At 44.5% G+C, this 72,089-nt stretch overlaps 3 protein-coding genes across 3 annotated transcripts; all 3 read left to right on the forward strand.

Moving 5' to 3' along the window:
* Positions 1-399: 399 nt before the first annotated feature.
* Positions 400-26,075, forward strand: LOC127331282 (OVARIAN TUMOR DOMAIN-containing deubiquitinating enzyme 1). Its single transcript, XM_071825902.1, has 9 exons — positions 400-606; positions 1,975-2,037; positions 2,114-2,197; positions 2,270-2,425; positions 2,810-2,844; positions 5,103-5,158; positions 5,232-5,323; positions 5,602-5,664; positions 25,792-26,075. The coding sequence occupies exons 1-9, from the start codon at positions 445-447 to the stop codon at positions 25,795-25,797; spliced, it is 717 nt and encodes a 238-aa protein (XP_071682003.1). The 5' UTR covers positions 400-444; the 3' UTR covers positions 25,798-26,075.
* On the forward strand, positions 6,598-7,597 carry LOC127331283 (F-box/LRR-repeat protein At3g03030-like). The gene has a single exon (XM_051357389.2). It carries the CDS (start codon positions 6,882-6,884, stop codon positions 7,395-7,397), a length of 516 nt encoding a protein of 171 aa, XP_051213349.1. The 5' UTR covers positions 6,598-6,881; the 3' UTR covers positions 7,398-7,597.
* On the forward strand, positions 25,959-27,869 carry LOC127328232 (uncharacterized). Its single transcript, XM_051354845.2, has one exon. It carries the CDS (start codon positions 25,959-25,961, stop codon positions 27,867-27,869), a length of 1,911 nt encoding a protein of 636 aa, XP_051210805.1.
* The last annotated feature ends 44,220 nt before the right edge of the window (positions 27,870-72,089 follow it).

A 72,089-nucleotide genomic window follows, 5' to 3' on the forward strand; every position in this document is an offset into this window, starting at 1 on the left:
GCAGTGGCTGCAAGAGGACGCGGCGGCGCACCGAGCCATAGCGGCCGCGCGGGAGGCGGCGGAGAAGCAGGTGACGGAGCGACGCAACGACGGTGCCGGCCCGCCAGGAAGCAAGTAGTCTAGGCCTATAGATCTACTTTGTATAGTTTTTATGCATTTTTATGTACTACTTTCAATGTTTTTACTATGTTGCAATTCAAAAAATGGGTCGCTCCGGTGGGAGACACCCAGACGCAAACAGATGAGCGGACAAAATATGTACACGGGGCGACGCAAACGGACGCTCGCGACCATTTTTGGGCGTGTGAAATGCGTCGCGCCGCTGGAGATACCCTTATACAACTTAAAACGGTGCCATCGGTAGTATAAATTGTGCCAGCACAGTCCCTGAACATACACAAATTTTACACGGACGGAGTGAGAAAATCGAAGGGTACGAAAGAAATGGGGTCCAAGGGAACTAGCAGCGGCGACGGCGGCGGCGGAGGCGATACCACACCGCCGTCACCTCCCACGTCGTTCTCCCACGAACCTAGCGCGATTTCCACATCACCGCCCCCGCTTCAGCCGCCACGAGCCCCGCCGCGTGCCGCCGACAGGGATACGGTGAGTTCTAGCGTTCTGTTGTATCTTGGGTGGCGGTTGCGCGGCAATGTTTCCTCCAAGATGTCATTCGTTCGGTGAAATTTGGTGCGTCTGGATGTTTCTTTATGTCATTCTTGGTCTGTTTCTTAGTCTTTCCGACACCCAGTTCGTGGGGGGACGGGTTCTTGGCTGTAGGATAGGGCACCCTCTTGGTCTCTAACCGACTTTTTCTTGTGCCCAGTTCGTGGGGGTTGCGTTCTTGGCTGTAGGATAGGGCGCGGTCGTAGTTTACTTCGTGGATTTTTAGCTGTAGGACCCGGGCGCTGTCGTATGTTCTTCGAATTAATGTAAATCTTGGAGGATTTGGTTTCGTACTCGCGGGGCCAGTTCTTCGTACCTTAGTATCTGAATTTCATTGTAGAGGGGAAAAGGGTGGGGTTTTCTAATTTTTCTGAAATTGCATTCCGCTAGTTCTTGGTATAATCAGCTGGCTTGGTAACCTGAAAAGGATATTCATGGCAAGACAACCGAGAGAAGGATGTTTCCTCTTATTGTTGGATTTCCCTTTCTAGTCCGGATCTGGTGTTCTGGTTTTCGCTGCACATTTTTCCTGTTTCCCTATTCACAGTATATGTCCTGGAAGGTATGTTTTACAAGCAAATGTACTGCCATTTTCTAGGATCGAGGACCAGTTAATAATGGGGATGTAAGGGAAGAGGAAAATCGTGATGCGATACTTTGTGTTCCTATGCTGCTATTTCCCATTACAATTCCATGACTTGATAACTTGAGTTCTTGGCCCATTGTCTCTATTGTAATTGTTGATTGTATTGTTTTTCCTAACACAGCGTTGATACTATTCATTGGAGTCCAAGTCAGTTGCTCTGGTTGTTACTGCTCTTACTTTTTGTAATAGACTTTCACTGAATATGTGCTGGAAAGTATTCTTTATAAGGATGGTCTGAATTATTTAGGATGCAGGTCTGATGATGAAAGTTTGGGCTATAGGAGAAGCTCATATCTTAGGCTTAATTAAGTTTTACGCCAAGCAAATTTTATCTGTCTAGTATGCTAACAGTATGGATTAGCTTCTAGTTCCCCTTCGCCTAGATGTCCATAGTTGTACTCAGCTTCCTCCTGCTCCCAGTTCCAGCCCCTATCATCTTCCTCTTCGGGCACATAGTCCAGTGATTCATCCTAGAAAATGGCAGAGCATTCCTTGTAGAAAAACACTTTCCAGCACAAATGCAGTGAACAGGTAAATAGTAAAAACATGCACCTATGTTTCAGCAAATGATGACAGCATGACTTATTCAAATCCACGCTCAATTTAGGTGAATCTTGCATATTATCCATCTTACCTTAAGATTCTTATTTTTGGAATGATAGGAACCATTGTCGGATTTGATTCTTAAATCGTCAAATAACTACATCATCCAGGAAAAGATCAAGGTTTGTTCACGTGCAGCTAATTTAATGCTTGAAGCATTAGTTTATTGCACATCTGAAAATCAATTTTTTTGTATAGATTCTCAGTAAGCAGTATGGGCTCTTGAGAAGAACTTGGAGTGATGGCAGCTGTTTTTACAGAGCTTTATTGTTCTCCTACTTGGTAACTTTTCTCTGTTTTTTTCATGATGATGGCATTGCTTTCTTTATTTCCATGGAAGTATAATACAACTAGGCTTGTAAACAGGAGAACCTTGGACAAATGCAAGATAGGCAAGCTGAGGTTTTTCGTCTGATGCAATGTGTGGAAGTATCTACAAAGAGATTCTATCAACTTGAGTGGGGAGAAGCATACTTGTTAAAACCTGAGTTCTTGTCATCTCTTGTTTTTGTAAGTATTCTAGTAGCCTACAAAAGCCTAAACTTGTTTTGCATTATCGTTTCTGTAAGTATTATAGTAGGTACTTCTTTTGCATCATCTCTTTAGCCCAAATTATCCATACTGTTAGCTCAGCCATCTACGTACAAAAGAATTATGTGGGACATCTATACATGCCAACAACAGTCTGTATCCCTTGTGGTTCTTCAGTTTTTCTGACAGTTAAACGGTGTCATGCTGCTTCATCAGATTTTGTTGGATAAACCTGGCTTATATCATGTTGTTTCACCTCCTTCACCACTACTGTGGGAATATGGATGGTCTCCTGCCGTATTTTAATCTTCTGTTCATGATATAGCTTACATACATAACCAAATGTCTTCACTTTTGTTACAGGAGTTCTATTGTTTGGTCAACTCAGTTGCAAACGGGTATGAGTAGTTTTTTAACATGAGTGTTTTGTTGAGATTCTTAGAAAAAGTCTTGACAATATGTTAATGATACCCTTATTTCATCTTAGTTACATTTTAGTTTACAACAAAGTTGTTATGACCGGTTTGGCCTATAGCAGGAGGAAGCCCATTAGTGGGCCTAAATTAGGGGCTTAGCCCATTTATCCTTTTCATTAGCTTATTTATACTGCTGTAAAACGTACGTGAGAAAGCAAGCAATAAACAGATCGTTATTGCCGACTCCTTGAGGAGTCGGTCTTCCCTGCCCTAGCCGCCGCTCCTTCCCTTGCGCCGCCTTCCTCCAACCTCGCGACGGCGGCCAGCCGCCGGCGCCACCTTCCTCTCCCTCGTCCAGCACACTTCCACCCCTACAATCTACGTAACCGGCCTGGTAGGATCAAAGATCCTATCAATTTGGTATCAGATTGTCCTCGTACGATCATGTCGTCTTCGCCGGCCACCACCACCACCTCCGCGCCGCCCAACCTGCCGCCCTCCACGGGAGCCGCGGCATCCATGGCGGGGGCCTCCGACGTCGCTCCCCTCCTCTCGCAGCAGGAGGTCTCGACGGCCATCCGCGATCTGGCCATCGCGGTCCAAGGCATCCGCCTGTACCTGATCGGCACGCAGGGGATGACCACGCCGCCGCTGTCGCCGGCCCTCAACGCCTACTCGGCCGCGCCAGCGTTTCCGCCCGTCCAGGGCGTACCCGCCCCGCCCCCGGCCTCGCCGCCTCCACCGTCGTGGTCGTCGTGGCAGCCGGCCCCTAGCGCCGGGCCCGCCTCGCTGCCCCAGGGCGTCCCCATCCAGCGGGTGCCGTTTCCGCCGTCGCCCTCGCGGCTACCGGCGTGGGTGACCGCGACGGAGCCCCCGCCCGTCTACTCGGCCGCATCGGCGCCTCCTCCCGTCTACACGGCTGCCGGGGACCCTCCGAGGCCCTCCTTTCCGGAGCCGGCATACTCGCGCTTTGCGGAGCCTTCCGCTGGCCGCGCGGAGTACCCCGGCCAGGGCGCCGCCGGCCCAACCCCCCCACGCTACGCCAAGCTCGACTTCGCCACGTACGACGGTGTCGAGGACCCCCTCAACTGGCTCAACCAATGCGAGCAGTTCTTCCGAGGGCAGCGCACCCTCGCCTCGGACCGGACTTGGCTCGCCTCGTACCACCTCCGCGGCGCCGCCCAGACATGGTATTACTCCCTCGAGCAGGACGAGGGCGGCATGCCCCCATGGGACCGCTTTCGTGAGCTCTGCCTTCTACGCTTCGGTCCCCCGATTCGCGGCAGTCGCTTGGCGGAACTCGGACGTTTGGCCTTCACCACCACGGTACAGGACTTCGCCGACCGCTTCCAGGCCCTCGCATGCCATGCGCCCGGGGTGACGGGGCAGCAGCGCGCCGAGCTCTTCATTGGCGGACTGCCGGACCACATTCGTGTCGACGTGGAGATGCGGGATCCCCAGGACCTGCAGTCGGCCATGTACTACGCTCGTGCCTTCGAGCAGCGCACCCGGGCCATGCAGCAGGCCTTCCCGGCCAGCGACGTTCAGCCGGCCGCCCGCCCTCCACCGACACCACCAGGCCAGGCGCTCACGGGTGTGACTCATGCGGGGCACTCCGATCCAACCGCGATGCGGCCTTTCCGTCGGCTGACCACGGCCGAACAGCTCGAGCGCCGTCGTAAAGGGTTGTGCTTCAACTGCGACGAGCTCTATGTACCGGGCCACGTTTGTCCACGCCTGTTCTACTTGGAGACCGTAGACGACATTGCGGCTGATGTCGTCGCAGCTGGGCTTGCTGACGCGGCCGTCTCCAAGGCCGACGCCGTTCCGGGATGAGTTCTGCCAGCAGTTTCCAGCTATCCAGCTCGAGGACGAGCTGTTTGAGAAGGCGAGGAGAGATGTTATGACCGGTTTGGCCTATAGCAGGAGGAAGCCCATTAGTGGGCCTAAATTAGGGGCTTAGCCCATTTATCCTTTTCATTAGCTTATTTATACTGCTGTAAAACGTACGTGAGAAAGCAAGCAATAAACAGATCGTTATTGCCGACTCCTTGAGGAGTCGGTCTTCCCTGCCCTAGCCGCCGCTCCTTCCCTTGCGCCGCCTTCCTCCAACCTCGCGACGGCGGCCAGCCGCCGGCGCCACCTTCCTCTCCCTCGTCCAGCACACTTCCACCCCTACAATCTACGTAACCGGCCTGGTAGGATCAAAGATCCTATCAAAAGTTCTTTTGTCTCTTTAGCCTGACTTCTGAAAAGCTGTATGAGAGAAGCCTTGAAGACCCCTCGTCAGGCACCAGTAAGGATGCCAATCCTTGTTGTGATGTGTTGTTTGTCTGTTTGTTCTTTATATAACATATTGTTTTCGTAAGTTATGTATTTCCTTAGGGTACTTACGGAGGTTGAGATCCGTACACAAGATATCTACAGGCCATTTATCCCCAAAGATATGGATGTCGTCCAGGTTGGGTTTCTGCCCTGTAGTACTATACTCTATGATATCATTCACGACATATAGTAAATGGATTATTTTATCCTCTTTATCTTTGACAGAGTAATTGAATTTCAGTAGCAATTTTCTTGGTATATGAATTATCTTTCTCTCTGGATAAACATTTAAACTCTAGAAATAAAGTTTGCCGCTCGTGAACTTCTGTGACTTATTGCATAAAGAGAGCCAATATTAAGTTTTACCACTCACAAATTACGCTCGCCATACCACATGTATGGTTTTATTGCCAGTACTGTAGGAAGAAGGTGCGTGGCGTGTTTCCTGAAGTTGAAGCTAAAGTTGAAGCTCTACAGGTTGGGTTTCTTTCCTGTATTACTACTACGATATCATTCACGATATACAGTAAATGGATTATATTGTCCTCTTTGTCTTTGACACAGTAATTGATTTTCATTAGCAATTTTTTTGGTGTACGAATTACCTTTGTCTCTGGATAAACATGTAAAGTCTAGAAATAAAGTTTGCCACTAGTCAACTAGTGTGATTTGTTGTGTAAAGAGAGCCAATAGTAAGTTTTACCAGTCACAAATTAGGCTCAACATACCACATATATGGTTTTGGTGCCAGTTCTGTCGAACGAAGGTGTGTCACCAGTATGCTGAAGCCGAAGCTATACAGATGAGGGCTTTGACATATGCACTTGGCATACCTCTGCGTGTCGAAATAGTGGACATGAAGTCGATGCCGGGTCAAGCTGTGCGAGTAAAGCGCCTTGATTTCTTCAACCGGTCAGGCCTAGGGAAGAGGCCTTATCATATAGTTCAAAGCTACTATTCCTCAAGCACAGCTCATAAGCCACTGGAGCGGGGAAGCAACGACAACCTGTTGTCATCGGATGGCGCACCCTTGCTGACCTTGCTGAGTAGGCATGGCCACTGTGACATCCTTTATCCCAAGTGAACAAACTATGTGCTGTACGATCGACAGTAACTTCCTCCTGGATGATGCCATGGACAAATGCTACTGATTTTTTGTTGTCATCGGATGGCGCACCCTTGCTGACCTTGCTGAGAAGGTTCATAGTTCTTTGCAAGATTTGCAACATCAAGGATTCGGCTGAGTTGTGAACTTTTTTTTTTGGATGTAAGCATTCTCTTTTGTCTTGTTCACTGGTTGGTTATTAGTCTTGCATAAGCTGTCAAGTGTGGTTACACAGGGGGTCGTGTCGGAGTCTGTGGTTCGTACTGGGGCAACAAGATTGAATTGGAGCTGGGATATTACCATCCGTTTTTGAGTTAGAATCGAAATATCTAGCATTCTAGCAGCTGATATCATAAACTCGGAGCCGAACCTTGCAAGACGCTACGGCCCCGGCGTTGGCCCTGCCTTTCCGTCGACCCTGCTTGCCTCCATCATCTGTCTTGAGTTCGAATCGGCATAGGCTGTTTGTATGGTGCTCGACAGATCGAGTACATTATGACTTCGAGTCGGTCGTAAGCTGTGGGATGTAGCCGAGGTCTTAACTCGTATACGATATACGATCTGTTCTGCCTTGCCCTTGCACGACGAGATGGCCGGACCCGATCGTCTCTCCGGCCTGTGCGACGACCTACTCGTCTCCATCATCTCCTTGCTCCCCACCTGTGAGGCTGCCCGCACCGCTGCACTCTCCCGGCGATGGCGCCCGCTCTGGCCACGCACTGGCACCCTCAACTTGGACACCAGGTGCTACGGCAGCCAACACTCCTCGTCCTGGATGTGCAACCACGGCCAGGAGGTCAAGGACCGGCTACGCTCCGACTCCCGCGCCGCCCTCAGCGTGCCTGGCCGAGGCCCCGTCAGGAAGCTCTCGCTGTTCGTCGAGGGACTGGACAACAAGTACTGTAGGGACGTCATGGGCAAATCCCTGCTCAAGTCCCTGCTCGCCGTCCCGGCGCTGCGGCACATTGAGGAGCTACGCGTCGGCTTCGAGCTCACCAAAAAGCTGCGGTTCACCTACAACCTGCGGCCTGCCACGTGGCATGCTCCGTGTGCTGGACCTCGCCTGCTGCAACCTCAAGCTGCCACGGCGTGGCGGTGGCGGTGACGACGCCATGTCGTTCCCACACCTCTCCTCGCTGCGGCTATACAAGTGCGTGTCGCCGATCAAGAGCCTCCAGCGCTTGCTCTGTGCCGCGCCGAGCCTCCGCAGCCTGCACATCGAGAGCCACGACTACAGCTTCTGCGGCTCCGACCGCAGCCGTCTCGCCCTGCGCTTCCCAGCCCTTAGCTCGCTCACGCTAGTGGAGGAGGAGGGCGACTGCTGGTTGCCCCGACGCAGGGTCCTTGTGGTGACCCTGCATACCACTGCATGTTGTAGTATGCCAGTCGTTGATATAACATTCACGAATTACCATTCCGCAAATATTACATCCCTCAGAGTAGTACAACAGAACATAGCAAGGTCCATAACTCATTCACTTATTATTACAATTAACATACACATGTCATCTTGGAGCTCCTCTTGGGTCCTAAGAGGAATACTCCTGGGTTCGAGGCGAACCCAACTTAACTTACAATATAAGTGTCTCATTAAGCTAAACATTTATTTCCTCGAGCAGCTAAATACTAAGAGTTCGGCTGCTCGGTTACTACTACTATCGGATATCTCTAGGCTTGTTCTCCTCCGGAAGCCTCCCCGGATCCGTAGACGATGAGGTAGTCTACGCCTTCAACACCTCCTGAGAGGTCTGGTTTCTCGTAGCCGATGATCTCGGCTCCTTCATTGTTGTCGTAGTCCTCCTCCAGACGATTCAGACAATCTAAGCATGGGATTTAAGAGTGGTATGAGTACGAGCGTACTCAACAAGTTCATTATAGATAAGAGGTGTTTAATGCACTAACTACGATATTAGACCAGAAAGTCTAATACCAATGCAAGTTTTGATAAACATTTCTTCAAGAGATTGCTTTTATTTCAAAGAGCTATGTCCGTCAGCCTTCACCGGTTTACTAGAACTTCATGGAGCTCCTTTCCGGCCGCGTTCGCAGTTCCTCATCCCGAAACAGGGAGTGACAGGTCACAGTTCTTTACACTCTGCAGAGGTGTGTTGCTTTACCCATAAGAGATCTTAACCTTGATGCCAACCGGGCAGCTTTCCCGTTCACACTTCCTTCGGTGTGAGGCCCGGTATAAGGTCATAGTCAATCATATTCCTCCGCTACCTCGCACACCCACCCTTTGTTGCAAACCCCGACCCTGGGTCCTCGCCGGTCCCATTATTCCCGTAATTTCAGGGTGGACCCCGACCACGACGACAAATCTGGGATTGAACCAAACTCCTTCGCCGTAGCCGCAACCCATCATAGACCACATTACCGTGGGGAATTAGAAGGGGATCCCCACCCACCAATTGTTCCGCAGCAAGAACCGCTACGGTAAGCAACAGCTATACCGTGGGGAATTAGAAGGGGCTCCCCACCCACCAATTGCTCCGCAAGATACAACCATCTACGGTAAGCGCATCCGTTGATGTACAAGAGGTGGAAATACAATTGACTATTCCGTCCCACTCCAGATCTTATGGTTAACACGGGTATTACGGCACAAGAATCACTGGCGACATTTGTTGTTTAATCCTAGATGGATATAAACCCGTGCAATGGAACCTCCACCATATCAACACAATCCATGGTTCCATTGCCCACCACATAGTCATATTCATAGTTATGAAAGTAGTGGTTTTGATTTTTGTGCAATAGTGATAACCATAGTACTTTGCAAGTAATTTGATAAAAATACTCAAATGGTATGAGCAAGTGATGAACTTGCCTGAACACTGCAAAGTTTTGCAGTTGGAAGGTGTGGACTGACCCTTGTCCTCTGTCTCTGAAAAATAGCATCATTGTCCGATAAGGGCAATGGTTAAAGAAGCAATTATGCATGATTCCAGTTTTAGGGTTTGTTCCCCCCTTCCGATGTTGTTATTATTTCATGTAAGAGGTTGATACTAGGAATAATTTGGGGATACTTGCTTTAAAGTAAAATACAACCTTGAAATGTTGTCAAGGTGTTTTTAAAGTCCAATTGCATTGATGGACTTATTTTCATTACTGAAAATAATATGTGTGATTTAAATCATTCTTTAAGTCCTTAAAATAGGACTTATTCTTAATTGTCTTCAAAAATTCTCTTTGATATTTTATTTAAATAGAGAATTTTATGCTGATCCTTTTTCATATTTTTAAGTTATTTTTAAGAGCTTTTAATAATTTTCTATTGAATTTCAAAGTTTCATGTTTTTATTGAATTGTGAAAAGTCCTTTTTGCCCCTGGGCCCACCTGTCAGGGTGGCCCAGTGGGTTGGGCTAAACCAGCTCGGGTCCAACCGACCCGAGCGGTCACTCACTCGCCCACCACCTCGCGCCGCTTCGACCTAACCCTAATCCCCAATCTCGCTCTGGCGACCTGCGTCGCCCGCATCGTCGCCGGCCGATTCCGGCGATCCCCGGCCGCCATGGCCCTCGCCATGGGGTGCATCTGCACCGCCACGCGACGGCGCACCAGATCCACGGCATCGATCTGGTTCTTAGCCGCCCCTTCGCTGATTCCCCTCTCGTTTGTCCGCACGGTGGTGCGGAGCTCACCGGCGCCTCAGGCGTGATGGCGCCGCCGGATCTTCGCCGCCGTGGTGCGGAGCGCTGCGGCGCTAGTCGGGCTTGGCATGGCCTGGCCAGGTGCCGCCGTGCCTTCGGCGCGCGCCGCCGTGGACGCCACGGCCACGCCTGCCGTCTGCTCGCTCCAGGTACATGCGCCGCCTCTCTATTACCCTCTGTGCTTGTTCTTCCTTCTCTTCTATGTGCTCTGGCCATGGCTTTCCTCCTTGTGGAGGTCTGCCATGCTGTTATTCTTTCTTCTGCTGCGCTTAGCTCGCCGTGTGTGCGTATGTTGCTCGCTGCTGCCTTGATGCTTATGCTGCTGTGCTGTGCATGCGGCTCTCTGCTCTAGCTAATGCTTGTGCTGCTAAGCCTATGCTCATATTCATGCTCGTTCTTCTTCTGTGCCGCCTCCATACTTGCTCATGAGCAAGCTGTGATGCTCATGGCTTGCCATGTTGCTCCAGCTGTTGTTGCTGTGACTGGATAATCATGTTTGGCCCTGGGTTCTTGCCCCTGGCTTGATTGTTGTGATTAATCCTTGCATATTTGCAAGTGCCAGTGCCTCTGGCTAATTCATTGTGTTCAAACTCATGATTATGCTCAAGTGAGCATTACTGTTGGCTTATCAGTGTGATTCAGTGATGAATTGATATGTGCTTTTCTTGTGTATTATGATCCTTTGGTTCATCAAGCCTTTGATGTGCTTCTGGATACAATTATAAAGTCATTAATTCAGTTATCTAATTATTCAGTTATGACTTGGTTGGATTTCTTCAGTAGCTGGTTAATTCCTGTTGTGGTACTAGGCTATGGCAATCTGTAGCAAGAGCTAGCAAGCTCTGATGATCATCTGATCATCATTTGCTTGATAGTTAACTGCTGTGTTCCTTTACGTGACTCTCTCGGGGCTCACTCGTGCCGTGTATGCATCACACAAAGCTTGGCCTGATGTGTCTTTGTTGCTTGCTTAAGCATCAATTGATGCCTGCCATGATCTATTTGATCATTTGCAAGACCCTGGTGCATCAATTGCTTGTCTGTTTCATTTATCTGTTTATCCTTGCTTGATTAGATGGATAAATGATGTGAACTGTGATTCAGTGATGATCATTTCAATGAATTTGTTAGGGCTAGCTGGATGCCAACCACTGGTTGGGTACCCTAGCCCACTACTGAACCTTTTTGGTGATGATGTGGTGGTTCTAAGTGTTGGCTTGTGGGTTGAGGTAGCCCTGGCAGCACTGTGATGCTGTCAAGGGTAGCTCCCCCTTTCTATGGCTTGCTGTGTATGGACAAATGCTTTCTGGCTGATCATGTTTGACTGCCAGAAGCCTTTTGATGTTGACAATACTGGTAGAAACTTGTATTTCTACCATTCTGATGGTGTAGCTAGACTGTTAGGTGCTTGGTGACTTGGAATGGCTAATTAGGATCAAATCCATGATGGATTTCTCTGGTTGTGTCACTGTTTTGACACAACCAGTGTTCCCTTGGTTGTTTTCCTTCTAGCCTTTGCTTTATTTACTGGCACCAAATGGTTTTGCAACCAAGTGATGATACATCCAGGGTTTCCTACCCTTATTTGATTCTGGGATGCATGTGTATGCTTATTGATGAGCAAAGCATGTGTTTGCTCAGGTTCTTTTGTGTATACCTCACTCCAGCTCCTAGAAAATGAGTGTTGGTGTAGAGGATTGCTTCTGTGTTGTTCTTGTGGTTGATTTACTTGCCCTGCTCCTCCTGGTGAGCTTGATGCCTCTTGGTTATGTGATGTGGTGGTGGAAATGTGTTGAACAGCAGTGGCTGTTTGAGCTGTTCTTATGTTCTTGGCTGACCTTGTGACTTACTCTGTGAAGTTGCTGTCGATCAAATGATCTAGGGTTTACTGTGGCAGACTTTATATGTCTCTGGCTTGCCCTTGTTGGTCGACAGCACCACCTGCAGCATTGTGGTGACTCACTCTGGTGTGTGTGTTGTTACACATGCACACAGCCTTGTGTGCTGCCTGGTTGTATGTGTGTGCATGTCCAGCTTGGGACTTGTGCTGTGGAGAGATCAGCTCGGCAGCTTGATCATATCCCCTTCATTTCCTTTATTTGCTAACCTGCCAAGTGGCTTTGCCACTTGGCTTAACTCTTGTCTTGCTTTGTTTTGTGCAGGGAATCAAGTACTGATCAGGATGAACTCAAGATCATCAAGATCAAAGAATTCATGAAGATCACAATGTAGTTTAGGTCATTTAGATATCTTGTAATTTTCCTTTTTCTTTTTCTATTTACACTATTCTTGTAATGTATTGTAATTCATTTATTTTCTCTTATGAATATTGTAATGACAATGTAAATTGTGTGATGATCAATAAAGCTCAAAGTTTTCCCTAATGAGCTTTACTTTATTATAATTGTTCATATTGTTTATTATTGACTTTATACTTAATGAATTTCCTCACAATTGAATTATTTAGGGTAATTATTTAATGTTTGAATTTGAAATTCAAATCCAACATTGTTTTGAATTCAACCATGTCACTTTATTTAGAATTCAATCATGCAAACTCTCCCCTCTCTTCTCCAAACCCTAAACTAGTTGAGTGAGATACAAGTTTGTCGCACTCTCGAAACCCTAACCCTGTAAGGTGTCGAGAGAGAAACTTGTTCCCCTTCGATGCAGTTTTTATTTAAAAGCGCGAAATTTCCCCAGAATTTACCATGCAATGCACATCCCTTTCTAAAATCTACCCCTCGATCGTCTCTAAACCTGGGACATTACAGCCTTTCCCCCTTAAAGAAAACTTCGTCCCGAAGTTGTGGTTGTAATACCTGAACAGCTCGTGGTATGTTTTCCTTAGGTCTTCCTCTTTTTCCCAGGTGGCTTCCCTCTCGGGGTGATGCTTCCATTGTATCTTGCAATACTTGATAGCTTTATTTCTGAGTTGTTTCCAGCTCTCCTCGAGAATCTTGGCTGGCTTCTCGATGTATGTCAAGTCTGGTTGTAACTCGAGCTCATCATGTGATATTGGTTCATCTGGGGTCTTTAAGCATTTCCGGAGTTGTGACACATGGAATACATTGTGAACTTGAGCTAGCCTTCCAGGTAGATCCAATTCAAAGGCTAAACCTCGGTTCTGACTCAGTATCTTGAAAGGTCCTATATATCTAGGACTGAGTTTTCCTTTTACTCCAAACCTCTGGAGTCCTTTCATCGGGCTTACCTTAAGATAGACCATGTCTCCAACTTGTGGTTCCCATGTCCTCCTCTTCTGATCGGCATAACTCTTTTGCCGACTCTGGGCTATCTTGAGCCTGTCTCTGATAATGTCAATGATTTGTTGTTTTTCCTTGACATAATCAGGGTTGAACTCTTTGCTTGCTCCGGCTTCATACCAACATATCGGTGATCTACACTTTCTTCCATACAGAGCTTCAAATGGTGCCATCTTGATGCTGCTTTGATAACTATTGTTATATGAAAACTCTGCTAGTGGTAAGTGCTCTTCCCATGATCCTCCGAAGTCTAGGGCACAAGCCCTAAGCATATCCTCTAGGATTTGATTGGTTCTCTCCGTTTGTCCACCTGTCTGGGGATGATAAGCGGTACTATAGTCCAACTTGGATCCTAAAGCTTCGTGAAGTTGCTTCCAGAATGCTGATGTGAACACGGATCCTCGATCCGACACGATCTTCTTAGGCACTCCATGCTTACTCACGATCTCTTTGATATAAAGATCGATGAGTTTCTCTCCTTTATCCTGCTGGTTTACTGCTAAGAAGTGGGCGCTCTTCGTCAACCGATCCACGATTACCCATATCATGTCCTTCTTTTTATTGGTCATGGGTAGTCCGGTGATGAAATCCATCCCTATTTCCTCCCATTTCCACTCTGGAATAGGTAAAGGTTGTAACTCTCCTGCCGGACTCTGGTGTTCAGCCTTCACTCTCTGGCAGGTATGGCATTCTGCCACATATTGTGCTATCTCCCTCTTCATGTTATTCCACCAGAATAGTTCCTTTAGGTCCATGTACATCTTTGTACTTCCCGGATGTATAGAATATGGTGTTTGATGAGCTTCCCGGAGTATTACTTCCTTAATTTCCGCAATATTCGGAACGCAAATTCTCTTCTGGAACCATAATGATCCAGATTCTCCGCGATGAAATTCTGATGGTCTTCCTTCATCTATTCTTCTCATCTCCTCAACGATGAATGGATCGTCCAATTGACCCATCATTATCTCATTCTTCAGGTTGACATTTAGCTCATCGGCTACTTCTAAAGCTGATAGTCCTTCATGAGCTTCCTTCTCCCAAAGTTGTATTTGGGCTTGACTTATTTCCTTCCTCAACTCCGGTGCTATTTCTTGTTCCACTCCTCCGGTGCTCTTCCTACTCAGGGCGTCTGCTACAACATTAGCCTTCCCTGGTGTGTAATTGATTGTCAAGTCATAATCCTTGATCAATTCTAGCCATCTTTTCTGCCTCATGTTGAGTTCCTTCCAAGTGAAGAAATATTTGAGGCTTTTATGGTCTGTATAGAGTTCACACTTAGCTCCATAGAGAAAATGTCTCCATGTTTTGAGTGCAAATACGACAGCTGCTAATTCCAAGTCATGTGTTGGATAATTCACTTCATTAGGTCTGAGTTGCCTCGATCCATAAGATATCACTTTCCGATCTTGCATGAGTACGCAACCCAATCCGTGTTTGGATGCGTCACAGTACACGGTGTAATCCTTGCCAACTTCCGGAACCGCTAACACCGGTGCCGTGGTGAGTTTCTCCTTTAGAGTTTGAAAACTCTTCTCACACTCCTCTGACCACACGAATGGTGTGTTCTTCCTTAGCAACTTTGTCATTGGTCCTGCTATCTTAGAGAATCCTTCAATGAATCTCCGATAATATCCTGCCATTCCTAGGAATCCTCGGATTTCCTTGACAGTCTTGGGTGCTTCCCATTCTAGAACTGCTGCTACCTTACTCGGGTTAACAACTATTCCATCTTTACTAATAACATGACCAAGAAATTCCACTTGATCTAGCCAAAATTCACACTTACTAAGTTTGGCATAGAGTTGATGTTCCCTTAGTGTTTGCAACACTAACCTCAAATGTTCCGCATGTTCGGTCTTGTTCTTGGAATATATCAAGATATCATCGATAAATACGATGACAAACTTGTCTAGATATGGCATGAAGATCTTATTCATGAGATTCATGAATATTGCTGGGGCATTGGTTAATCCAAAAGGTACTACAAGGTATTCATGATGTCCATACCTTGAGACAAAGGCAGTTTTCGGAACGTCTTCCTTCTTGATCTTTATCTGGTGATAACCGGATCTTAGATCAATCTTGGAAAAGACTCCTGCGCCTCTTACTTGATCAAATAGATCTTGTATCCTTGGAAGTGGGTACTTGTTCTTGATTGTGACGTTGTTCAGATTCCTGTAGTCTCCGCACATCCTTCTTCCTCCATCTCTTTTATCAACGAAGATCACAGGTGATCCCCATGGTGAAACACTCTCTTGTATGAATCCCTTTTGTTCCAAGTCATCCAGTTGCTCCTTAAGTTCTTTCAATTCCTTGGGCCCCATCTTATATGGTGCTTTGGCAATCGGAGCTGTTCCTGGAATTAGGTCGATAGTGAATTCTATCTCCCTATCTGGTGGCATACCAGGTAATTCCGCAGGAAACACATCCTGGAATTCATTTACTACAGGTATATCTTCTAACTTCACCTCCTTCATGCTGTTCAGCTGTAGCTCAACTTCGATTTGTGTATGTTTGTCGCCTTGGTAGATCATTCTACTTCCATCGGAGCTTTTCAAAGACACCGTTTTGTTCACACAGTCGATCAATGCTCCATTAGCTTCTAACCAGTTCATACCAAGAATGACATCAATGTCCTTCATCGGTAAAATGAACAGGTCCGCGTCAAACGCGCACTTATTGATCATAATGACTTGTTTTTGTTTGGCATGGGTTACTACTATCGTTCCCCCCGCAGAAAGTATAGTTATGGGTGTATCTAACTTAGTGCAACTAATCCCATGTTTGGTGATGAATTGTTGAGAAATGAATGATGTAGTTGCACCAGTATCAAAAAGTACTTTGCCAGGATGAGTGAGTATCTGGAGCGTACCTATCACCGCCTGGTCAGAGTTGACCACCTCCTCCGCACCGTGGGTTCAGCTTGCCGAAGGGCTTCTTATTCTTCCAGTTGCCTTCGGTGTTTCCTCCTCGATTTCCTCCTCCTCCTGACTGACCTCCACCACTATTTTTCTTGGGACAGTCCTTCAGCATGTGCCCCTCCTGACGACACCCAAAGCATATTATCTTGGGTTTCCGGCAATCTTGTGAAAGATGCCCTCTAAACCCACAAATGCGGCAAACAAACTGGTTTGCGGCTTGGTTTCCTTGGTTCCTCCTATTATTGTAGTTGTTGTTGTTGTTGTTGTTGTTGTTGTTGTTGTTGTTGTACCTTGGTTTGAAACTCAAGCCGGTATTAGGCTTGTTACTGACATATCTCTTAGGCTCAAACTTGGCCTTTTTCCTCTTCTCCTCCTGCAGTTGTTTGAAATCATCTTCCAGAGTGATGGCTGCATCCACCAACTCTTGAAACTCCGTCGCTCTCATCATACGGAGCTGTACCTTGAACTGGGGACTTAACCCCCTCAGAAATCTCTTTTTCTTCTTGTCCTCGGTGTTGACTTCTTCAACAGCATACCGGGACAGTTTAGAAAATTCCCTGACATAAGTCAGGATTGCCTTGTCCTTCTGCTCGAGACTTTCAAATTCTCGACGCTTCAGTTCCATAATACTTTCAGGGACATTGGATTCCCTGAACTTCCTCGTGAATTCCTCCCAGGTAAATACCTTTCCAGCCGGATAAACGGCTACAATATTGTCCCACCATGATGCGGCAGGTCCACATAGCAGATGAGTAGCATAACGAACCTTCTCTTGGTCGTTACATCCAACGGTGTTGAGCTTTCGCTCAGTATCCATCAGCCAATCTTCCGTGTCCATTGGCTCGGGCGCGTATGCGAAAGATATAGGCTTGGTGTTTTGGAAGTCCGCTAATGTGACTCCCGGGTTCTCAGGTCTCTCCACCCTGTTTTGCTGCAACAAATCCTGAAAGAATTTGTTCTGCTGCTCCAGTGTTACACGCTGTCGCTCCTCCACCAGCTGCATGTACTGGATGAAATTTTTGCTGCGTCATGGGTGGTGGTGGTGGTGGAAACTGATCTCTGGCTGCACCCTCAGCCTCTTCCTTTTGTTTTGCTTCGCGCTCCATGCGCTGCGCTTCGGTCTCCTCTCCTAGCGTTCCCGACATAACCCCCTAGTTCTGCAACACAAGATGATACTCATAATTACTCCATGCGCAAGTTTTCTGAGCTCAACTTTGTGCACAGAACTAGTCACGCAATGGAAATCAAGAAGCAAATCCAAATCATACAAAACATATACCCTGTATATACATACTTAAGTGGTCTTATTACAATACTCAAGTCGATGTGAGTATGCAAACTCACTTATTAAAGTATATGTACAAATTTATACAAATATTACATACTATAATACACTTGGTACTTGTGTATTATAGCCTCGCCTCCCTTGGTGGACTCTAGTCGATCTTCACTCCCGGTACATTCCAGGCTTCCATCCGGTCGAACGTGTCGTCCTCCTGATAGACCCTGGAACATAAGGTCTCCCCGTTGGCTGGTAATCCGAATCCGATGATGATCCTAAGGAGAAATCAGTGTTCACAAACTGATCATTGAGTGCATCATAGTCCACCCATCGGGTGTACTCCCCTGTAGCCCCACCATAAGGGTTACCAAAACTCATACCCGACTCAACCTGTGTCGGATATCCTCCATCCACTCCTTCATTACTAGGATAGCTCTGGTTCTAGGTTGTTGCGTCATCATTCATCTCCCCATCATAATACACAGAAGTACTATGAGTTCCAGTATCCGATCCCCAACGCCAACCTGTGGAATTCTCGATAGGAGTCTCGGAACGATGGTTGTTTCCGGATTCCTCTCCGCCCTCGTATCCCCCATAGGAACTACCCAGGTAGTTCCCAGGTGTAACAGGTGTAGGTTCACGCTCAAGTGGATCAATACTGATGTAGTCACCAGCTGAATAAACTGGTGTGTGCACCACATTCTCCATAGGTTCTTTCCCCCTACTCTCCTCCTTGGGTTCAGTAAATTCCTCTAGCATCGTATCAATTGCTCCTATCAGGTGATGGTTCAACTGAAAGAGTAATGATATGAGGTTGCGACTATTATCCATATATTTAGCCGCTGCTATGGGTTTGCGTTTGGCATATTTGTAGTGGTTGAGCATGGGATCTTCTTCCTCCTGATTATGAGGAATATGGGAGAACTCGGAATCCATAAGCTCCTTCGTCTTATGTTCCCGTATGTCAGTTATGGCTCTCATAACAGCTATATGGTAGGCTGTGTTGGTTGTCCTAGCTTCTCCAGCTGGCATGACTGCGCTCATTCCCAAAGATTCGGGAAGTCGCAGTCCTACCCTGCACTTGGCCAATACCGGACCATCATAGAACATGTATTTCTTTACTGGAATCTGGGGATCGCACCCAAATTCCAGTAACATGGCTCGTAAGATGTCTGCAAGTCCTCCTTGGTATTCGTTCAGTGTGGAATCCATAACTTTCACGTTTCTTCCCGGTCGTGAACTTGCCATGTTGGCTGTAGAAATAGAAAGATTATAAGATTAGTAATAATGCATCATAATAGAGATAATAAAGAATTATCGCACTAAAAGATATGATTGTTGTATTCTCAAGTGAATATACACCATATTTTTAGAGAATTCTTTACTAGTCCTATTTGACTCCTAACGTTTGGTCCCATTTACTAGGTTCCAACCTAAGGTCAAAGCTTTTGCTCTGATACCAACTGTGGTGATCCTGCATACCACTGCATGTTGTAGTATGCCAGTCGTTGATATAACATTCACGAAGTACCATTCCGCAAATATTACATCCCTCAGAGTAGTACAACAGAACATAGCAAGGTCCATAACTCATTCACTTATTATTACAATTAACATACACATGTCATCTTGGAGCTCCTCTTGGGTCCTAAGAGGAATACTCCTGGGTTCGAGGCGAACCCAACTTAACTTACAATATAAGTGTCTCATTAAGCTAAACATTTATTTCCTCGAGCAGCTAAATACTAAGAGTTCGGCTGCTCGGTTACTACTACTATCGGATATCTCTAGGCTTGTTCTCCTCCGGAAGCCTCCCCGGATCCGTAGACGATGAGGTAGTCTACGCCTTCAACACCTCCTGAGAGGTCTGGTTCCTCGTAGCCGATGATCTCGGCTCCTTCATTATTGTCGTAGTCCTCCTCCAGACGATTCAGACAATCTAAGCATGGGATTTAAGAGTGGTATGAGTACGAGCGTACTCAACAAGTTCATTATAGATAAGAGGTGTTTAATGCACTAACTACGATATTAGACCAGAAAGTCTAATACCAATGCAAGTTTTGATAAACATTTCTTCAAGAGATTGCTTTTATTTCAAAGAGCTATGTCCGTCAGCCTTCACCGGTTTACTAGAACTTCATGGAGCTCCTTTCCGGCCGCGTTCGCAGTTCCTCATCCCGGAACAGGGAGTGACAGGTCACAGTTCTTTACACTCTGCAGAGGTGTGTTGCTTTACCCATAAGAGATCTTAACCTTGATGCCAACCGGGCAGCTTTCCCGTTCACACTTCCTTCGGTGTGAGGCCCGGTATAAGGTCATAGTCAATCATATTCCTCCGCTACCTCGCACACCCACCCTTTGTTGCAAACCCCGACCCTGGGTCCTCGCCGGTCCCATTATTCCCGTAATTTCAGGGTGGACCCCGACCACGACGACAGTCTGGGATTGAACCAAACTCCTTCGCCGGTAGCTGCAACCCATCATAGACCACATTACCGTGGGGAATTAGAAGGGGATCCCCACCCACCAATTGTTCCGCAGGCAGCAACCGCTACGGTAAGCAACAGCTATACCGTGGGGAATTAGAAGGGGCTCCCCACCCACCAATTGCTCCGCAAGATACAACCATCTACGGTAAGCGCATCCGTTGATGTACAAGAGGTGGAAATACAATTGACTATTCCGTCCCACTCCAGATCTTATGGTTAACACGGGTATTACGGCACAAGAATCACTGGCGACATTTGTTGTTTAATCCTAGATGGATATAAACCCGTGCAATGGAACCTCCACCATATCAACACAATCCATGGTTCCATTGCCCACCACATAGTCATATTCATAGTTATGAAAGTAGTGGTTTTGATTTTTGTGCAATAGTGATAACCATAGTACTTTGCAAGTAATTTGATAAAAATACTCAAATGGTATGAGCAAGTGATGAACTTGCCTGAACACTGCAAAGTTTTGCAGTTGGAAGGTGTGGACTGACCCTTGTCCTCTGTCTCTGAAAAATAGCATCATTGTCCGATAAGGGCAATGGTTAAAGAAGCAATTATGCATGATTCCAGTTTTAGGGTTTGTTCCCCCCTTCCGATGTTGTTATTATTTCATGTAAGAGGTTGATACTAGGAATAATTTGGGGATACTTGCTTTAAAGTAAAATACAACCTTGAAATGTTGTCAAGGTGTTTTTAAAGTCCAATTGCATTGATGGACTTATTTTCATTACTGAAAATAATATGTGTGATTTAAATCATTCTTTAAGTCCTTAAAATAGGACTTATTCTTAATTGTCTTCAAAAATTCTCTTTGATATTTTATTTAAATAGAGAATTTTATGCTGATCCTTTTTCATATTTTTAAGAGCTTTTAATAATTTTCTATTGAATTTCAAAGTTTCATGTTTTTATTGAATTGTGAAAAGTCCTTTTTGCCCCTGGGCCCACCTGTCAGGGTGGCCCAGTGGGTTGGGCTAAACCAGCTCGGGTCCAACCGACACGAGCGGTCGCTCACTCGCCCACCACCTCGCGCCGCTTCGACCTAACCCTAATCCCCAATCTCGCTCTGGCGACCTGCGTCGCCCGCATCGTCGCCGGCCGATTCCGGCGATCCCCGGCCGCCATGGCCCTCGCCATGGGGTGCATCTGCACCGCCACGCGACGGCGCACCAGATCCACGGCATCGATCTGGTTCTTAGCCGCCCCTTCGCTGATTCCCCTCTCGTTTGTCCGCACGGTGGTGCGGAGCTCACCGGCGCCTCAGGCGTGATGGCGCCGCCGGGCCTTCGCCGCCGTGGTGCGGAGCGCTGCGGCGCTAGTCGGGCTTGGCATGGCCTGGCCAGGTGCCGCCGTGCCTTCGGCGCGCGCCGTCGTGGCCACCACGGCCACGCCTGCCGTCTGCTCGCTCCAGGTACATGCGCCGCCTCTCTATTACCCTCTGTGCTTGTTCTTCCTTCTCTTCTATGTGCTCTGGCCATGGCTTTCCTCCTTGTGGAGGTCTGCCATCTTTATTCTTTCTGCTCTGCTGCACTTAGCTCGCTGTGTGTGCGTATGTTGCTCTGCTGCTGCCTTGATGCTTATGCTGCTGTGCTGTGCATGCGGCTCTCTGCTCTAGCTAATGCTTGTGCTGCTAAGCCTATGCTCATATTCATGCTCGTTCTTCTTCTGTGCCGCCTCCATACTTGCTCATGAGCAAGCTGTGATGCTCATGGCTTGCCATGTTGCTCCAGCTGTTGTTCTTGTATTTGGATAATCATGTTTGGCCCTGGGTTCTTGCCCCTGGCTTGATTGTTGTGATTAATCCTTGCATATTTGCAAGTGCCAGTGCCTCTGGCTAATTCATTGTGTTCAAACTCATGATTATGCTCAAGTGAGCATTACTGTTGGCTTATCAGTGTGATTCAGTGATGAATTGATATGTGCTTTTCTTGTGTATTATGATCCTTTGGTTCATCAAGCCTTTGATGTGCTTCTGGATACAATTATAAAGTCATTAATTCAGTTATCTAATTATTCAGTTATGACTTGGTTGGATTTCTTCAGTAGCTGGTTAATTCCTGTTGTGGTACTAGGCTATGGCAATCTGTAGCAAGAGCTAGCAAGCTCTGATGATCATCTGATCATCATTTGCTTGATAGTTAACTGCTGTGTTCCTTTCTGTGACTCTCTGGGGCTCACTCTGTGCTGTGTATGCATCACACAGGCTTGGCCTGATGTGTGCTGTTGCTTGCTTAAGCATCAATTGATGCCTGCCATGATCTATTTGATCATTTGCAAGACCCTGGTGCATCAATTGCTTGTCTGTTTCATTTATCTGTTTATCCTTGCTTGATTAGATGGATAAATGATGTGAACTGTGATTCAGTGATGATCATTTCAATGAATTTGTTAGGGCTAGCTGGATGCCAACCACTGGTTGGGTACCCTAGCCCACTACTGAACCTTTTTGGTGATGATGTGGTGGTTCTAAGTGTTGGCTTGTGGGTTGAGGTAGCCACAGCGTCTTTGTGATGCTTTGTCAAGGGTAGCTCCCCTTTCTATGGCTTGTTGTGTATGGACAAATGCTTTCTGGCTGATCATGTTTGACTGCCAGAAGCCTTTTGATGTTGACAATACTGGTAGAAACTTGTATTTCTACCATTCTGATGGTGTAGCTAGACTGTTAGGTGCTTGGTGACTTGGAATGGCTAATTAGGATCAAATCCATGATGGATTTCTCTGGTTGTGTCACTGTTTTGACACAACCAGTGTTCCCTTGGTTGTTTTCCTTCTAGCCTTTGCTTTATTTACTGGCACCAAATGGTTTTGCAACCAAGTGATGATACATCCAGGGTTTCCTACCCTTATTTGATTTTGTGATGCATGTGTATGCTTATTGATGAGCAAAGCATGTGTTTGCTCAGGTTCTTTTGTGTATACCTCACTCCAGCTCCTAGAAAATGAGTGTTGGTGTAGAGGATTGCTTCTGTGTTGTTCTTGTGGTTGATTTACTTGCCCTGCTCCTCCTGGTGAGCTTGATGCCTCTTGGTTATGTGATGTGGTGGTGGAAATGTGTTGAACAGCAGTGGCTGTTTGAGCTGTTCTTATGCTCTTGGCTGACCTTGTGACTTACTCTGTGAAGTTGCTGTCGATCAAATGATCTAGGGTTTACTGTGGCAGACTTTATATGTCTCTGGCTTGCCCTTGTTGGTCGACAGCACCACCTGCAGCATTGTGGTGACTCACTCTGGTGTGTGTGTTGTTACACATGCACACAGCCTTGTGTGCTGCCTGGTTGTATGTGTGTGCATGTCCAGCTTGGGACTTGTGCTGTGGAGAGATCAGCTCGGCAGCTTGATCATATCCCCTTCATTTCCTTTATTTGCTAACCTGCCAAGTGGCTTTGCCACTTGGCTTAACTCTTGTCTTGCTTTGTTTTGTGCAGGGAATCAAGTACTGATCAGGATGAACTCAAGATCATCAAGATCAAAGAATTCATGAAGATCACAATGTAGTTTAGGTCATTTAGATATCTTGTAATTTTCCTTTTTCTTTTTCTATTTACACTATTCTTGTAATGTATTGTAATTCATTTATTTTCTCTTATGAATATTGTAATGACAATGTAAATTGTGTGATGATCAATAAAGCTCAAAGTTTTCCCTAATGAGCTTTACTTTATTATAATTATTCATATTGTTTATTATTGACTTTATACTTAATGAATTTCCTCACAATTGAATTATTTAGGGTAATTATTTAATGTTTGAATTTGAAATTCAAATTCAACATTGTTTTGAATTCAACCATGTCACTTTATTTAGAATTCAATCATGCAAACTCTCCCCTCTCTTCTCCAAACCCTAAACTAGTTGAGTGAGATACAAGTTTATCGCACTCTCGAAACCCTAACCCTGTAAGGTGTCGAGAGAGAAACTTGTTCCCCTTCGATGCAGTTTTTATTTAAAAGCGCGAAATTTCCCCAGAATTTACCATGCAATGCACATCCCTTTCTAAAATCTACCCCTCGATCGTCTCTAAACCTGGGACATTACAGTCCTTGAGCTCGACACGCCGTGCCTGCGCGCCTTCATCTACGACGGGCCCCTCGTGGAGCTGTCCATGGGATCGCCGGCCACCAAGCTGGCATGGGTCGACTTGACCCTCGGATGCGTGTACGGTGAAGAGAGACGGGTAGTCCAGGTATGGTCCCTCCCTTTCTGGCAGTTTCTCTGCCGCCTCCGGCACGCGAAGGCGATCAGGCTGAAGGTTCCGACCATAGAGAACATCACTGTGGACGAGGACGACGCCCAACAGGAGCACTTGGTCACGTTTCCTGCTCTCGAACGGCTGGAGCTGGAAGGAACGTTTGACCCAGGCCGCAGAGACGTCGCTGCCGCTGCCATTGCCAACTTGCTCCAGTGCTGCCCCGTGGTGAAAGATTTGCGGATTCAGATTACCAGAGATCCCAGCTGGTGCTACCGAAACAGTCTCAGTCTCGCTCACAAGAGCAGGGAGGCGCCGTTATCCGGTTTTGATGCATCCATGGACCTGTTCCGGAGGCGCTATGCAAAGGAGATGGTTCCTCTTATGCTCGACGGTGACGATGGTGCATCACAGGTTAAGGAGCTCCCTGGTTTGAGTGGTTGCTGGTTCAGTTGCTTGGAGAATCATTTGAAAAATGTGACGTTGCAATTTGAGTTGAACGAGCTGGAAAGCTTTGAGGTTTGCCTCGCCAAGTTCTTCGCAGAAAATTGCAAGGTTCTGGATGTCCTGCAAATCGATGATGGGAATCTCAACTTTTTAAGCCATATCAATTGGACGGTGAGGCGGTGGAGAGCTAATGCGTTGGAACAAAGGAAACAGATTGGACAGGAGTCACCTGACTCGTCCAAATGTAAACATGGAGGGAAACGGAAACATCAGTACGACTTGCAACGCAAAGTAAAATCCAAATCTTAGGACTGTAATTTTTTTTGGTTTTCGAAGAACTTTGTTTCCGGCCTTTCTAGATGGTGTGGACAAAACCTATTATCGAAAATGAGTGCTTAAACTGGCAACAAAGATGTAGTTAGGCCAGACCAAGAAAACCCTACATATTTCTTTTTCTTCTCTTAGCAGAAGTTTGTGCTGCCAACAGATGGTCCATAGGGAGCAACAATGTTTCCTGTCATGGTCGACCTGGACGATGGTTCCTTGCAGGTTGCAGTGCTTGCTTGCCTGACTGGTTGCAGATTCCGTTGCTTGGAGAATTATTTGAAAAATGTGACATATGGGTTTGTCTTGCAAATTTATTTGAGTAAAACTGTGTGGTCCTTGAGGTCTTGCAAAATGTTGATGGAAAGAAAAACTTTCTAAGGTTTAGGAATGTGTCAAAACAAATGGAATGTGATCCAGCAAACTCACCGAAACAGAGGGGAATAGACGAAAAATTGTAGACCAAAACTTAGTCCTTTCAAGGTCATCTACAACCACAGTCGATCCCAGTTTCTTAAGAGAAATTTTATTGCCCTGAAGCTTCTGCATTTGATGGACACAACTCTGATGTGGTCATCATCAACATAACAAACATGGAAATGAACACGTGTAATTTTTTCAGATTAGTTTGACAAAAAAACACCATTTTTCATGGAAGGAGCATCTGGATGCAACTTTGAATTCCCTTATTCGCGTCTCATATACTAACATGGGACATGGTATATGATATTTAATCATTTTGAATATATTCCAAAATCAACTAGTACGTGAAAATTTCCTTGTGAGCATTTTGGAAATACCCTCACATTTTCAATAAAAATGGATTATGTGAAAAATTAGACCAACAAACTCTGTATGCACTCCGCGCTTGTTTTAGCAAAGCCTGGTCTGTTTTAACAGTGCAATTATTTTGCAGATTTAAGAACTTTGTCTATGACGAAATGGAAACCTTGGTAGTCTCATGTTGTGCAGGTGCGGCTGATCTTGAAGTCTTTTCTGCATCTGCTCCCCAAAAGCCAAAACCAAAATACCCGTGATTGCTTGGTTGAGAAAAATACTGTATTCATTTGCTGGAAGACCACAATGTTACACGAATTGGGGAATCAGTCTTTAAGCAATGCAGTCACCATAGAAAAATACGTTAGCTGGGTTCTGCCTTGCAAGATTTGCCAAATGAAAAATGCATGGATAGTTTATCCACCCGGCTTGGAGATCGAAACAGATACAGGACCGACATACGCTAGCGGCCGATCGCGATCTCATATATACTACGGGCGAGGGTCGACCCTGCCGTTTTGCTCCTCCTCGACGCGACCAATGGGCGGCGGCGATCGTCTCTCCAGCCTCTCCGACGACCTGCTCGCCGCCGTCATCTCCTTGCTCCCGACCAGGGAGGCCGTCCGCACCGCCGCCCTCTCCCGGCGATGGCGCCCGGTCTGGCTCCGCGCGCACTCCCTCATCCTGGACACGAGATCCTACGGCGACCGCAGCGGCGACATCTGGGCCTACTTCGGCCGCCAGGACGACGGCACCCGGGACCGCCTCTTCTCCAACGCCCGCAACTTCCTCGACGCCGCCGGCCGGGGCAGCCACGTCAGGAACCTATCTCTCACCGTCCACGGACGCAACAAGGAGTACTTCCAGAACGTCATGGGCTGCTCCTGGAGAGAAAGCTACGGCCTCGTGGCCTCCATCCTCGGCGCCTCCGCGCTGCGGCGCCTAGAGGAGGTGCGCGTCAAGTTCCAGGTCGTGCCTTCGCCGCCGCACTGCCAGAGGGACAAGAAGCTTTACGACTGGGTATACAAGCTGGACACTGCCCAGTTGCCGGAGCACACCCTCCGAGTGCTCGACCTCGACAACTGCAGGCTCGAGGAAAGCGCTGCCATCTCCTTCCCCCGCCTCTCCTCTCTGCGGCTCTGCAAGTGCTCCTCCTCGGCAAAAGATCTCGAGGGCCGGATCCGCACCGCGCCGAGCCTCGCAACCGTGCACATCGAAGACCACGACTTTCTTTACGACCAGTCTGATGACACCCGCCGTTTCACGCTGCACAGCCCAAGCCTCACCGCCCTCACCATAGTGCTCCGCCCATGCCTTTCTACAAGAGAACATTTTGAGGTCGTCGAAACGCCACGCCTGCACACCTTCAAGTACAAGGGATCTTTCGATGCGTTATCCATGAGATCGCAAACACCCAACCTCGGACGAGTCGATTTGACTATTCGACGTTTCTATGATGAAACTGGTTATCCAGTCAAGACATGGTTCGCCCCTTTCTGGCAGTTGCTTCGCAACTTTCGGCATGTCAAGGCCATCAAACTCAAGGTTCCCAACATCGAGGGCATTGCGGTCGACAAGGACGGGCAACATGAGCACTTATTCACCTTGCCAGGTCTGGAAAGGCTAGAGCTAAGAGGGTTCCTCGATCCAGCTGGCAGCAGAGACGATGCAGCTCTCGCCATTGCCAACTTGCTCCAATGTTGCCTGACGCTACACGACTTGATGATTCGGATTCCTACGGATCCCTACCAAGCTCTCTACGAGATTGAGACGAGCACACAAGTACGGGTATCCGATTTCGATGTGTCCATGGATGTTTTTCGGAGGCGCTTCTCCAAGGAGATGTTTGTTCCTCTCATGCTCGACAATGATGATGATGGTTCCTCGCAATGTTCGGTGCTCCCTGGTTTGACTGGTTGTCGGTTCCGTTGCTTGGACAATCATTTGAAAAGTGTCACGTTGCAGTTTGAGTTGAAGGAGCTGAATAGCTTTGAGGTTTGTCTTGCCAAGTTCTTTGCGGAAAATTGTATGTTCCTTGAGACATTGCAAATTGATGATGGGAAGCACAACTTTTTAAGGCATGTCAATTGGATGGTAGAGAGATGGAGAGCTAATGCGCCTAAGCAGAGGAAACAAACGGAATGTGATTCAGCCGACTCGTCAAAACAAACGGGAAAAAGGAAACGACGTAACTATCGAGTCTACAACGCAGAGTAAAGCCAAATCTTGAGTATTTTAAACATGTTCTCAAAAGAGAAGAAAAACCCCTCAGTAGTCTGCAAACAAATGATGGGGTGGCAGCAAAATCCCTACCACACTACCAAGAATGACAGCCAGTCCAATTAGTGAAGACCAGAGCAAAATCAGACTTAATTTTGTTCTTATAAATACACGTTTGTGTAGTTGCATGATGATATGGAGCGATAATTCAGCAATCATTTTACCTTGAACGTGTGTATGCACTTCATGATGATAGTTAATAAGTAATGCTTTTGTGTGTCTAAGATGTGCATCCCTTGGGGAGCTCGACAAAAATAAATATGCAATAAATTTTGTCATCATCATAAGAGTTTTTTTTCTTGGTAAAGTCCTGAGACCTATAACTACTAGAAATGTGTATAGCTATGACTAAAAAAAATCTTCATAAAAGTAGAGCATCACTGCAACAAGATCGACAAAAATAAATATGAATACATAATTGCTCAACATAAGAAATTGTTTTTTCTTATCAAAGTCCTATCACTACTAAATATGTGTAATTTTTTTCATTTGTTGTACCTAACAATATGAGAGTTCTAGCCGTATGCTTGTTTTTTTTTGAGGGAAGGCTACCACGGCAACCTTATTGATATTAGATAACAACTAGCTAACTGCCTGCGCGTTGCCGCGGAAGAATAGAAACATGTTTATTTCTCTATCGGAAAATCATTTTATGCATCTTCCCTTCATGCAACTACTTCTCCATCCCTTCTAATGCGTTTGTTAAGAAAAAATACATAATTCCTTTCTTTTCCCATGAAGATGTAACTGATATTGACACCGAAGCATCCTGAAGTTGTTAATTAAGCAAGTTCAGCCCATCACAAGTACGGAAGTTGCAGGCTTGTATAGTTATATGCATGTTTCTTCATGGAACTACCACATGCTGATCGATAGCTGCTTGCCTTGAACATGAACTTGCACCTAGACAGATCTGATAGCACTTAGGCGGCACGACCCCAGCAGCTTGCATGCACCCGACAATCAGGATTGGTTTCATGGTTTGTATCGCGCACCGTAACGAAGGATTCTTAACTGGTTCTTTCCTGATCGGAATAGGCTGGTTTTTGTACGACTGGAAGACCGGGCGCCTAATGACCGGAATAGGCTGGTTTTTGTATGATGGCTAGTTTTTCCTATCGCTACGCACGAGACCCGGCACAGGACACACGACGTAAATGAGCCGATGAGAAAGAATAAACATGACACTATCATGCACACTGCGATCCATCACAGGTATTTTTGTTTTAACCATCCATTACAGCTAGCTACACGTGCTAACCAAATCTATCTCTTCTAGCCAACGATCAGGTCTGTTTACTGTTAGAATTCCAAGCTACAAAGTCATCAAAACCATGGATATTAAGCGGGATATAACATCAATGGGTAGAAAATAGTGGCGGAGAAGTCCTCCGTCCCACATCTCTGTCATCAGATCAATTAACTCATTCACTTTCCTTAGGTTTATTTGGCCTCTAGGAGTAAGAACTCTTCTGTCAGGGATCGATGGAATCCAAGGGTCCTAGAAAATGTCCACATTATCACCCGTTCCGATTCTCCAGATATAACCTCTCTTGAAGGTGGTCAGACCTGCCTGAATGCTTTGCCAAGTGAAAGAAGACCCTACCTTGGGGCCGCCTTCCGAATATCCCCATGAGAATAATATTCAGCCCGGAGCACTCTTGTACATAACGAATCAGGATCAGTAATCAAACGCCAAACCTGTTTATTTGATTGTGTTTGATCTTCATAGGGCTTTCTAGTTGTTGATTTCTGTTTGTGCATGCGCTAGCGCGCTGCATTATACCTGGAAAAGACGTGTTTTGCGCGCGCTAAATTTTGCAGCGCTTGGTGAAACGATTCGCAAAAGCACGTGCTAAAACTGGAAAAACAGCGCTGTATAATTTTTTTAGCACGCGGCACTAGAGCGCGTATGTTGGAGATGCTCTAAGAACACACCGTGACCACTCACAACCTGACGCTGCACACCATCTGCGCGACCGAAGGTGCAAATCGATTATGTCTTGCAGGTCCAGTTACATGGCAAACGGATTTTAAAGCATCAGAGTTGAAGACACAGGCACACAGTAGGAATCCATCAGTTGTTTCATACACTGGTTGTGAACTTGTGATAGTTCCTATGATCCAGACATCGAGCAGGCTTCATATACATAGATAGATATCCCCGTGCATCAGCGACATTTTTCACCGCCAACGTAACCACATTATTTTCACTTCTTCAAATCGGTTTGCATGCAAGACTACACTGTTGACTGATTGCCAAAAGTTGGAATATATAGCAGTATTATTCAGGGTTTAAAGATGCCAACTCATACTAGCGCAATTTATCACGCTGTACACCCAAATCGTATAGGGGGTTGCTCGGGTACAAGGGAATTACATGAAAATCCTTTCGGAACCTGGCCTTGCCAAGGCCTCGATCTCTTTTTTCAGACAAGTCTGCACCGCGAAACGCTCCTTCTTGAAGACCACGCAGAGCCTCTCAAGCACCATGGCATTGCCGAACACGAGACGCGCAAGGGTCCTCTGCGTCTCGTTCCCCTCGTAGTGCACCATGTTGATCTCCTTCACCCGCAGCCGCAGACAAGGCTTTGCGAAGCTCGCCATGCCGGCCGCATTTTCGTGGCCCCTCCAACCACCATCACCACTAGCTGACGCCTCATGTCGTTGCTCCGTCTGCTCTGCCATGTACAGCGTCAGCACCTCCAGGTTAGGCGTCTGCTCCAGGATGTGGCGAAGGACACCGACAAACCCAAGGCTCTCCACGCGGCCCTGCAGCACGAGCCTCGTCATACAGGGGAAAAGCGGGAGCCCACCGCTGGAGAGGCACCTCGTGTGGAGGCGCCCGTGGTGCAGGTGGAGGCGTTGCGTGCCCGAGAAGCTCCCGAGGAACTTCCTGAGTGCGGCGTGCTCCGCCACGTTCTTGGTGACCTGCGTGCAGATGTCAACGGTGCATGAGTACTTCTGCGGCGGCGACCCGTGCAGGGTCAGCAGCGACTCGGCGGGCACGGCACCGCGGTATTCCAGAGACACCAGCTCCGATGCGTCGATGTGTACGGACTTGGCGTTGTGGCAACACCGGAGGGCAAAGCAGCGGAGGCGTCTGTGGAGGACGGAGAGGTTTCGGAGGTGGCGGACGGCTTCAAGGGTCAGGACTTGCAGGCAGGGGCAGCTCTGGACCAGCCTCTGGACGCTCCTGCCGGAGTCGGTTAAGATGCCTGTCAGACGCAGCGTCTCCAGGCACGGTAGATTCACCTCCGTTGGTAGCTTCAGCTGGCAGTGGGCGAGGCAGAGGGTCTTGAGGGCGGCGCAGGAAAAGAGCCTTCCTGGGAGGCGGTAGGACCCCATGTCGTGGTCCTCGTCTGAGTCGCTGTCGGTCTGGAAGCTGTTCTTGTCGGCCATGGCGGAGCGATGACCGCGAGGTCCAGACCACCCGTAGTTGTTGAAGCGAGGATTGTCGTGTGCGCAAATGGGGCCGAGGAGGAAGCGCAGGTCTAGTTGCAAGTCCCGGGCCTCCCGGTCGGCGTGCTGCAGCACGTAGGTTAACCAGTGGTCGACATGGCGCGCGTCCCAGCCGGGCACGATGTTGTCGAAGGCGACCCGGAAGCTGCGTAGCGGCACATGGTCTGTTCTACCGGCGCAACGCCGCCGGCATAGCAGTGCCACGTTGATGGCGTCGAGGAGCTTGCCGCTGCAGCTCTTGCGCTCCTTGGCCACGTAGTAGAACGTGTCCCAGTCCGTGGACCTCTCCCCCTCCTGCTCCTCGTAAGAGATGGTGTGCACGTGGCCGAAGATGTAGCGCCACCGCCGGCACAGCAGCGCCGCGCGGCCGGCCTCCGGCGTCGGGAGGAAGGAGAGGACGTGGCCCAGCACACCGTCCGGGAGGTCGCTGACGCGGTCTATCTGCTTCGGCGGTGACAATATGATCTGGCTTGAAGGAACCATGGCAGCGGGTGGTTGGCCAGCAACTTCTGATCCGATCTTCGCGTCAGCATAATATCTTTCCATTAGTAACCTTGGACGATCCAATGCATAAGCTCTCCATCTATCTACCATCCAACTGATATGGCTCAAAAATTTCCGTTTTCCATCATCAATTTGCAGGACCTCAAGTACTGAAACATTTTCCCCAAAGAACCTGGCAAGACAAACCTCAAAGGTATTCAGATCCTTCAACTCAAACTCCAACTTCACATTTTTCAGATGATTCCGCAGGCAACCGAACTCACAACCGCTCAACCCTGGGAGGTCTGCAACTTGTGAAGAAGCATTATTGGGAGCATCATCGGTGATGGCAGTGATCTCCTTCGGGTATCGTCGCCCATCGAACAAGTTCAGAGATGCACGGAAATCTTGTAGTACTGACACCCTGCTGCCACTTATGTCCCTGAAACTATTATTTGGTTTAATAATTCGAATCTGCAGACTGTTCATCACGGGACAGCACTGGAGCAAGTTTGCAACGGCAACAGCTGCATCGCCTCTACGGCCTGGATCGTCACTGCAGTGCCCTTCAAGCTCTAGGCGTTGCAGACCGGGCAACATGACCAAGTGCTCATGTTGGAAGTCCTTGTGTACTGCGATGCCCTCGATATTTGGCACCTTTAGTTTGAGGATCTTGGCGTGCCGAAACTTGTGTATGAATCGCCAGAAAGGGCCGAACCATGGCTTCTCTGGCAAATAGAAGATGAAAGCCAGTTCAACTCGTGCCAACTCGGTTGCAGCTGGTGGCTTGATGGAGAAATCTACGAAGCCTCCCTCGTACTTGAAGGTATGCAAGCATGGCGCGTCGACCTCGATGCTTTCGTTGGGCTCTAACCTTAGGCTGGCCAGCGTAAGGCTGGTCACGGTTGGGCAGTGGAGCGTGAGACGGTCGCAGCTGGTGGGTCGGTAAGAGTTGAAGTTGTGGCATTGGATGTGCAGGCTGTCGAGGCACGGCGCGGCACGGATGAAGTCCTCGAGATCCTTCATCGCGGAGTAGCACCGGCGAAGGCGCAGCACCGATAGGCGAGGGAGGAGGAAGGTGGCGCCGCCGTCGCCCTGTGGTAGTTTGATCCAGGAGCAGGCGAGGTCCAGGACCCGGAGGGTGTTACTTGGTAACACGGCAGCGTCCAGATTGTATAGGTACAGCATATAATTCTCCTTCTTCTCGGTGTAGAAATCGAGGCGTAGCTCCTCGATACGCCGCAGCTCCGCGACGGCGAGCAGTTCGACGAGCAGGTCGTAGGGGTCCCTCCTTGTCCCATAATAGCCGAACGCGGAGGTTGAGTCGTTCATGACATCTCGACAATACCGCTCGTCTTTTCCATTGACGAACAGGGAGAGCTTCGTGACGAGGCATCGGCCTGCCGCGTGCAGGGCAGCGCCGGCGTCGGAGAGCAGACGCTTCTTTAGCTTATAGGGTTCCAGGGACCTGGAGTATTGGTTGGGCCGGCTGCTGCCGTAGGAGCTGGAGTCCAGGTTGAGGGCGTCCGTACTCAGCCAGAGCGGGCGCCATCGCCGGGAGAGCACGGAGGTGCGGGCGGCGTCCCTGACGGGAAGAAAGAAGATGACGCGGACGAGCAGATCGTCGGGGAGCAAGGAGAAACTATCGGCGGCGGCCATCGTGTCGCAGGTGCAAGGGTTTGAGGATTTGCAAGACGAACGGATTTTTAACAGTAGCAGTCCGATTCAGTTTCAATCTTTGTTTCTCCGGCAAAATTGGATCACATTAACTAAGTTCGCACGCATCAGAATTCAGAAGACTTAGGGCCGGTGATTCCTCCGTGGCTAACGGGCCGACTTGCAACTCCTCGGTTGCAGTTGCAACTCATAGGAACGCATGAATCAGGAAGAAAATCTGAAGGTTTCTCAAAAAAAAAAAAAAAAACTTTTTTTTTTCTGATTTCAGAAAAATATAAAATTATGTCATGGAAGTATAAAACGTTTGAAGACCTTGAAGATTTCTTCGTGTTTATTAGACTTTATTTTATAATTACTAGATACAGGTCATATGTACCTTTATCATGTACTATTTTCTACAATACATATATATGTTATTGATTCTTAAAAAAAGATATATATACTGCGATGGTGCTTCGTACATATGAAAATTTGTTGTCATGAGGGTTTCCGCGTTACATTGATTGCATGGTACAAATCTCACATTTAGTAGGATCAAACGGCTAACAAGAGCGCTGCTATACACACGACGTTTTACGTCCGATATTCGTCCGATCTGGGCGACCCTGTGTACCTACAAATCCAGGCAAGGACAAATCCAAACATCATAGCCTAAGACAAAATCCATCTTCTCCATCTGCATTCCTTCTTCGTTGCGACTCTAAGGGCATCTCCAACAGGTGATGCATTTCAGCGTCCAAAAATGTTCGCGCGTGTCCGTTTGCATCGGTTTAAATGGTCGAAATCGATCGCGCGTCCGTTTGCTTCGGGGGTGGCTCCAGCGGCACGACACATTTTTTTCTCGATTTTTCATTTTTTATAACATGAAAACATAATTTACATAGTAAAAGAAAGGAAAATAAAAACCCTAAGAATGTATGCGCCTACTGGTTCTTATCGTCGTTGTCGATCACGATGAGCTTCGGTACCCCCACTGGCAGATGGAAAGCAGCGGAACATACGTCGGTGCCGCCGACGGTGGTGTAGGTGGCGGAGCCCAGGCCGGTGGTGGAGGTGGAGGAGCCCACGCCCATTAAAGGCGGCGCAGAAGCCCAGCCGCCGCTCGCCAGTGCGCACGCAGAAGAGGCAGCCACGACATAGATGGTGAAGGCTGCGACACACACGCGGAAGCGCTGACCGTGGAAGCGATGGCCGCGAAAGCGACGCCCTCGATACAACCTCGCTACCAGGCGAGCCCGGTGGAGAAACGAGCGGTCACTTAGGGTGTCCGCGCAACGTCCGCCGCGACGCCATTCCATGCGGAAATATGCACCGGGTTTGCGTCGCTGCGGACGGTCCGGTCACGATGCGTCGCCCCGCCGAAGCATGTTCCAGACGCATTTTCGGCCCGAACGGACGCAACGGTCGCTCAACATCCATTTGCGTCGCCCGTTGGAGATGCCCTAAAGACATCTCCAGCGGTCCCATGTATTCTAGATGCTAAAAATGACCGCGGGCATCCGTTTGCATCAAATAGCGGATGCGGAAATAGTTTTTGGACTACGATTTTTCCGTTTGTGTCTAGAGGTGCCCCGAGCGGTCCAACGTATTTTTTTTTATTTTTCATTGATGAGATAAAGATACATAACGGTCTGAAGTATTTTTTTATTTTTTATTGATGAGATAGAGATGCAAAGTGTGCAAAAAACATACCAAATCTAATAACACAACGAAGTCTACACGAGTCTAGTCGTCACTGGTGAGGTCGATGGCCTCCGTCATCTCCCATGGCATGTGCGACACTAGTGGTCGCCGGCCTCCTCGTTGCCGACGAGAGCCTAGAAGAGTTACTGGCGTGCCTCACCTTCAATGCTCTGGCGCAAAAGCCGTAGCGTCGCCGGCAGAGTGGCACCGGCCGGAATGGGCGCCTACCAGCCCGGAGTGGCGCCGCGTCTTACAGGAGGAGCACGATGCCAAGGTCGCTAGGTCCAGCGGCCCTGACGCCGGGCGGTTCAACCGCACTGGCCGTAGAACCTGGTGGGACGACCACGACGTCGATGGGACACTCGCGGCGTACGGCTACCGCCTGCGGATCTACGACGTCGACCCAGCTCGCTGGCCCGTCTATTTACCGCAGGCGCAACACATGCCGTCGCTGCCGCCTGTGCACGCACCGAGACATGCGGCGTCGGGAAGCTCACGCTCCGGTTCGTCGGGATCCGGTGGCTGGTAGGTCTCCGTGCGTACGCGAGGCCATCCGGCGGCGTTGTCATCCGCGACGGACCGTGAGGCAGCTCCTCCGCACCGGCCCTGAAGGATGGTGCCGGTGAAGAAGGAGGTTAAGAAGGAAGCGTCGGGCTCGCTTCCACGCAGGCGCCTCTACCTTCGCCGCCCCAAGGTGGAATCACGCGGGAGGCGGAGTTGTGGTCCGCCAAGGACTACGGCAATTTTGTTGACCTCGCCGCTCCTTCTCCGCCACCGGCGCCAAAAAAGGCGGAGGAGGACTGGGAGTTCTCCGGGGTCGGCGACGGCGCGGACAACCTTCCCCAAATAGAGGAAGGCGTGCCGGCGGCCCCGATAGTGCACTGCCCGCGGCAGTACCTACACCTATTTGAGAGGCGCCGATGAAGATGCTCTGAAAGATTATATTCCATGAGAAGTTGATACCTTGTCAATCCATCAGCTTTGTGCAGAACTGCAGATCAAAGAACTCAGCGGAAATAACGTTGGATCATACTTGTGAGCCTTGATAGATGTAGTGATGCTGAAGAAGCCAACGCTAGTACTTGTATATGGCAGCGGCTGATGAGTGATGATTAGTTAGTGGTGGTGGATCCGGTGGAAAATTAGCACTGTGAAAAAGCATTGTCGGACAGAGATCGTACAAAGATTGTCGTGTGTGGAGCAGAAGTGTAAACCATTCGCAGTTGCTCATATTGTTGACTTTGCAAATACTGCATCTATTTGAGGATTAAGCATTGTCGAGAATAAATATTGTTCGATCATTCTGGCATGGATCAAGAACAAACAGAGCCAACGTGATATGAAAAGCTAGCATGTTCCTCGTAACCTCATTATGCAATGATAATTGGTTGATTTATGCAACCATAACTTAGATCACTAATTGCACACCACGGGATGCTAGTCAACTTAGCTTAGTTAAGAGAATAAGAGGGGCACCCCAAACATGTGGCAATTAAAATACGGAGAACTTGTACTGGTTCCAGATATTGTACCTTCTTATATCTCCCTATTCACATCCACACTGCCCGCATGTACCGTGTTGTGCTTAATTTAGTGATTTGACTAGTCATAGTGATAAATATTGAAAATAAATAAGGGGAAGATTTGGAAAAACCGTGCAGCATATCATTTGGAAGGTCTGAGGCCGAGGGTGTCAAGTGGGATCCCATCTAAACCTCACTTGTAGTGCATTTTTTTAAGTGTAAATTTTAACACCAAAATAATCAACAATAGAAATGGCAAAATAGACTAAAGGTAAAATCTCGGTGTAATCCCACCTTGACACCTTAGGCCTGATTGGTGAACGGGGGAGTTCAGCGTGCTAGAGATACGAGGATGTACCAAACCATCAGCCCTAGAGATACGGGCTGGCATCCCAAAACACATACACACAAGTGTAAGTAAATCCAAAAAAAAAAGTTAATTATTTTTTTAAAAAATCATAATAACATGAGATCGATTCTAGATATACATCACAACTGTTTCTTTTTTTAGGGAGAAATGGGTGTGCTTTATTATTCAAACAAAAAAGGATTCAATAAAAATTGTCTCCTGGATGCAATCTGAAGGCACACCACGCGCACCACATAGAATTACACAAAAACGCACACAAACATGCTAAACAATGCGCAGTAACATTTTGAACATGACTAACATGAACCATAGAACAGGAGCTGAACGCAACAATCGGATCCTTGATATATTCGATGACCGCAGCACAAATGCACAATGTGATCGATCCCTCGCCTTGGAGCCTGCTCGCTGAACCACGGAGAGGCAATCTGTAGTAATGATAAGATTGTCCATACCAAAGGCAAGGGCCGAACGAACAACAACAGCTTCATCAAGTTCAGGTACATGCACATTCAAAAACTTGTCGCGGCGAGCTGCAACAAAGTCCCCCAGATTCTCGGATCACCATACTTGAACCCATGCTCTCCAAAGAGGCGAACATGACAGCGTCCACGTTGATCATCAGAAAGCCCTCCAGCGGCGGATCCCAAGTTGCTGGAGTGGGTTCATGCTCGGGATTGGCTCCTATCATGTAGAGACGAGTAACGATCGTGTCAACATAAGTTTGATCTGTACAACAACAGAGTTGGGGTGAACATTCGCATTGTTTTGGGGAGATAAATCCCTTGCGGTTAAGCTCGATAGCAATATTACCTTTGACAACATTCCATACGTCCCAAGCAAAGGGACATAAGAGCATAGCATGTTTCACTCGTTCGTCGATAGAACAATGGATACAACCTGAAGAGACCAACACATGTCGATGCACAAGTTAATGCCCACTTGGAAGATAGTCATGAGAAAACCCTCCACAATGTAATCTTCATTTTATCTGCAGCTCAAATGGCCCAAAGTGACTTCCAATTCGCCAATTCCTCTCCAGGATCCTAGGACATGTCTCAACCACGGCAACTCTGGGATACCAGAGCAGAATCCCCACGATCCAAAAAATAAGCCGAACGAACAATGTATATCCCGAGTTTAATGTGAGGCCAAGTAATGAAATCCTCTCCATCAACACGAATAGTCGGAATCTAGAGTACTTTTATGGCTATATCTACCAAAAATGGCACAAATGACATCTTCATTCCATGACCATTCTGAAATCAATGAAGCCATGCTATGTCCTTCAGAGAGAGGAACTAGAGGTTTAACCAAGCATGGAGGAGTCCCAGGAATCCATCGGTCATGCATAATCTTCTTATTGATCCATTACCAATGCCCCATAAAATACCCTTCTCCACTAGGTACCTTCCATGCAAAACACTATTCCATGTGTATGAAGCCGATCTAGGACAAGGAGCATTCCAAAAGTCACCATCTAGAAAGTAATGACCATGTAGAACACGAGCACATAGATAGGTGGGGTTGGACGCCAACATAGGCATTCAAGCAAAGCCTGGTTAATGAGATCCATATATCGAAACCCCATACCTCCAATATTCATGGGCGAAGAAAGCCACACCTATGACCTCCAATGCATCGTCCTTTTTTCGTCTTTAAAACCCCACCATAAATCAACTATAAGCTTTCTCATTTCTTCACAAGTAGCAACATGAAGTTGGAAGTAGCTCATCACACAAGTCGGAATGGCTTGAATCACAGCTTTCAGCATTATTTCATTCCCCAGCCTCGACAAAGTTCATTCCAACAAGCCATTGACACATCTCCACATACGATCAAAAAGATAGTGGAAAGTAATGACTCGACAGTGTGGCCAATTTGAGTAGGCATGCCTAGGTAGGAGTCCTGGAGAGATTCATTGTGAACACCAAGTTTATTTTTTTAGCTCCTCTTTCAATCGTACATGACAACCATCACCGAAAAGATAGTGGACTTCTCCAGATTAATTCTTTGACATGAACCATCACAAAAGGTGTTCAACGGTGAAGGGCATCAATACTTATCTTATCGCTTCCAGCAAAGAAGATACTGTCATCTGCAAAGAGTAGATGTGGTATAGAAGGATAAAGATCTGTCATTTTTTGATAGCTTCTAGCTCTGCTTGGACCTCCTATTTCCGTAGAAGACAAGAGAAACCTTCCGCGCACAAAAGGAAAATATATGGGCTGATAGGATCACCCTGTCGGATCCGTCTCGATGGAACCACCGATTCTGTCAATTCACCATTAAGACAAACTGCATACCTTGCAAAGGTAGCATATCTCATGCCTATAATAACCTAAGAATCGGTAAAACCCAGCTTGGTAAGACAACCATGAAGATAATTCCACTCAAAACGGTTGTACCCTATCACCATATTAATTTTCAGAGCGAATAAATGCCTCTTAGCCCTCTATTGTCTGATCGTGTGCACGCACTCGAAAGAGATCCACACATTGTCTGTGATCAGCCTCCAACTGACAAATGAACTTTGGTTCTTGGAAACAACATCAGGAAGAATAAGTTTCAATCTATTAACCACGACCTTTGATGCAATATTGTATAGCACATTGCACAAGATGATCATTCAAAACTTCTTTGGTTGTTGAGGGTTAGTGATCTTCGGAATAAGCACAATAACTGAACCACAAAAACCTTTAGGAATGGCACCACTAACAAGGAAACACCTAACTGTCGGGGGGATGGCCCCCGGTATGCCAAAGGCATGGCAAACTGGCCTTGTTTTGGCTATCGAGATACCGGTTTAAAGATTATTCCGGATAGCTAAGTTAAGTTTATGGCTAAGTGAAAGTATACCGGTATCCCAGAAGGGGTATACCGGAATGTGCTAAACTCAAGAAGATACCGGAGTACCGGCATAAGCTAGACTGTAGCACGTCGGCAGTCTGGTCAAAGATTCCCTCAAGGACTAGAGGACAAGGATGAGCGAAGCACATCAGCTTTAATCGAAGCTCTGAAGCCAAAGCATATGATGACGTAAAAGCTACCGGAAGAGGTCATCTCTTCCTGATTAAAGAGAAGGCCGGAGTCATCAAGACCAAAGAAGCTTTATAAAGTAGCCTAGATCATCAAAGATGCCATTAGGGTTTCTTCCCTTGTAAGCCACCCTCTCCCCTATATAAGGAGAGGGGGCACACCCCTGCGCGGGAGGACTCATTAGACGGTTCACTAGATAGCAGATTACACCTATAGCGAGAGCTTGAACTGTTCTTCTTCAACCTCTGGCCGAGGCCAAGTTCATCAGTAAAGATACCGGTATTCCATCCTAGAGAGTTCCTTGTGTAACCAAAACCCTCCCCCAAATCCTCAAGCGCACATTCGGCCCCAACTTAAGCCATCCTATGGCATATGTCTGTTCACCACGACGACAATTGGCGCCCACCATGGGGCCAGCAGCTGCGCTTGCTGGAGTTTACATTCGGGCGGGCCTCCTCACCATCTCCATCGAGCGCGTGGTCTCTGGCCTCGTCTATCGCCTCGGCTCGCTGGACTTCGTCGACGACAACGCGGGCTGCTTTGCCAACGATGGTAAGTTCCCCAAGAACGGCCGCATCATCGAGTTCGGCAGCCACCGCGTCTACCTAGGCACCGTTCCGGAGCGCCAGTACCTCTCGCCGGTGTTGGTGGCGCCGGACCCGCCAAGATCTTCTGCTGCTCGCGGGCTGCGCTCCGACCGCACCACCGACATCGTCAAGGTGATGATGGCCGGCGAGCTGCTATGGAATGTAGCCCTTCTCCGCCCTTTCCATTCCTGAAGGTGCAATGTAAGGAGTTCCTTTTTTGTACCTTATTTTCTATTAGTAGTATATATGCCAGCACCTCGAATGAATCTCGGGGACTGCCTTTATCGAAATTGCATGCAATATGTTTATTTTTTTCCGTATACCAGTTTGTTTGCTTAAGGTTCGCTTTTCCGGTTTAGTAGCGTGCTAAACCTAAAGGAGTCTTTGACTTAGCTGCTGTCCAAAACCCGGCTTCATGGCAAGCAAGATAAACCGGAAGGTCCTAAGCACGTGAAAAATGAAAAAGAAACCGAAAACAAACAAACTGAGGAAAATTTAACTAACCCCGGTGATGGCGTGTAACTCACACGTTCGTTGGGAACCCCAAGAGGAAGGTATGATGCGCACAGCAGCAAGTTTTCCCTCAGAAAGAAACCAAGGTTTATCGAACCAGGAGGAGCCAAGAAGCACGTTGAAGGTTGATGGCGGCGGGATGTAGTGCGGCGCAACACCAGGGATTCCGGCGCCAACGTGGAACCTGCACAACACAACCAAAGTACTTTGCCCCAACGAAACAGTGTGGTTGTCAATCTCACCGGCTTGCTGTAACAAAGGATTAACCGTATTGTGTGGAAGATGATTGTTTGCAGAAAACAAGAGAACGTATTGGCAAGGTAGATTGTATTTCAGTATAAAGAATTGGACCGGGATCCACAGTTCACTAGAGGTGTCTCTCCCATAAGATAAACAGCATGTTGGGTGAACAAATTACAGTTAGGCAATTGACAAATAAAGAGGGCATGACCATGCACATACATATTATGATGAGTATAGTGAGATTTAATTGGGCATTACGACAAAGTACATAGACCGCCATCCAGCATGCATCTATGCCTAAAAAGTCCACCTTCAGGTTATCATCCGAACCCCCTCCAGTATTAAGTTGCTAACAACAGACAATTGCATTAAGTATTGCGCGTAATGTAACTAGTAACTACATCCTTGAACATAGCACTAATGTTTTATCCCTAGTGGCAACAGCACATCCACAACCTTAGAACTTTCTCACATCATCGTCCCAGAGATATCAATGGAGGCATGAACCCACTATCGAGCATAAATACTCCCTCTTGGAGTTACAAGCATCTACTTGGCCAGAGCATCTACTAGTAACGGAGAGCATGCAAGATCATAAACAACACATAGACATAACTTTGATAATCAACATAACAAGTATTCTCTATTCATCGGATCCCAACAAACGCAACATATAGAAGTACCGATAGATGATCTTGATCATGTTAGGCAGCTCACAAGATCCGACAATGAAGCACAATGGGGAGAAGACAACCATCTAGCTACTGCTATGGACCCATAGTCCAGGGGTAGACTACTCACACATCACTCCGGAGGCGACCATGGCGGCGTAGAGTCCTCCGGGAGATGATTCCCCTCTCGGCAGGGTGCCGGAGGCGATCTCCTGGATCCCCGAGATGGGATCGGCGGCGGCGGCGTCTCTGGAAGGTTTTCCGTATCGTGGCTCTCGCATGCGGGGTTTCGCGACGGAGGCTTTAAGTAGGCGGAAGGGCAGGTCAAGAGGCGGCACGAGGGCCCCACACCACAGGGCCGCGCGGCCAAGGGGGGGCCGCGCCGCCCTAGGGTGTGGCCACCTCGTGGCCCCACTTCGTCTCCTCTTCGGACTTCTGGAAACTTCGTGGCAAAATAGGACCCTGGGCGTTGATTTCGTCCAATTCCGAGAATATTTTGTTACTAGGATTTCTGAAACCAAAAACAGCAGAAAACAAAGAATCGGCACTTCGGCATCTTGTTAATAGGTTAGTTCCAGAAAATGCACGAATATGACATAAAGTGTGCATAAAACATGTAGATAACATCAATAATGTGGCATGGAACATAAGAAATTATCGATACGTCGGAGACGTATCAGCATCCCCAAGCTTAGTTCTGCTCGTCCCGAGCAGGTAAAACGATAACACAGATAATTTCTGGAGTGACATGCCATCATAACCTTGATCATACTATTTGTAAAGCATATGTAGTGAATGCAGCGATCAAAACAATGTATATGACATGAGTAAACAAGTGAATCATATAGCAAAGACTTTTCATGAATAGCACTTCAAGACAAGCATCAATAAGTCTTGCATAAGAGTTAACTCATAAAGCAATAATTCAAAGTAAAGGTATTGAAGCAACACAAAGGAAGATTAAGTTTCAGCGGTTGCTTTCAACTTGTAACATGTATATCTCATGGATATTGTCAACATAGAGTAATATAATAAGTGCAATAAGCAAATATGTAGGAATCAATGCACAGTTCACACAAGTGTTTGCTTCTTGAGGTGGAGAGAAATAGGTGAACTGACTCAACAATAAAAGTAAAAGAATGGTCCTCCATAGAGGAAAAGCATCGATTGCTATATTTGTGCTAGAGCTTTGATTTTGAAAACATGAAACAATTTTGTTAACGGTAGTAATAAAGCATATGTATCATGTAAATTATATCTTACAAGTTGCAAGCCTCATGCATAGTGTACTAATAGTGCCCGCACCTTGTCCTAATTAGCTTGGACTACCGGATCATCGCAATGCACATGTTTTAACCAAGTGTCACAAAGGGGTACCTCTATGCCGCATGTACAAAGGTCTAAGGAGAAAGCTCGCATTGGATTTCTCGCTATTGATTATTCTCAACTTAGACATCCATACCGGGATAACATAGACAACAGATAATGGACTCCTCTTCTATGCATAAGCATGTAACAACAATTAATAATTTTCTCATATGAGATTGAGGATATATGTCCAAAACTGAAACTTCCACCATGGATCATGGCTTTAGTTAGCGGCCCAATGTTCTTCTCTAACAATATGCATGCTTAACCATAAGGTGGTAGATCTCTCTTACTTCAGACAAGACGAACATGCATAGCAACTCACATGAAATTCAACAAAGAGTAGTTGATGGCGTCCCCAGTGAACATGGTTATCGCACAACAAGCAACTTAATAAGAGATAAAGTGCATAATTACATATTCAATACCACAATAGTTTTTAAGCTATTTGTCCCATGAGCTATATATTGCAAAGGTGAATGATGGAATTTTAAAGGTAGCACTCAAGCAATTTACTTTGGAATGGCGGGAAATACCATGTAGTAAGTAGGTATGGTGGACACAAATGGCATAGTGGTTGGCTCAAGTATTTTGGATGCATGAGAAGTATTCCCTCTCGATACAAGGTTTAGGCTAGCAAAGCTTATTTGAAACAAACACAAGGATGAACCGGTGCAGCAAAACTCACATAAAAGACATATTGTAAACATTATAAGACTCTACACCGTCTTCCTTGTTGTTCAAACTCAATACTAGAAATTATCTAGACCTTAGAGAAACCAAATATGCAAACCAAATTTTAGCATGCTCTATGTATTTCTTCATTAATGGGTGCAAAGCATATGATGCAAGAGCTTAAACATGAGCACAACAATTGCCAAGTATCACATTACCCAAGACATTAATAGCAATTACTACATGTATCATTTTCCAATTCCAACCATATAACAATTTAACGAAGAAGAAACTTCGCCATGAATACTATGAGTAGAAACTAAGGACATACTTGTCCATATGCTACAGCGGAGCGTGTCTCTCTCCCATAAAGTGAATGCTAGGATCCATTTTATTCAAACAAAACAAAAACAAAAACAAACCGACGCTCCAAGCAAAGCACATAAGATGTGATGGAATAAAAATATAGTTTCAGGGGAGGAACCTGATAATGTTGTCGATGAAGAAGGGGATGCCTTGGGCATCCCCAAGCTTAGACGCTTGAGTCTTCTTAGAATATGCAGGGGTGAACCACCGGGGCATCCCCAAGCTTAGAGCTTTCACTCTCCTTGATCATGTTGCATCATACTCCTCTCTTGATCCTTGAAAACTTCCTCCACACCAAACTTAGAACAACTCATTAGAGGGTTAGCGAAAATAAAAATTATCATGTTCAGAGGTGACACAATCATTCTTAACACTTCTGGACATTGCATAAAGCTACTGGACATTAATGGATCAAAGAAATTCATCCAACATAGCAAAAGAGGCAATGCGAAATAAAAGGCAGAATCTGTCAAAACAGAACAGTTCGTATTGACGAATTTTATCGAGGCACCAGACTTGCTCAAATGAAAATGCTCAAATTGAATGAAAGTTGCGTACATATCTGAGGATCACTCACGTAAATTGGCATAATTTTCTGAGTTACCTACAGGGAAAACAGCCCAGATTCGTGACAGCAAAGAAATCTGTTTCTGCGCAGTAATCCAAATCTAGTATGAACTTTACTATCAACGACTTTACTTGGCACAACAAAACACTAAACTAAGATAAGGAGAGGTTGCTACAGTAGTAAACAACTTCCAAGACACAAAATAAAAACAAAGTACTGTAGGTAAAAACATGGGTTGTCTCCCATAAGCGCTTTTCTTTAACGCCTTTCAGCTAGGCGCAGAAAGTGTGTATCAAGTATTATCAAGAGACGAAGTGTCAACATCATAATTTGTTCTCATAATAGAATCAAAAGGTAACTTCATTCTCTTTCTAGGGAAGTGTTCCATACCTTTCTTGAGAGGAAATTGATATTTTATATTACCTTCCTTCATATCAATGATAGCACCAACAGTTCGAAGAAAAGGTCTTCCCAATATAATGGGACAAGATGCATTGCATTCAATATCCAAGACAACAAAATTAACGGGGACAAGGTTATTGTTAACGGTAATGCGAACATTATCAACTTTCCCCAAAGGTTTCTTTGTAGAATGATCAGCAAGATTAACATCCAAATAACAATTTTTCAGCGGTGGCAAGTCAAGCATATTATAAATTTTCTTAGGCATAACGGAAATACTTGCACCAAGATCACATAAAGCATTACAATCAAAATCTTTAACCTTCATCTTAATGATGGGCTCCCAACCATCCTCTATCTTTCTAGGAATAGAGGCTTCGCGCTCTAGTTTCTCTTCTCTAGCTTTTATGAGAGCATTTGTAATATGTTGTGTGAAAGCCAAATTTATAGCACTAGCATTAGGACTTTTAGCAAGTTTTTGCAAGAACTTTATAACTTCAGAGATGTGGCAATCATCAAAATTCAAACCATTATAATCTAAAGCAATGGGATCATCATCCCCAATGTTGGAAAAAATTTCAGCAGTTTTATCACAGTAGTTTAATGTAGTTTTAGCATTTTCAGGCAGTTTCTCGCTTTGCATTAGAAGTGGAAACATTGCTAACACCAATTCTTTTATTATTAATAGTAGGAGGTGCAGCAACATGTGTAGCATTAGCATTACTAGTGGTGGTAATAGTCCAAACTTTAGCTACATTCTTCTCTTTAGCTAGTTTTTCATTTTCTTCTCTATCCCACCTAGCACGCAGTTCAGCCATCAATCTTATATTATCATTAATTCTAACTTGGATGGCATTTGCTGTAGTAACAATTTTATTATGATGATTCTCATTAGGCATAACTTTCGATTTCAAAAGATCAACATCAGCAGCAAGACTATCAACTTTAGAAGCAAGTATATCAATTTTCCCAAGCTTTTCTTCAACAGATTTGTTAAAAGCAGTTTGTGTACTAATAAATTCTTTAAGCATAACTTCAAGTCCAGGGGGTGAACTCCTATTATTGTTGTAAGAATTCCCATAAAAATTACCATAGCCGTTGCCATTATTATAAGGATATGGCCTATAGTTATTACTAGAATTGTTCCGGTAAGCATTGTTGTTGAAATTATTATTTTTAATGAAGTTTACATCAACATGTTCTTCTTGTTCAACCAATGAAGCTAACGGAACATTATTAGGATCAATATTAGTCCTATCATTCACAAGCATAGACATAATAGCATCAATCTTATCACTCAAGGAAGAGGTTTCTTCGACAGAATTTACCTTCTTACCTTGTGCAGCTCTTTCCGTGTGCCATTCAGAGTAGTTGATCATCATATTATCAAGAAGCTTTGTTGCTTCACCAAGAGTGATGGACATAAAGGTACCTCCAGCAGCTGAATCCAATAAATTCCGCGAAGAAAAATTTAGTCCTGCATAGAAGGTTTGGATGATCATCCAAGTAGTCAGTCCATGGGTTGGGCAATTTTTAACCAGAGATTTCATTCTTTCCCAAGCTTGAGCAACATGTTCAGTATCTAATTGTTTAAAATTCATTATGCTACTCCTCAAAGATATAATTTTAGCAGGGGGATAATATCTACCAATAAAAGCATCCTTGCATTTAGTCCATGAATCAATACTATTCTTAGGCAGAGATAGCAACCAATCTTTAGCTCTTCCTCTTAATGAGAAAGGGAACAATTTTAATTTTATAATGTCACCATCTACATCTTTATACTTTTGCATTTCACATAGTTCAACAAAATTATTAAGATGGGCAGCAGCATCATCAGAACTAACACCAGAAAATTGCTCTCGCATAACAAGATTCAGTAAAGCAGGTTTAATTTGAAAGAATTCTGCTGTAGTAGCAGGTGGAGCAATAGGTGTGCATAAGAAATCATTATTATTTGTGGTTGTGAAGTCACACAACTTAGTATTTTCAGGGTTGGCCATTTTAGCAACAGTAAATAAAGCAAACTAGATAAAGTAAATGCAAGTAACTAATTTTTTGTGTTTTTGATATAGCAAACAAGATAGCAAATAAAGTAAAACTAGCAACTAATTTTTTTGTATTTTGATTTAGTGCAGCAAACAAAGTAGTAAATAAAACTAAGCAAGACAAAAACAAAGTAAAGAGATTGAGAAGTGGAGACTCCCCTTGCAGCGTGTCTTGATCTCCCGGCAACGGCGCGAAAAAGAGCTTGATGGCGTGTAACTCACACGTTCGTTGGGAACCCCAAGAGGAAGGTATGATGCGCACAGCAGCAAGTTTTCCCTCAGAAAGAAACCAAGGTTTATCGAACCAGGAGGAGCCAAGAAGCACGTTGAAGGTTGATGGCGGCGGGATGTAGTGCGGCGCAACACCAGGGATTCCGGCGCCAACGTGGAACCTGCACAACACAACCAAAGTACTTTGCCCCAACGAAACAGTGAGGTTGTCAATCTCACCGGCTTGCTGTAACAAAGGATTAACCGTATTGTGTGGAAGATGATTGTTTGCAGAAAACAGAGAACGGTATTGCAAGAGATTGTATTTCAGTATAAAGAATTGGACCGGGGTCCACAGTTCACTAGAGGTGTCTCTCCCATAAGATAAACAGCATGTTGGGTGAACAAATTACAGTTGGGCAATTGACAAATAAAGAGGGCATGACCATGCACATACATATTATGATGAGTATAGTGAGATTTAATTGGGCATTACGACAAAGTACATAGACCGCCATCCAGCATGCATCTATGCCTAAAAAGTCCACCTTCAGGTTATCATCCGAACCCCCTCCAGTATTAAGTTGCTAACAACAGACAATTGCATTAAGTATTGCGCGTAATGTAACTAGTAACTACATCCTTGAACATAGCACTAATGTTTTATCCCTAGTGGCAACAGCACATCCACAACCTTAGAACTTTACATCACCGTCCCGAGATATCAATGGAGGCATGAACCCACTATCGAGCATAAATACTCCCTCTTGGAGTTACAAGCATCTACTTGGCCAGAGCATCTACTAGTAACGGAGAGCATGCAAGATCATAAACAACACATAGACATAACTTTGATAATCAACATAACAAGTATTCTCTATTCATCGGATCCCAACAAACGCAACATATAGAATTACAGATAGATGATCTTGATCATGTTAGGCAGCTCACAAGATTCGACAATGAAGCACAATGGGGAGAAGACAACCATCTAGCTACTGCTATGGACCCATAGTCCAGGGGTAGACTACTCACACATCACTCCAGAGGCGACCATGGCGGCGTAGAGTCCTCCGGGAGATGATTCCCCTCTCCGGCAGGGTGCCGGAGGCGATCTCCTGGATCCCCCGAGATGGGATCGGCGGCGGCGGCGTCTCTGGAAGGTTTTCCGTATCGTGGCTCTCGGTACTGGGGGTTTCGCGATGGAGGCTTTAAGTAGGCGGAAGGGCAGGTCAAGAGGCGGCACGAGGGCCCCACACCACAGGGCCGCGCGGCCAAGGGGGGGGGCCGCGCCGCCCTAGGGTGTGGCCACCTCGTGGCCCCACTTCGTCTCCTCTTCGGACTTCTGGAAGCTTCGTGGCAAAATAGGACCCTGGGCGTTGATTTTGTCCAATTCCGAGAATATTTTGTTACTAGGATTTCTGAAACCAAAAACAGCAGAACAAAGAATCGGCACTTCGGCATCTTGTTAATAGGTTAGTTCCAGAAAATGCACGAATATGACATAAAGTGTGCATAAAACATGTAGATAACATCAATAATGTGGCATGGAACATAAGAAATTATCGATACGTCGGAGACGTATCACCCGGTCATACCGGTTTTTGTGAAACATTTTGAATTTTTTCTAAGTTCGAGAAAATGCTTGCTTGGCAAAAGAACTTTGAGATCATACGTCAAAACACCCAAAAGAGGTAGATAGAGCCAAAGCAAAAGAACCAAGCGTGCATCGGATTGAACTCGGGAATGAATCCGGAGTCTTTACCACTTTAGACCTCAATCAATGCAATGTGTTTATCTTTTTTCCGTATACCGATTTGTTTGTTGGAAACTTTCCTTTCCGATTTAGTAACGTGCTAAACCTAAAGGAGTCTTCGACTTAGCTGTTGTCCGAAACCCGGCTTCATGGCAAGCAAGACAAACCGGAAGGTTCTAAGCACGTAAAAAACGAAAAAAGAAACCAAAAACAAACAATCCGAGAAAAGTTTAACTAACCCCGATCATACCGGTTTTTTGTGAAAACTTTCGAGTTTTTTCTCTAAGTTCGAGAAAGTGCTTGCTTGGCAAAAGAACTTTGGGCCTCATACGTCGAACACCCAAAAGAGGTAGACAGAGCCAAAGCAAAAGAACCAAGCGTGCACCGGATTGAACTCGGGAATGAATCCGGAGTGTTCACCATGAAAATAAGAGGCAAAACAAACCGAAAGGTATAGAATAAACCAAGACTACCGGTTTAGCATAATAAGCTTAAGAGTTCAGGCATGCAAACCTATTAAACTACTACGGTTCACAACCACCAAAAGGATTTAACTATATATTACATCATCCCACCCGACATACCGGGCATTTCATGAGTTGTTTTTTGAGACACGAGGATAAGGTTCATCAGATGTATTCCGGACAGGAACTCCCCGGAGCTTGGCCAGTGGTGGCCGGTTCGTTGTCGGCAGTGGCGGTATCTTCAGCAGTCTCTTCAACGGGTTCTTCGGCTTCACACCGGTATATGAGACAAAAGCCCAAGCAGGCAAAGTGTCAAACATGCCCAAGCTGGCAAAATCTATTCCGGTAAACGCCCAAGAAGGCTATATACCGGTATATGAAAAAGATAAAAAAATAACGCCCAAGAAGGCTAAACCGGTATGAAAAAGATGCCGGTAAAAGAAGGAGATGGGTACAAGAGCTAACCGTTGGCAAGTTTCGCACTAAGTACTGCGTGCTTAACCCGAAACTCGGGGACTGGCTATGCCGGTTTTTTGGCAAGTTTCGCGCCAAGTACTACGTGCTTAACCCGAAACTCGAGGATTGGCTATGCCGGTTTTTTTTGGCAAGTTTCGCGCCAAGTACTGCGTACTTAACCCGAAACTCGGGGACTAGCTATACCAGTTTTTTGACAAGTTTCGCGCTAAGTACTGTGTGCTTAACCCGAAACTCGGGGACTAGTGATACGTCTCAAACGTATCTATAATTTCTTATGTTCCATGCTACTTTTATGATGATACTCACATGTTTTATACACACTTTATGTCATTATTATGCATTTTCCGGCACTAACCTATTGACGAGATGCCGAAGAGCCAGTTGCTGTTTTCTGCTGTTTTTGGTTTCAGAAATCCTACAAAGGAAATATTCTCGGAATTGGACAAAATCAACGCCCAGGGTCTTATTTTTCCACGGAGCTTCCAGAAGACCGAAGAGCATACGAAATGGGGCCACGAGGCGTCGCCACGCTAGGGCCGCGCGGCCAGGGAGGGGCCCGTGCCGCCCTAGTGTGTGGGCCCCTCGTCAGCCCTCCGACGCTGCCCTTCCGCCTATTTATTTCCTCCGTCGCGAAAACCCTATTACCGAGAGCCACGATACGGAAAACCTTCCAGAGACGCAGCCGCCGCCAATCCCATCTCGGGGGATTCAGGAGATCGCCTCCGGCACCCTGCCGGAGAGGGGAATCATCTCCCGGAGGACTCTTCATCACCATGATCGCCTCCGGACTGATGTGTGAGTAGTTCATCCTTGGACTATGGGTCCATAGCAGTAGCTAGATGGTTGTCTTCTCCTCTTGTGCCATCATGTTTAGATCTTTTGAGCTGCCTATCATGATCAAGATCATCTATTTGTAATGCTACATGTTGTGTTTGTTGGGATCCGATGAATATGGAATACTATGCCAAGTTGATTATCAATCTATCATATATGTGTTGTTTATGTTCTTGCATGCTCTCCGTTGCTAGTAGAGGCTCTGGCCAAGTTGATACTTGTAACTCCAAGAGGGAGTATTTATGCTCGATAGTGGGTTCATGCCTCCATTGAATCTGGGACAGTGACAGGAAGTTCTAAGGTTGTGGATGTGCTATTGCCACTAGGGATAAAACATCGATGCTTTGTCTAAGGATATTTGTATTGATTACATTACGCACCATACTTAATGCAATTGTCTGTTGTTTGCAACTTAATACTGGAAGGGGTGCGGATGCTAGAAGGTGGACTTTTTAGGCATAGATGCATGCTGGATAGTGATACGTCTCCGGCGTATCGATAATTTCTTATGTTCCATGCCACATTATTGATGATATCTACATGTTTTATGCATACTTTATGTCATTTTTATGCATTTTCCGGCACTAACCTATTAACGAGATGCCGAAGAGCCAGTTGTTGTTTTCTGCTGTTTTTGGTTTCAGAAATCCTAGTAAGGAAATATTCTCGGAATTGGACGAAATCAACGCCTAGGGGCCTATTTTTACACGAAGCTTCCAGAAGACCGAAGGGAAGACGAAGTGGGGCCATGGGGCGCCGCCACACTAGGGCGGCGCGGCCCAGGGGGGCCCGCGCGGCCCTAGCGTGTGGGGCCCCCGTGTGGCCCCCTGACCTGCCCTTCCGCCTACATATAGTCTTCGTCGCGAAACCCCCAGTACCGAGAGCCACGATACGGAAAACCTTCCAGAGACGTCGCCGCCGCCAATCCCATCTCGGGGGATTCAGGAGATCGCCTCCGGCACCCTGCCGGAGAGGGGAATCATCTCCCGGAGGACTCTTCACCGCCATGGTCACCTCCGGAGTGATGAGTGAGTAGTTCACCCCTGGACTATGGGTCCATAGCAGTAGCTAGATGGTTGTCTTCTCCTCATTATGCTTCATTGTCGGGTCTTGTGAGCTGCCTAACATGATCAAGATCATCTATCTGTAATGCTATATGTTGTGTTTGTTGGGATCCGATGGATAGAGAATACTATGCTATGTTGATTATCAATCTATTACCTATGTGTTGTTTATGATCTTGCATGCTCTCCGTTATTAGTAGAGGCTCTGGCCAAGTTTTTACTCTTAACTCCAAGAGGGAGTATTTATGCTCGATAGTGGGTTAATGCCTCCATTAAATCTGGGACAGTGATAGAAAGTTCTAAGGTTGTGGATGTGCTGTTGCCACTAGGGATAAAACATTGATGCTATGTCCGAGGATGTAGTTATTGATTACATTACGCACCATACTTAATGCAATTGTCTGTTGTTTGCAACTTAATACTGGAAGGGGTTCGGATGATAACCTGAAGGTGGACTTTTTAGGCATAGATGTATGCTGGATAGCGGTCTATGTACTTTGTCGTAATGCCCAATTAAATCTCACAATACTCATCATATCATGTATGTGCATTGTCATGCCCTCTCTATTTGTCAATTGCCCAACTGTAATTTGTTCACCCAACATGCTATTTATCTTATGGGAGAGACACCACTAGTGAACTGTGGACCCCGGTCCATTCTTTTACATCGAATACAATCTACTGCAATACTTGTTCTACTGTTCTCTGCAAACAATCATCATCCACACTATACATCTAATCCTTTGTTACAGCAAGCCGGTGAGATTGACAACCTCGCTGTTTCGTTGGGGCAAAGTACTTTGGTTGTGTTGTGCAGGTTCCACGTTGGCGCCGGAATCCCTGGTGTTGCGCCGCACTACATCTCGCCGCCATCAACCTTCAACGTGCTTCTTGGCTCCTACTGGTTCGATAAACTTTGTTTTCTTACTGAGGGAAAACTTACTACTGTATGCATCACGCCTTCCTCTTGGGGTTCCCAACGGACGCGTGTTGAACGGAAAAGACATACGTCAACCACGCGCAGCAAGAAGATTTTCTGGCGCCGTTGCCGGGGAGATCAAGACACGCTGCAAGGGGAGTCTCCACATTCCAATCTCTTTACTTTGTTTTTGTCTTGCTTTATTTTATTTACTACTTTGTTTGCTGCATTATATCAAAATACAAAAAAATTAGTTGCTAGTTTTACTTTATTTACTGTCTTGTTTGCATTCTCCATATTAAAAACACAAAAAAATTAGTTACTTGCATTTACTTTATCTAGTTTGCTTTATTTACTGTTGCTAAAATGGGTACTCCTGAAAATACTAAGTTGTGTGACTTCACAACCACAAATAATAATGATTTCTTATGCACACCTATTGCTCCACCTGCTACTACAGCGGAATTCTTTGAAATTAAACCTCCTTTACTGAATCTTGTTATGAGAGAGCAATTTTCTGGTGTTAGTTCTGATGATGCTGCTGCCCATCTCAATAACTTTGTTGAATTATGTGAAATGCAAAAGTATAAGGATGTAGATGGTGACATAATATAATTAAAATTGTTCCCTTTCTCATTAAGGGAAGAGCTAAAGATTGGTTGCTATCTCTGCCTAAGAATAGTATTGATTCATGGACTAAATGCAAGGATGATTTTATTGGTAGATATTATCCTCCTGCTAAAATTATATCTTTGAGGAGTAGCATAATGAATTTTAAACAATTGGATAGTGAGCATGTTGCACAAGCATGGGAAAGAATGAAATCTTTGGTTAAAAATTGCCCAACCCATGGACTGACTACTTGGATGATCATCCAAACCTTTTATGCAGGACTGAATTTTTCTTCGCGGAACCTATTGGATTCAGCTGCTGGAGGTACCTTTATGTCCATCACTCTTGGCGAAGCAACAAAGCTTCTTGATAACATGATGATTGATTACTCTGAATGGCACACGGAAAGAGCTCCACAAGGTAAGAAGGTAAATTCTGTCGAAGAAACCTCTTCCTTGAGTGATAAGATTGATGCTATCATGTCTATGCTTGTGAATGATAGGACTAATGTTGATCCTAATAATGTTCCGTTAGCTTCATTGGTTGCTCTAGAAGAACATGTTGATGTAAACTTCATTAAAAATAATAATTTCAACAACAATGCTTACCGGAACAATTCTAGTAACAACTATAGGCCATATCCTTATAATAATGACAACGGCTATGGTAATTCTTATGGGAATTCTTACAACAATAATAGGAACACACCCCATGGACTTGAAGCCATGCTTACAGAATTTATTAGTACACAAACTGCTTTTAACAAATCTGTTGAAGAAAAGCTTGGGAAAATTGATATACTTGCTTCTAAAGTCGATTGTCTTGCTGCTGATGTTCATCTTTTGAAATCGAAAGTTATGCCTAATGAGAATCATAATAATAAAATTGTTACTACAGCAAATGCCATCCAAGTTAGAATTAATGAGAATATAAGATTGATGGCCGAATTGCGTGCTAGGTGGGAAAGAGAAGAAAATGAAAAAGAAGATAATATAGCTAAAGTTTGGACTATTACCACCACTAGCAATGCTAATGCTACACATGTTGCTGCACCTCCTACTATTAATTATAAAAGAATTGGTGTTGGCAATGTTTCCACTTCTAATGCAAAGCGCGAAAAACTGCCTGAAACTGCTAAAACTGCTGAAACTGCTTGTGATAAAACTGCTGAATTTTTTTCCAACATTGGGGATAATGATCCCATTGCTTTAGATCATAATGGTTTGGATTTTGATGATTGCCATATCTCTGAAGTTATAAAGTTCTTACAAAAACTTGCTAAGAGTCCTAATGCTAGTGCAATAAATTTGGCCTTTACGAAACATATTACAAATGCTCTCATAAAAGCTAGAGAAGAGAAACTAAATCGTGAAACTTCTATTCCTAGGAAGCTAGAGGATGGTTGGGAGCCCATCATTAAGATGAAGGTCAATGACTTTGATTGTAATGCTTTATGTGATCTTGGTGCAAGTATTTCTGTTATGCCTAAGAAAATCTATAACATGCTTGACTTGCCACCATTGAAAAATTGTTATTTGGATGTTAATCTTGCTGATAACTCTACAAAGAAACCGTTGGGGAGAGTTGATAATGTTCGTATTACCGTTAACAATAACCTTGTCCCCGTTGATTTTGTTGTCTTGGATATTGAATGTAATGCATCTTGTCCCATTATATTGGGAAGACCTTTTCTTCGAACTGTTGGTGCTATCATTGATATGAAGGAAGGTAATATTAAATATCAATTTCCTCTCAAGAAAGGTATGGAACACTTCCCTAGAAAGAGAATGAAATTACCTTTTGATTCTATCATTAGAACAAGTTATGATGTTGACACTTCGTCTCTTGATAACACTTGATACACACTTTCTGCGCCTAGCTGAAAGGCGTTAAAGAAAAGCGCTTATGGGAGACAACCCATGTTTTTACTATAGTACTTTTGTTTTATATTTGAGTCTTGGAAGTTGTTAGTACTGTAGCAACCTATCCTTATCATAGTTTTGTGCATTGTTGTGCCAAGTAAAGTCGTTGATAGTAAGGTTCATACTAGATTTGGATTACTGCGCAGAAACAGATTTCTTTGCTGTCATGAATCTGGGCCTAATTCTTTGTAGGTAACTCAGAAAATTATGCAAATTTATGTGACTGATCCTCAGATATGTACGCAACTTTCATTCAATTTTATCATTTTCATTTGAGCAAGTCTGGTGCCTCAATAAAATTCGTATTTACGAACTGTTCTGTTTTGACAGATTCTGCCTTTTATTTCGCATTGCCTGTTTTGCTATGCTTGATGGATTTTTCGATTCCATTAACTTTCAGTAGCTTTGTGCAATGTCCAGAAGTGTTAAGAATGATTGTGTCACCTCTGAACATGTAAATTTTGATTGTGCACTAACCCTCTAATGAGTTGTTTTGAGTTTGGTGTGGAGGAAGTTTTCAAGGATCAAGAGAGGGAGATGATACAATATGATCAAGGAGAGTGAAAGCTCTAAGCTTGGGGATGCCCCGGTGGTTCACCCCTGCATATATCAAGAAGACTCAAGCGTCTAAGCTTGGGGATGCCCAAGGCATCCCCTTCTTCATCGACAACATTATCAGGTTCCTCTAGTGAAACTATATTTTTATTCCATCACATCTTATGTACTTTGCTTGGAGCGTCGGTTTATTTTTGTTTTTGTTTTGTTTGAATAAAATGGATCTTAGCATTCTTTGTGTGGGATAGAGACACACTCCGCTGTTGCATATGGACAAATATGTCCTTAGGCTTTACTCAAAGTATTCATGGCGAAGGTTGAATCTTCTTCGTTAAATTGTTATATGGTTGGAATCGAAAAATGATACATGTAGTAATTGCTAAAATGTCTTGGATAATGTGATACTTGGCAATTGTTGTGCTCATGTTTAAGTTCTTGCATCATATACTTTGCACCTATTAATGAAGAAATACATAGAGCTTGCTAAAATTTGGTTTGCATAATTGGTCTCTCTAAGGTCTAGATAATTTCTAGTATTGAGTTTGAACAACAAGGAAGACGGTGTAGAGTCTTATAATGTTTACAATATGTCTTTTATGTGAGTTTTGCTGCACCGCTTCATCCTTGTGTTTGTTTCAAATAACCTTGCTAGCCTAAGCCTTGTATCGAGAGGGAATACTTCTCATGCATCCAAAATCCTTGAGCCAACCACTATGCCATTTGTGTCCACCATACCTACCTACTACATGGTATTTATCCGCCATTCCAAAGTAAATTGCTTGAGTGCTACCTTTAAATTTCTATCCTCTACCTTTGCAATATATAGCTCATGGGACAAATAGCCTAAAAACTATTGTGGTATTGAATATGTACTTATGCACTTTATCTCTTATTAAGTTGCTTGTTGTGCGATAACCATGTTCCTGGGGACGCCATCAACTATTCTTTGTTGAATATCATGTGAGTTGCTATGCATGTCCGTCTTGTCTGAAGTAAGGGAGATTTACCACTCATTTAATGGTTAGAGCATGCATAATGTTAGAGAAGAACATTGGGCCACTAACTAAAGCCATGATCCATGGTGGAAGTTTCAGTTTTGGACAAACATCCTCAATCTCATATGAGAAAATTAATTGTTGTTGAATGCTTATGCATAAAAGAGGAGTCCATTATCTGTTGTCTATGTTGTCCCGGTATGGATGTCTAAGTTGAGAATAATCAATAGCGAGAAATCCGATGCGAGCTTTCTCCTTAGACCTTTGTACATGCGGCATAGAGGTACCCCTTTGTGACACTTGGTTAAAACATATGCATTGTGATGATAATCCCGGTAATCCGAGCTAATTAGGACAAGGTGCGGGCACTATTAGTATACTATGCATGAGGCTTGCAACTTGTAAGATATAATTTACATAACACATATGCTTTATTACTACCGTTGACAAAATTGTTTCTTGTTTTCAAAATCAAAGCTCTAGCACAAATATAGCAATCAATGCTTCACTCTGCGAAGGGCCTTTCTTCTACTTTTATGTTGAGTCAGTTCACCTATTTCTCTCCACCTCAAGAAGCAAACACTTGTGTGAACTGTGCATTGATTCCTACATACTTGCATATTGCACTTGTTATATTACTTTACATTGACAACTATCCATGAGATATACATGTTACAAGTTGAAAGCAACCGCTGAAACTTAATCTTCCTTTGTGTTGCTTCAATACCTTTACTTTGAATTATTGCTTTATGAGTTAACTCTTATGCAAGACTTATTGATGTTTGTCTTGAAGTACTATTCATGAAAAGTCTTTGCTATATGATTCATTGTTTACTCATGTCATTTACCATTGTTTTGATCGCTGCATTCATTACATATGCTCACAATAGTATGATCAAGGTTACGATGGCATGTCACTCCAGAAATTATCTTTGTTATCGTTTACCTGCTCGGGACGAGCAGAAACTAAGCTTGGGGATGCTGATACGTCTCCGACGTATCGATAATTTCTTATGTTCCATGCCACATTATTGATGATATCTACATGTTTTATGCATACTTTATGTCATATTTATGCATTTTCCGGCACTAACCTATTAACGAGATGCCGAAGAGCCAGTTGCTGTTTTCTGCTGTTTTTGGTTTCAGAAATCCTAGTAAGGAAATATTCTCGGAATTGGACGAAATCAACGCCCAGGGGCCTATTTTTACACGAAGCTTCCAGAAGACCGAAGGGAAGACGAAGTGGGGCCACGGGGCACCGCCACACTAGGGCGGCGCGGCCCAGGGGGGCCCGCGCGGCCCTAGCGTGTGGGGCCCCCGTGTGACCCCCTGACCTGCCCTTCCGCCTACATATAGTCTTCGTCGCAAAACCCCCAGTACCGAGAGCCACGATACGGAAAACCTTCCAGAGACGCCGCCGCCAATCCCATCTCGGGGGATTCAGGAGATCGCCTCCGGCACCCTGCCGGAGAGGAGAATCATCTCCCGGAGGACTCTTCACCGCCATGGTCACCTCCGGAGTGATGAGTGAGTAGTTCACCCCTGGACTATGGGTCCATAGCAGTAGCTAGATGGTTGTCTTCTCCTCATTATTCTTCATTGTCGGGTCTTGTGAGCTGCCTAACATGATCAAGATCATCTATCTGTAATGCTATATGTTGTGTTTGTTGGGATCCGATGGATAGAGAATACTATGCTATGTTGATTATCAATCTATTACCTATGTGTTGTTTATGATCTTGCATGCTCTCCGTTATTAGTAGAGGCTCTGGCCAAGTTTTTACTCTTAACTCCAAGAGGGAGTATTTATGCTCGATAGTGGGTTCATGCCTCCATTAAATCTGGGACAGTGACAGAAAGTTCTAAGGTTGTGGATGTGCTGTTGCCACTAGGGATAAAACATTGATGCTATGTCCGAGGATGTAGTTATTGATTACATTACGCACCATACTTAATGCAATTGTCTGTTGTTTGCAACTTAATACTGGAAAGGGTTCGGATGATAACCTGAAGGTGGACTTTTTAGGCATAGATGCATGCTGGATAGCGGTCTATGTACTTTGTCGTGATGCCCAATTAAATCTCACAATACTCATCATATCATGTATGTGCATTGTCATGCCCTCTCTATTTGTCAATTGCCCAACTGTAATTTTTTCACCCAACATGCTATTTATCTTATGGGAGAGACACCACTAGTGAACTGTGGACCCCGGTCCATTCTTTTACATCGAATACAATCTACTGCAATACTTGTTCTACTGTTCTCTGCAAACAATCATCATCCACACTATACATCTAATCCTTTGTTACAGCAAGCCGGTGAGATTGACAACCTCGCTGTTTCGTTGGGGCAAAGTACTTTGGTTGTGTTGTGTAGGTTCCACGTTGGCGCCGGAATCCCTGGTGTTGCGCCGCACTACATCTCGCCGCCATCAACCTTCAACGTGCTTCTTGGCTCCTACTGGTTCGATAAACCTTGGTTTCTTACTGAGGGAAAACTTACTGCTGTACGCATCACGCCTTCCTTTTGGGGTTCCCAACGGACGCGTGTTGAACGGAAAAGACATACGTCAACCACGCGCAGCAGATAGCGGTCTATGTACTTTGTCGTAATGCCCTGATTAAATCTCATAGTAGTCATCATGATATGGATGTGCATTGTTATGCCCTCTATATTTGTCAATTGCCCAACTGTAATTTGTTCACCCAACATGCTATTTTATTGGAGAGACACCACTAGTGAACTGTGGACCCCGGTCCATTCTTTACATCTGAATACAATCTACTGCAAACATTGTTCTTTACTGTTCTTCGCAAACAAACATCATCTTCCACACTAGACATTTAATCCTTTGTTTACAGCAAGCCGGTGAGATTGACAACCTCACTGTTACGTTGGGGCAAAGTATTTTGATTGTGTTGTGCAGGTTCCACGTTGGCGCCGGAATCCCTGGTGTTGCGCTGCACTACACTCTGTCACCAACGACCATCACGTGTTCCTTGACTCCTACTGGTTCGATAAACCTTGGTTTCTTACTGAGGGAAACTTGCTGCTGTACGCATCACACCTTCAACTTGGGGTTCCCAACGGGCGTGTGTTTTACGCGTCATCAAGCTAAATTTCTGGCACTGTTGCCGGGGAGATCAAGACACGCTGCAAGGGGAGTCTCCCACTTCCAATCTCTTTGCTTTGTTTTTGTCTTGCTTTACTTTATTTTGTTTACTGCTTTGTTTGTTCTTTATATGAAAAATACAAAAAAATTAGTTACTTGCTTTACTTTATTTACTATCTTGTTTGCGTTCTCTATATAAAAAACACAAAAAAAATTAGTTACTTGCATTTACTTTATTTTATTTGCTTTACTTATTTACTATCGCTAAAATGGGTACACCTGAGAATACTAAGTTGTGTGACTTCACTAGCACAAATAATAATGATTTCTTATGCACACCTATTGCTCCACCTGCTACTACAGCAGAATTTTATGAAATTAAACCTGCTTTATTAAATCTTGTTATGAGAGAGCAATTTTCTGGTGTTACTTCTGATGATGCTGCTGCCCATCTTAATAATTTTGTTGAACTTTGTGAAATGCAAAAGTATAAGGATGTAGATGGTGACATTATAAAATTGAAATTGTTTCCTTTCTCCTTAAGAGGAAGAGCTAAAGATTGGTTGCTATCTTTGCCTAAAAATAGTATTGATTCATGGACTAAATGTAAGGATGCTTTCATTGGTAGATATTATCCTCCTGCTAAAATTATATCTTTAAGAAGTAGCATAATGAATTTTAAGCAATTGGATAATGAGCATGTTTCCCAAGCATGGGAAAGAATGAAGTCTTTGGTAAAGAATTGCCCTACCCATGGACTAACTACTTGGATGATCATCCAAACCTTTTATGCAGGACTGAATTTTTCTTCACGGAACCTATTGGATTCAGCTGCTGGAGGTACTTTTATGTCCATCACTCTAGGCGCCGCAACAAAGCTTCTTGATAATATGATGACCAACTACTCTGAATGGCACACGGAAAGGGCTCCACAAGGTAAGAAGGTAAATTCTGTTGAAGAAACCTCCTCCTTGAGTGATAAGATTGATGCTATTATGTCTATGCTTGTGAATGGTAGATCTAATGTTGATCCTAATAATGTTCCTTTAGCTTCATTGGTTGCTCAAGAAGAGCATGTTGATGTGAACTTCATTAAAAATAATAATTTCAACAACAATGCTTATAGGAATAATTCTGGTAACAACTATAGGCCATATCCTGCTAGTGGTAATCCTTATGGTAATTCTTATGGTAGATCTGTTTTGCCCAATGAGGAAAAGATGCTAGAAATTGAAAGAGCTACTAAGAGCTTTATGAAATCACAATATGAGCAAAATCAATTGTTTACTAAAACTATGAATGAACAATCTACCTTGTTGAAAAATATAGGGAATCAACTTGAAAATTTGAATATGGAGATTTCTGGTTTGCAAACTAAGCTTTCAAATGCTAAAAACCGAATCTCATACATGTCTGAGTCACAATCTTCTTTAATTAATAAAATGGCTTCTAAACCTGAGGATAATGATAATAAAATTGTTACTACAGCAAACACTATCCAAGTTCGAATTAATGAAAATATTAGATTGATGGCTGAATTGCATGCTAGGTGGGAAAGAGAAGAAAATGCTAAAGAGAATAATGTAGCTAAAGTTTGGACTATTACCACCACTAGTAATGTTGATGCTTCACATGTTGCTAGACCTCCTACTATCAATGGTAAAATAATTGGTGTTAGCAATGTTTCTACTCCTAATGCAAAGCGTGCAAAACTGCCTGAAACTGCTAAAACTGCTGAAACTGCTTGTGATAAAACTGCTGAAATTTTTCAAAATATTGGGGACAATGATCCCATTGCTGTAGATCATAATGGTTTAGATTTTGATGATTGTCACATCTCTGAAGTTATAAAGTTCTTACAAAAACTTGCTAGAAGTGCCAATGCTAGTGCTATAAATTTGGCCTTTACAAAACATATTACAAATGCTCTCATTAAAGCTAGAGAAGATAAACTAAAACTTGAAACTTCTATTACTAGGAAGTTAGAAGATGGTTGGGAGCCCATCATTAAGATGAAGGTCAATGATTTTGATTGTAATGCTTTATGTGATCTTGGTGCAAGTATTTCTGTTATGCCTAAGAAAATCTATGATATGCTTGACTTGCCACCATTGAAAAATTGTTATTTGGATGTTAATCTTGCTGATAATTCTATAAAGAAACCTTTGGGGAGGATTGATAACGTTCGCATTACGGTTAACAATAACCTTATCCCCGTTGATTTTTTTGTCTTGGATATTGAATGCAATGCATCTTGTCCCATTATTTTGGGAAGACCTTTTCTTCGAACTGTTGGTGCTATTATTGATATGAAGGAAGGTAATATTAAGTATCAATTTCCTCTCAAGAAAGGTATGGAACACTTCCCTAGAAAGAGAATGAAGTTGCCTTTTGATTATATTATTAGAACAAATTATGATGTTGATGCTTCATCTCTTGATAATACTTGATCCACACTTTCTGCGCCTCGCTGAAAGGCGTTAAAGAAAAGCACTTATGGGAGACAACCCATTATTTTACTTCTGCACTTTTGTTTTATATTTGAGTCTTGGAAGTTGTTACTACTGTATTAACCTCTCGTTATCTTTATTTTATTGCATTGTTGTGCCAAGTAAAGTCTTTGATAGTAAAGATGATACTAGATTTGGATTACTGCGCAGAAACAGATTTCTTACTGTCACGAAATTGAGCAGCCCCGTCTGTAGGTAATTTAGAAAAATGTGCCAATTTACGCGCATGATCCTCAGATATGTACGCAACTTTCATTCAATTTGAGCTTTTTCATCTGAGCAAGTTAAGTGCCCCAGAAAAATTCATCTTTACGGACTGTTCTGTTTTGACAGATTCTGCCTTTTATTTCGCATTGCCCGTTTTGCTATGTTTGATGGATTTCTTTGTTCCATTAACTTTCAGTAGCTTTGTGCAATGTCCAGAAGTTTTAAGAATGATTATGTCACCTCTGAATATGTGAATTTTTGATTATGCACTAACCCTCTAATGAGTTTGTTTTGAGTTTGGTGTGGAGGAAGTTTTCAAGGATCAAGAGAGGAGGATGATACATTATGATCAAAAAGAGTGAAAAGTCTAAGCTTGGGGATGCCCCCGTGGTTCATCCCTGCATATTTTAAGAAGACTCAAGCATCTAAGCTTGGGGATGCCCAAGGCATCCCTTCTTCATCGACAACTTATCAGGTCACCTCTAGTGAAACTATATTTTTATTCTGTCACATCTTATGTGCTTTACTTGAGCGTCTGTATGTTTTTGTTTTTGTTTGAATAAAATCAGATCCTTGCATTCTTTGTTTGGGAGAGAGACACGCTCCGCTGTTGCATATGAACATATGTGTTCTTAGCTTTACTTTTAATGTTCATGGCGAAGGTTGAAACTGCTTCGTTCATCATTATTATGGTTGGAAACAGAAAATGCTTCATGTGGTAACTGGTATAATGTCTTGAATAATTTGATACTTGGCAATTGTTGTGCTCAAATACATCATGTTTAAGCTCTTGCATCATGTACTTTGCACCTATTAGTGGAGAACTACCGTAGAGCTTGTTGACATTTGGTTTGCATGATTGGTCTCTCTAAAGTCTAGATATTTTCTGGTGAGGAGTTTGAACAACAAGGAAGACAGTGTAGAGTCTTATAATGCTTGCAATATCTTCTTATGTAATTTTTGCTGTACCGGTTCATACTTGTGTTTGCTTCAAACAACCTTGCTAGCCCAAAGCCTTGTATTGAGAGGGAATACTTCTCGTGCATCCAAAATCCTTGAGCCAAAAACTATGCCATTTGTGTCCACCATACCTACCTACTACATGGTATTTCCCTGCCATTCCAAGTAAATACTTCGTGTGCTACCTTTAAACAATTCAAAAGTTATTATCTCTTATTTGTGTCAATGTTTATAGCTCATGAGGAAGTATGTGGTGTTTTATCTTTCAATCTTGTTGGGCAGACTTTCACCAATGGGCTAGTGGCTTCATCCGCTTATCCAATAATTTTGCGAAAAGATCTGGCAATGAGGTTCCCAGTCCCAATTAATTAACTTTCATTAATAATTCTCTTCACATGTTTTTCTCTGATTCATCAGTAAGCAACTTAATTTTGCAAATAGACACTCCTCCATGGTATGTGAAATGTTGGAAGGCACCCGAGGATTCGGTTAGCCATGGCTTGAGAAAGCAAAGGTTGGGAGGAGTGTCATCTCTAAATAAAACTAAAATAAATAGACACTCCTTCATGGTATGTGAATGATTGGAAGGCACCCGAGGATTCGGTTAGCCATGGCTTGTGAAAGCAAAAGGTTGGAAGGAGTGTCACCCAAAAATAAAAATAAACTAAACTAAAGTACATGTGTAAACAAAAGAGAAGAGGGATGATTTACCTTGCTGGTAGAGATAACGTCCTTCATGGGAGCCGCTCTTTGAAAGTCTGTTTGATGAGGGGGTTAGAGTGCCCACTACCATTCGTTGACAACAACAAACACCTCTCAAAACTTTACTTTTATGCTCTCTATATGATTTGAAAACTTGAAAAGCTCTAGCACATGATTTTATCCTAGCTTCCCTCTGCGAGGGCCTTTCTTTTACTTTATGTTGAGTCAGTTTACCTACTTCTTTCTATCTTAGAAGCAAACACTTGTGTCAACTGTGTGCATTGATTCCTACATACTTGCTTATTTGCATTCATCATATTACTTTGTGTTGACAATTATCCATGAGATATACATGTTGAAGTTGAAAGCAATCGCTGAAACTTATATCTTCCTTTGTGTTGCTTCAAAGCTTTCTACTAAGAATCTATTGCTTTATGAGTTAACTCCTATGCAAGTCTTATTGATGCTTGTCTTGAAAGTACTATTCATGAAAAGTCTTTGCTATATGATTCAATTGTTTAATCATTGTCTTTACCATTGCTTTGAATCACTGCATTCATCTCATATGCTTTACAATAGTATTGATCAAGATTATGATAGCATGTCACTTCAGAAATTATCTTTGTTATCGTTTACCTACTCGAGGGCGAGTAGGAACTAAGCTTGTGGATGCTTGATACGTCTCAAACGTATCTATAATTTCTTATGTTCCATGCTAGTTTTATGATGATACTCACATGTTTTATACACACTTATGTCATTATTATGCATTTTCTGGCACTAACCTATTGACGAGATGCCGAAGAGCCAGTTGCTGTTTTCTGCTGTTTTTGGTTTCAGAAATCCTACAAAGGAAATATTCTCGGAATTGGAAGAAATCAACGCCCAGGGTCTTATTTTTCCACGGAGCTTCCAGAAGACCGAAGAGCATACGAAGTGGGGCCACGAGGCGCCGCCATGCTAGGGCCGCGCGGCCAGGGAGGGGCCCGCGCTGCCCTAGTGTGTGGGCCCCTCGTCAGCCCTCCGACGCTGCCCTTCCGCCTATTTATTCCCTCCATCGCGAAAACCCTATTACCGAGAGCCACGATACGGAAAACCTTCAGAGACGCAGCCGCCGCCAATCCCATCTCGGGGGATTCAGGAGATCGCCTCCGGCACCCTGCCGGAGAGGGGAATCATCTCCCGGAGGACTCTTCATCACCATGATCGCCTCCGGACTGATGTGTGAGTAGTTCATCCTTGGACTATGGGTCTATAGCAGTAGCTAGATGGTTGTCTTCTCCTCTTGTGCCATCATGTTTAGATCTTGTGAGCTGCCTATCATGATCAAGATCATCTATTTGTAATGCTACATGTTGTGTTTGTTGGGATCCGATGAATATGGAATACTATGTCAAGTTGATTATCAATCTATCATATATGTGTTGTTTATGTTCTTGCATGCTCTCCGTTGCTAGTAGAGGCTCTGGCCAAGTTGATACTTGTAACTCCAAGAGGGAGTATTTATGCTCGATAGTGGGTTCATGCCTCCATTGAATCTGGGACAAAGGAGAAAGTTCTAAGGTTGTGGATGTGCTGTTGCCACTAGGGATAAAACATCGATGCTTTGTTTAAGGATATTTGTGTTGATTACATTACGCACCATACTTAATGCAATTGTCTGTTGTTTGCAACTTAATACTGGAAGGGGTGCGGATGCTAACCCGAAGGTGGACTTTTTAGGCATAGATGCATGCTGGATAGCAGTCTATGTACTTTGTCGTAATGCCCTGATTAAATCTCATAGTAGTCATCATGATATGTATGTGAATTGTTATGCCCTCTCTATTTGTCAATTGCCCAACTGTAATTTGTTCACCCAACATGCTATTTTATTGGAGAGACACCAGTAGTGAACTGTGGACCCCGGTCCATTCTTTACATATGAATACAATCTACTGCAAACATTGTTCTTTACTGTTCTTCGCAAACAAACATCATCTTCCACACTATACATTTAATCCTTTGTTTACAGCAAGTCGGTGAGATTGACAGCCTCACTGTTACATTGGGGCAAAGTATTTGATTGTGTTGTGCAGGTTCCACGTTGGCGCCGGAATCCCTGGTGTTGCGCCGCACTACACTCCGTCACCAACGACCTTCACGTGTTCCTTGACTCCTACTGGTTCGATAAACCTTTGTTTCTTACTGAGGGAAACTTGCTGCTGTACGCATCACACCTTCCACTTGGGGTTCCCAACGGGCGTGTGTTTTACGCGTCATCAACTAGCTATGCCGGTTTTTTGGCAAGTTTCGCGCTAAGTACTTCATGCTTAATCCGAAACTCGGGGACTAGCTATGCTGGTTTTTTGGCAAGTTTCGCACTAAGTACTTCATGCTTAACCCAAAACTCGGGGACTATGTATACCAGTATGAAAAAGATAAAAAAAAATAGGAAGTGTTTTTTGGAAGATTCACGCTAAGTGTTTCTCACTTAAGCCGAATCGGGGACTGTGAGTATATATACATCGGGTTTCATCTGTAAACCGGTATTGATTAATATCATGCTATGAGGGTGCAAATTTTTCAGCGGATGGAGGCTTGTTGGTAAAAGAAACCGGCTAAAAGAAGCCGGAAAAGCTCGGATGAGTTTGGTTGTTCGGGTTGAGTTTGGTAAAACACCGACTGAGTTTAACTTGAAACCGGAATGATTAATCCGGTCCATTCGGAATAGGAACCTGGCGTGGCCCGTCGGAAGAATCAGCCGGACCGCACAAGCTTCGGGGACTAATGTCGGGGGGATGGCCCCCGATATGCCAAAGGCATGGCAAACTGGCCTTGTTTTGGCTATCGAGATACCGGTTTAAAAATTATTCCGGATAGCTAAGTTAAGTTTATGGCTAAGTGAAAGTATACCGGTATCCCAGAAGGGGTATACCGGAATGTGCTAAACTCAAGAAGATACCGGAGTACCGGCATAAGCTAGACTGTAGCACGTCGGCAGTCTGGTCAAAGATTCCCTCAAGGACTAGAGGGTAAGGATGAGCGAAGCACATCATCTTTAATCGAAGCTCGGAAGTCAAAGCAGATGATGACGTATAAACTACCGGAAGAGGTCATCTCTTCCTGATTAAAGAGAAGGCCGGAGTCATCAAGACCAAAGAAGCTTTATAAAGTAGCCTAGGTCATCAAAGATGCCATTAGGGTTTCTTCCCTTGTAAGCCACCGTCTCCCCTATATAAGGAGAGGGGGCACACCCCTGCGTGGGAGGACTCATTAGACGGTTCACTAGATAGCAGATTACACATGTAGCGAGAGCTTGAACTGTTCTTCTTCAACCTCTGGCCAAGGCCAAGTTCATCAGTAAAGATACCGGTATTCCATCCTAGAGAGTTCCTTGTGTAACCAAAACCCTCCCCCGAATTCTCTAGCGCACATTCGGCCCCAACTTAAACCATTCGGTATAGATTTAAGAATAAGTTTCAATCTATTAACCACGACCTTTGATGCAATATTGTATAGCACATTGCACAAGATGATCATTCAAAACTTCTTTGGTTGTTGAGGGTTAGTGATCTTCGGAATAAGCACAATAACTGAACCACAAAAACCTTCAGGAATGGCACCACTAACAAGGAACCACCGAACCATAGCATAAATCTTATCTTTGAGATAATCCCAATGGGGTTGGTAAATAGAGTCGGGAACCCATCTAGGCCAAGAGCTTTAAAATAACCCATTTGAAACAAAGTCGTCTTAATTTTTTCATATGTAGAATCCTCATAAAGGGCCTCATTCATTCATTCTTAACTTTATGAAGAATAGCATCATGAATAACATTATTAGTATCCATATATATTTCAAAAGTAAAGATATGGCCATAAAAAACATGCACCATACTTCTAATATCAGCACCATCGCAACATGTTGAAATGTCTTCCTTACGGCTTGCATGTTTCCTCGCAATCGCATTCGCATAGAATAAAGCTGTGTTCATGTCCCCCTCACGGAGCTAGTCCAATCTAGAGCTTTGAGGAGCCATGGTCTCCTATCTCTCTAACAATGCACAAAGACCCTTCTTTACTGTCAGAACTTAGGCAAATATTTTTCAGTTTATACTCAAGTTCACGAATATTCTTCCAAAATGCACCAAATGATTCATTTCTCTAACGATTAAGAAAGCCTACCAAACGATGCGGGTTATCGCATGTACCTTCCAGGGATGCCACATTCGTCCTTTCCTTCCTCCCAGGTCAACTCCATAACCTCCTTGTACTTACGGACATGTAACCAGGCCGCCTCGAAATGGAGCAACTGTTGAACTAGGATAGGTCGGGGAAGCTAATCCAGGATTGCAGGGATAATGGAGATAGCCATATGATCAGAGGAGGTAGTGATCACGTTTTGCATCTGATGTCCACATAATTGTCACTGTCAAGCGGGGCTTGCACCCCACTAACCCCAAGGTTACATGTGTTTGGTTGGGAGAACACACCTCCCCGTCCATCGGTTGCTCCCCCGTGATACGTCTCAAACGTATCTATAATTTTTGACGCTCCATGCTTCTTTTACACCAATTCCTATATGTTTTATTTACACTTCATTGCACTTATATATATTTTTTCCGGCACTAACCTATTAACAGGATGCCACAGTGCCAATTCCTTGTTTTCTGCTGTTTTGTATTTCAGAAAAGTTCTACAGGAAATATTTTGGAATTGACGAAACAAAAGCCGAAGTGCCTATTTACCGTAACGAAGATGAAGTCCGAAGGGGGTCGAAGAGGCGCAGCAGGGCGCCCAAACCACCCCTAGGCGCGGCCTGGCCCTAGCCCATGCCTAGGGTAGGTCTGGGGCCACCAGGGCTCCACCGACCTCGCCCTTCCGCCTATATAAAGCTCCCGATGCAAAAACCCTAAATGAATCAGCCTCCGCCCACGAAAATTTCCGTAGCTCCGCCATCGTCGCAGACAATATCCGGGGGACAGAAGTCTCTATTCCGGCACGCTTCCAGGACGGGGAATTGCCCCCGGAGCCATCTCCATCTAGTCCACCACCATCTCCATCGTTGTTGCTGACTCCCATGATGAGGAGTGAGTAGTTCTCCCCGAGGCTAAGGGCTCTACCGGTAGCTATGTGGCTTATCTCTCTCTCCCATGGTGTGATGTTTATGTGACCATGAGCTTTGTAATCTAGATTTCGTTATACTATTCAAGTGGATTTTACTTATGTGATCTCCGGAGACTCCTTGTTCCACATGTGTAAAGGTGACAGTGTGTGCACCGTGTGGGTCTCTTAGGCTATATTTCACAGAATACTTGTTCACTGAATTATGATTTGAGTTGGATGTCTCTATGAAATTGTGGTGTGTTAGTACCTCCTATGAATGCTCAAAGCGACAGCGTGGGGTGTTCATTAGTACTTTGGAATACATCTTTAAGGTTTTCTTTTGCAGCTCTACACGGTGAATTAGTGTTCGTTATCCAACCGGAGAGTAGTTCAGAGTAGCATAGTGAAGTGCTTATATTTATATTCCTTTATGATAACATTGTTGAAAGTGTCCACTAGTGAAAGTATGATCCATAGGCCTTGTGTCCAAACATCGAATCACCATTTATTTACTATTTTACTTCATGTTTACTTGCTGCCATATTTATTTCAGATTGTTATTACCACTCATATTCATTCATATCACTTGCATTTTACTATCTCTTCGCTGAAGTAGGGTGTGTTGAGGACACAAGATACTTCTTGTATCTTAATTGTAGGGTTGCTTGAGAGGGATATATCTTTGACCTCTACCTCCCTAAGTTCGATAAACCTTGGGTGATCCACTTAAGTGATACTTGCTGCTATTCTACAAACCTCTGCACTTAGGCCCAACACTGTCTACAAGAGTAGAATTATGCGTAGACATCAAGCTCTTTTCTGGCGCAGTTGCCGGGGAGGTAAGGTAAAAGGTACTCACATCCTCTGGCTACTAACTTTTCTAGTTGCTGGTGAGTGCTCGAAGTTATTTCCTTTAGATTATACAATTACATCTTTTTGTTTCTTGTTTTTATTTTCACTAGTTAGGCTTAATGGAAAGCAAAAAATAGAGAGCTTTATAGTATTTATCTTGAGTTAGGACTTGAGGTGTTTGAAGAGAAAATTAAAAAACCTATGGAACTTTATTTGCATGCTAATAGCAGTGTCATCAATATGAATTCTGTGAACACCATTATTGCTAATTCTATGGAGAAGTCTAAGTTTGGGGGAAGCTGGTTTTGATGAGCATGATATTTTTAGTGCCCCAAACACGGAGGAGAAAATTTGCTATGATGATACTATGCCTCCAATATATGATGATTACAAGATGATTATGTTATTTTCAGTCCACCTACTATTGAGGAGAAAGTTAATTATGATCACAATATGCCTCCTATATTTGATGATTATGGTGATGAGAATAATAATGGTAGCTATTTTGTTGAATTTGCTTCCACTACAATTAATAATAATGACTATGCTTATGCGGGGAGTAATAATTGTATGCATGTGGCTCATGATAAGAATGTTTTATGTGATAGTTATATTGTTGAGTTTATTCATGATGCTACTTAAAGTTATTATGAGATAGTAAAATATGGTTGTAGAAGTTTTCATGTTAGTAAAATACCTCTCTATATGCTGATTTTTTTTAAGTTGCACTTGTTTTGCTTTACTATGCTTGTTACTATGTGCTTCTTTAATTTATTTTGTTACAAGATTCCTATGCATAGGAAGTAGTTTAGACTTAAATGTGTTTCATATTTGCTTCTTGATACTCTATTTTACTTCAATTCATATTTCTTATGTGAGCATCTTCTCAAACTACTGCGCTAGCTGAAAGGCGTTAAAAAAGCACACTTGGGAGATAACCCATGTTTTATTTATGTAATTGTTCTTTTTGTTGAGTCTTGAAAGTTATTACCTCGGTAATAATCTCTCCTTATCATTTTTATTTTGTTTTTGTGCTAAGAATAGCCTCTAATAGGAAGAAAGTAAGATTTGGGCAAGTTGTTGTCCTGAAAACAAATTCTGTGATGTCACCATAAAAATTCGTATAAATAGCCAGAGCGGAATTGTGATCTGCAATTGTTTATGATTATTCCATGGATTATTATATAACTTTCCTTAATTGACCAGTTTTCAATATAAGCAACAGAAGATTTTT

Source organism: Lolium perenne, chromosome 2 (genome assembly GCF_019359855.2).
Source record: "Lolium perenne isolate Kyuss_39 chromosome 2, Kyuss_2.0, whole genome shotgun sequence".
Classification (NCBI taxonomy): Eukaryota; Viridiplantae; Streptophyta; class Magnoliopsida; order Poales; family Poaceae; genus Lolium; species Lolium perenne.

What these genes read in the sequence shown, in the direction of transcription:
- LOC127331282 (XM_071825902.1), top strand. Translation starts at nt 445, where the DNA reads ATGGGGTCCAAGGGAACTAGCAGCGGCGACGGCGGCGGCGGAGGCGAT. An exon ending in GTGCCGCCGACAGGGATACG is followed by an intron (nt 607 to 1,974) that starts GTGAGTTCTAGC and finishes TTGGAATGATAG; the next exon opens with GAACCATTGTCGGATTTGAT. An exon ending in AGACCCCTCGTCAGGCACCA is followed by an intron (nt 5,159 to 5,231) that starts GTAAGGATGCCA and finishes TGTTTTCGTAAG; the next exon opens with TTATGTATTTCCTTAGGGTA.
- LOC127328232 (XM_051354845.2), top strand. Translation starts at nt 25,959, where the DNA reads ATGTTACACGAATTGGGGAATCAGTCTTTAAGCAATGCAGTCACCATA.
- LOC127331283 (XM_051357389.2), top strand. Translation starts at nt 6,882, where the DNA reads ATGGCCGGACCCGATCGTCTCTCCGGCCTGTGCGACGACCTACTCGTC.